Consider the following 63,558-nt stretch of genomic DNA (forward strand, 5'->3'; position numbering starts at 1 on the left):
GTCCCTGCCCCTGCTCCTGCTCCTGCCCCTGCTCCTGCTCTTGTCCCTGCTCCTGTCCCTGCTCCTGCTCCTACTCCTGTCCCTGTTCTTGCTCCTGCTCCTACTCCCGCTCCCACCCCGGCTCCCACTCCCGTTCTTGTTCCCACTCCCGCCCCTGCCCCGGTCCCTGCCCCTACTCCTGTTTTTGCTCCTGCTCTCGCTCCTGCCCCTCTCCCTGCTCCTGTTTTTGCTCCTGCTCCCACTCCTGCCCCTGCCCCTGCCCGCGCTGTGCAGCACAGCCCCGGCCAGCTGCCCCCCCAGAGCAGGTCCCTTGGCGTAGGACGAGTGGGTTTGAGTTTATCGGACAGTCTGGGAGGTCAGAATTGGAGCTGGTGTGTTTATCTGAAAAAAAGGAAGGGGGAGGGGGCCGAACTCTGGTCTCTCTTACAGCAACATGAACCCAGTTGTGGCTTAAGGCAGGATGTGACTCGGTCTGTTGCTGTAAGACACAAGTTTGCACAAAAGTTCATTTGGGGCAGGATTTGAGGGTATCGATTAGTTTCTCAGCCCAGACACAGAACAAGTGCTAACAAACTAGGGCCTGGCTCCTTTACTGTGTGAAATGCAGCTTTACTGCGTTTAGAAACAAGTAATGCCCACTGATGTTGTTTCAGAAGCAGAAAATGCCTTTATTTTATAAATGAGATTCAAACCCACACTTACAAAAAGGCTACGAGTTAGATGCTCCCTATTATGTCAATTTAATCTGAGTTAACTGCAAATTCAGAACAATAAATTTTACTGGACTTGGTTAGGAAGGGCTTCTCAAACGCTGCTGTTTCACGCATGCCATGACTCACCGGCCTCCAGTGCTGGTATGCAGAGGTCTTCGGTTGGAGTCACAGCCTTGGGCTCTGCGTTTCAGAGCATTTTCTCAGAACAGTGACTTGCAACCGCTTTTCACCTGAGCACTCAGGACGGTATTTGTGGTCTGGCTGGATTGCTTACACAAACAGGAGGACAAATCGCTTGTGTAAGTCAGGCACTTTTGGTGCAGCCTTGTCTGTCTGTAATTAGGGATGCCCTTGTCTTCCTCGTCAGCCTTCCCCTCTGCAGCACTCAACAAACCCATTGCTTTGCAGGAGAACAGACAAAAGAAAATAGTATGTGTGCTTACAGCCCTGAGTTTGCCCTTCCAAGCAGTGTTCTGCTGAACAACAGCTCCTTTAGGAGCTTCCTTTCTGGAGTATTGATCTGTTTTCTGCCTCTGGTACATACAGACGTGCAGTCCGGTTAATATGCTTTTGTTGTAAGTTCTTGAAAGCACCGCTGTTCTCCTCCAGTTAATTCTTGCTCACGACTGCCTTGACGCTAGTGCCACAGGTGGTGTCTTTTATGCTAAATCTTCCAGAGTAACAAACTCAGTCATCTGCAGTGCTGGGTCATTAACGTGGTCCCTGGTCGGGCTGGATCGGCTCCCAGCAGTTCTCGGGCACTACGTGGGAGTTGGTACAGAACAGAGGCTATTCCCTCTAGGCAGTTTGGAAGCAGCTCCCATGCTTTGGAGAGAACGAGTGGTCAGCAGGGCAGGCATGGGACATTCTGGTCTGGCCGGTTTCGGTGTCAGAGAGAAGTTCTGGGTGTGTTTAATCTTCTGTAATGTAGTGCTTTAACTGGTTTATTCTGCAGGTTGCTTACTTGCCACCTCTGGAGCAGGTTCAGCCTGATCACTTTTTGCAGAGGTACAGACAAGTACGTGACTCTCATTCTGCTACGTTTCCTGAGATCCGCTCAGAAAATCAGAAACTTGCAAAAACTATGTCAGCAGTTAGGGTGCAGTCGTTGGCAGTTAAGGTGCAGATGTTCTTCAACTGATGTCTCTTAGGGTGAACAATTCAGTTTCAGGGTGCTTTCCTGTTTCCTTGGGGATGCTAGACTAGAAAGGACCACCGAGATCCACTGAGTGATGTTCATCTGCGTTTATCTGTTAATTCTTGTGTTGTAATTAGATTGTTAGCAGTAGGGGGCTTGTAAAGCGCATAGTAAATAAGAGTTACGGTTCAAGACTGCAGATAAGCTCTACAGTTCAGTAAGGAAGGGAATAGCAAGGACCTTAGCCAAACAAGGGCTCCGTGCTGCCCAGTGTGGTGCTGGTGTCCTTGTACAGTGAGGAAAGAAGGGACTTCTTGCTCAGTTGGAATCTTGTCCAGATTCTTTGTAAGAAGTGCATTTCTCCTTTATTTCTGTGCCTTTTCCAGAACCTACTGAAACTTTTCATTGTTTTTCTCCTTATTTCCCATTGCAATCGCACGTCAGGACTACTCTCAAATCACACCCTTCCTCTCTTTCTGTCTGTATATCCTACGCTTAGCATTAGAGTTGTGTTTTTTTCATTCTACATGCTGTTCCTTGTAAAAGGCTTCCTGGTTGAATATAATTTGTTTTTCTGTGTTAATTTAGGATAATAGTTCCCCTTGCCCCATTTGCAGCCCACATACTGATGCAACTTCCCCTTGTTTTGTACCCAGATACGTATTGCCACAGTACTTTAATAAAATGATGTAGGACTGTTTACAAAAGAGTGCTTCTGTGGTATCGTACTGCTTTCACAGGAAGCTTAACAGCTTGCAGAACAGTAAGTGGCAAATGTTTAGTGCAACATTATGCCAACTTGAGGACAAACTGTTCCTCTCAGGAATGTTTTCAGGCTTAAATGAGAGGAAAATCCCCCTTGCAGAATGTGGATTCTTGGAGGGGGCAGGGAGTGACTGCCACTTCTTTGCCTTGCCAGCAGCTCCGGTTCTCAAGCACCTTCCAAGGCTTTTTTACATCAGCTGGAGCGTATGCTCAGCAGCGAGGAGTGATAAAGCTGTGACTGGCTTTTCCGGAGGAGCGAGGATTCCTCTTTTGTGGATGAGGCAGTAAATCTTCCCGCCTGCCTCAGACAGCGAATGTTGGCTTGTGCCCACAGACACTGGGAGGGTGCTGGGGGCAGACGTGAGGCCATGGCAAAGCTATTAATGGGAGTAAGCAAAGACTAGCAGCATAGCTGAAAACAATGTGAGACAGAACAATTCCAAACTTAAAGAGTTATGAGTCAGACTGAAATATGTGGTGCTTCAGCCACGGATGCAAGTCACCCATCCAGAAGATAAGTGGATATTAATGAATTAATGATTAGTTTGACTAACCGCTGAAAGGAGTTGAATTTAACACCGTTCTCTCTGTTAATCCTCCTAAGTGGTAAAAAAATCTTTGGCAAGTGGGCTCTGCCCATCAGCGGTATTCTTCATCTCTGGACCGCAACCTCGGGTCAAAATATTCTGCTGGCTTTCTGTGGCTGTTGGGTCTTGGGTTCATTAACGGGGAACTGCGTGGCTATTACTTGTCCGTGGACCAGGGACTTCCAGATGGGTGCCTGAGCTGTACAGTGTGCTGTAGCCTGAAGGCACAAGAAAATGTGTGGCGTGCTTTCTATTTTATATCCAGTCTTTCTGGCAAGGCAGCAGTGAGGTGCTCTAAAGCTGACAGGGTGCTCGGGCAATGCGGTGGATTCACCATAGGGAAAGTACAGGGAGCTGCAACTCACGGCTCTCAGAAAGTCCCAACGGTGCCTGAAGGCTCTGTAGAGGCTGAATGGACGTCAGCCCCCGGTGCCCCAGTCGTCCACCTCCGGGATGTGGTCTAGGGAGGGGGAGAAGGAGGAACAGAATGAAAAACTCATCAGATGAAGCCTGCGATCTGATAAAGAAATGCTGTTCTTCACCCTAGTAAGGCGTGTCTCCAGTAAATCATGGGAAATAATAGAGTCTGGCCAGGAAGCTTTCTAGGAGGCAAAGGGGGGTAGGAGCTTCTAGAGCACGAGGCTCCTGAGGCCATAGTTAGAGCTCAGTATGCAGCAAAGAACACTTTGAGGTTCATGATAGTGTGAATCATCACGTTTCAGTGTTTCTCATTAAAACATAAGTTTTCCATGGAACATCCAGATTTCGCAGCAACCGTGTTTGCCGCGAAAAGCTGTTTTTCCAGCATTCCTCCTTCACATGTCTGCGTAAGGTTCCGCCGTGTCTGAGGGAGGCAGCAGGAGTGCTCCGTGGGGGGACCCACCGCCCGCCTTGGGGTGCTGCTGGTGCGCCGAGGGACCGCGGTCTGGGCCCAGGTTGCCTTCGGCTGGGGGCTGGGGGGAGCGGACGCATTCCCAGGCTTCAGCTGGGCAAGGATTTAGGCAGCATCAGCGTGTGCCTTCGGACCTGCTGGAAAGTGTCCCACAGCTTAAACAGCTGGAAAGCACCACTTGGTGACTTGGCCATGAGTTGCAAACTCGGTAGGCGAACTGCCTTTGCAAACCAGCAACAGCAGAAGACTTTCTAGAGGAGGTACACTGGCCAGAGGTAGGCCGAGAAGATTAATTTACGTGACCATAAAAACGTTCAGAAACAGACATTTCAGTGCTCCAAAATTTCAGAGGGCCAGTACATGAAGAAGTAGGGGGTTTATACAGAAAGGATTTTAGTTTTTCAAGCACACAGAAGCATTTTGGGGAAGAAGAACTAACTAGAAGATCCTCCTTGATACCTCTGGAACTAGACTGTGGACGTGGAGTTTGGCAAGCTTTTGAGGGATCATTTGAAAAGTCCAAAAGATCCTTTAAATCATGTGGAAATCCTTCTTCAAATGGAAATCCTGCCTTAGTAAAGAAAAAGGAAAGAGCATGGCTGATGAAATGTTTGCCTCTAACATAGAGGATGTACTGAGAAATTTAAAGAAAACATCACATTATGACATACCATCCATTTTTCATGTGGATTTCCAGCAGTAATAACTGTTTAAAGTTGTTTAGGTTTTTTTTTTTTTTTTTTCCAGGTGATCAAATTATGCCTGTGTTGAGTGATAGGAAACTTCATAATGAGGACATATGAGATGGCCTGTACTTCCCCTCACATCTTTGGCAGCAGTTAGTCTGTACTGATAAAAAGAAAAGACTGGACTTGAAAATTAAAAACTGAGTTCAAGACCTTCATTATGAGAAAGTGAAGATTAAAAGGACAGTAGCTTTGATTGCAGTATTATGCCTCTGTAAATTAATGTTAAGTGTCTGAAGCTTCATTAGGCATAAAAACATCAAAGATAGAGGCATTTTCATAATGTTATTTTGATCACTAAAAACTAGCAATATGTTTTATTCTCATAGAAAATTAATTTCTAACAATGCTTCTTTCTTTGTGGCAGTTTTGCAATGGCTACACCAACTTGTGCAAGAAAATGAGAACAAGTATGCTAGTCAAATAAAATGTATTGGTTTGGTTTTTTTTTCTTTAGTATCTTCTACAAGCGGTAGTCATATGCCTGCATCCTGGATTCACTTACAGATGACATTAAGACACCAAAGCAGGACTGCAGGAAGCAACAGGAGTCTGAAAGCAGCGAAGGTCAGTAAGTTTTGTGCTGTGCTGTTTTCCCCCCATTTTTATTAGAAACAGTTGTGTGAAAGCTCTACTCCTGGCACCCATTTCTCTCCTGTGTAAATTATCATAAACATGTATGTGAAAATAGTATTCTTCATGACCGTCTACTGCAATGTCTCATACACCTTTATGATGTTCATGGAAATAGAATTCATTTTTGCTGTAGTATTATGGTAGATAGTAACTAACATGTTTTATTGCTCTTCAAAGATGAAAATTATTAAATGAATGCAAAAAAACCAGTGGTCTTATGAATAATTCTCAAAGAATAAAAATCCTGTTTTCATGCAAATGTTTATTTTCATAATAATAAAAATGAGAGCCATGATAAAAAAAACCCTTGTAACTGCACCATAAAAAGAGAATGCTTTTCTCAAAAAGTGTTTCCACAAAGCAACAGAGGTTCTCTGAAAGACCCATATTCAATGCACAGAAGTGGATTTGATTCAGATAAGCAAAAACAATTACTAATTGTCATTTCTTGAACAGATTATTTAGAGGTGCCTCGTGCGTGCTGTGGGTTCCCTGTCCCATAAACTAATACAGCAATGAGATAGTATAGGCAATCTGCATCAAGCCACTTCTGATGAAACTGATTTTAGTGGGGTAAAGGCATTTCAATAGCATGAAGGGCTTTTGGAAAGGAGGACTCCCATAGGAATCCACAGCATTGCCTTTTAAATTTTGATATTGCAGCTATTTATTAGCTCCAGGCACAGGATGTCTGGTGCAAGCCATAACAAAGTCTGTACAGTGAAAAATCTGTTTTCCTAAATATTCATAAAAGAACTTAATACAAAACCCCATCAGCCTAAAGTTTTTATCATAATAAACTTTGTAAGTCTCAAGCATTTCCTGTGTTCCATGGTAGCATCGAATCTTCTTGACTGATTAAATAGGTTCACCTCTAAGAAAGCTTTGTTTGTCATCACGTTCCTGGAGTATTTGGTTTCTTTTATGTTCTCACTTTAGGCTTAGTTACAAAACTGAAAAGAGGAGCTGAAATGAAGAACATCTGCCTGAAGGCAGCCAAGAACAAACTGCAGGCAAATGCAGAAAAACAAGCTGAAGAAATGGACAGACCGGAATAGACGTAGCCATGACAGATGAGTCACCTAGTTCAATAAAGAGCAAACCTGAGATCGAGACCGTATTAGCTACCCATAGATTAAAACAGAACAAACAAACCCCTTCAGAACAATGCGAAAAGCTTTCGGGACTCGTCAGTGATGTGTTGGAAAAGATGCTTTTAAACAGGCATTAAACATAAACAGCAGATATCAAAGCTTCTCAGATTGCCAACAAGAAAACATAATGTTGTGTTTTCAGTCCTTGGAGCAACTGACTGGCAGGGACAGAAACACCGTGTTCTTCGAGGGGGTTCATCCTGCCCCCGGGACTTCATTAGAACTGTACACAAAAGAGCTGAAGCAGGCGAGGTAAACAAAACTAGAAACAGTTTCTTCTCTTAAAATCCAAATGCAAGTTAAAGTACATGGAGGAAAGAATTTGGTTTCATTTGTTCTCTGCTGTCCTGCCATTGCCTAGTAACATTTTCAAACAGTGCTGGCTGCTACTTGGAATCAGAATTAGGAGGAGGCTTGACTTTTTTCCCTCAAAGCAAATATTGGCTTTTTGGTGAAAAATCGGATGCTGAAGGTCTGAGCCTGACCTCATCAATTTTCAACCTCAAGCTTTCATGTTTAAAACTATGTTTTTTCAATGTGGAGTGCTACTTTCATGCCTTGTGGGAACTGCAGCTCAATTGCTCGTATCCCATTTTCTTTCACAATTTCCAGTGAAAATGCAACATCTCACATGAAAAATGATCACATTTTAGCGTTTAGTAGAAGCAATTTTCTTCTGGAAACAAACCAACCAAACACTGAAACTTTTCACAAGGCAATGCATGTTGGAGTTCAAGCTTGTGATGCATGAAAAGCAAAGACTGCCGCTGCTAGCCACTTGCAAAGCTGTGGTAAAGGACACTCAAAATTCACCTGACTTTGCCAAAAATATAATTTAGGATGAAGGGTCAAGCTGCACAGAAGCGAGGCATCACTACACCTAAAGTTGCCACCGAAACCTTAATTTAGCTACCATGGGAATCCATTTTCTGCATGAAATGTAAGAGGCAAAAAAGGGGAAGAATAGAATGTGATTACATAATTAAAGACCGTATTGAATTGTAATTGCACGAGGGAACAGAATAAAGGTTGCCAGGAAATAATTTATCTGACGTTTCCTAACTTCCAGTGTCAGACCTCAGTTCCTCCGCCTGCATTCCCCGCCGGACGGTCACCCACCAGCTGCGGTCCCACAGTTGCACGGCTGTGTTAAGGTAGTGTGGTGCCAAGCGAACGTATTCAAGCACTCGTCTGTGCTTTTTGAGTCGAGCAGGCTAAAACAACTGAAGTGGCTGCGGGAGCAGCTGCTAAAGCCACTCTCAGCATCTGGACTGAAGCTGGCCAATACCCGTGTTGCTGACAGCACAAGCGGAGCTTGCTTAGGAGCAGCAGCACTTAAAAAAGTAAATGACAGCAAAAGAGCTTGCAAGCTAAGTAATATTCTTTTTGCGTATTGGTTTGGAAATTAATTCCTTAGCTGTTTGCTTGAAAAGATGACTGAAACAACTTGTGCTACGTGACAGTGTAAGAATCCCCACCATCAGATTTGAACCCTCAGTTGTTTTTCACATCCCCGATGTTGAAGCTTGACAGACCTGACTTTTGGACAACAGGAGTCTGTTGTTCTTTGTGGGCATAGAAGTCCATGTGCTAGTGCTTAGATGCCCTCATGGAGGAGAAACACAGCGATTCTTCGGTGGAGTGAAGTTGTGCTCTGCGTGGGACTTCTTGACTGAGGCTGGGTAGCCGTGCCCTCCTCTCAAAGCATCGCCACAGAAGGGACCTTGCTCGGTGTAGCGCGTGTTTTCCATCCCTACTCCTCACCTGGAGCTGGAGGTCCTCAGCTCGCGGGGGTGGGTCGGGTGCTGGGGCAGGCGGTTCACTGGCCGGAGTGTGATCTGCCTCTCATTCTTGGGCACGAAAAATGCCCAAGCCTTTAAGACCTGGCTCAGCTCCTTTTCACCAGAATTCAGTGATGACTCCTACCTTACAATATTTGTGCGTTTACTTATGTTAGTATTGCCACATATCAAAGATTTGGTGGAAAAGATGGTGTGATAAGAACTTCTCAGAGAAGGAGGTGCAATCCTGCTTTGTAAGAGGGGTGGAGGCACACCCAGCCCCCTGCAGCAGTGTCTCATTGTAGAAACAATCACAGGAAGGTTAGTGCAATGACTAAAAAAGTTACAAAAAGAAGGAGACCTTGAAAGCTACCATTATTTCTCCTAAATTCTTTTAGAGATGCTCTGGTGCAGCTGTGCAAAGGACTCCTTGACTCTCCGTGTGGATGCTGAGTCATTCTGATGTCAAATGCCCGAAGGCTGCAGGAAATTGCAGGTTTGTTGCTGCTGAGTCATTGTGGCACGTACATCTTGTAACTTCAGCTGGCATGCAGGAGGAACTGATCTGTACCTCTCGCTCCTCACATGCCTCCTTGTCTCTCACGGGCTGAGGATTGCGGGCTGCTTTGGAGATGTCCTAGAGAATAATCCTGGGAATACCCTGAGATGATGTTTATTTTCTGGTTGCTTCTTGAGCTCCTAAATGAATGGAATGCTAGGTAGGGAATAAATGAATACTATATAGAATGGGTCATTAATGACCTTTCAAACTGTTCTGGTATTTCTACTGAAAGATCCTTTTCCCTGCTGCAATCATGGAAAGAGAAGAAGCAGGGTCAGAACTCCGTGTGTCTGTGCGAGCAGCACCACTTATTATGCACCACTGCAGGCACCAGTGAAGACAGCCTCTATTCCCATTATACAACACTGGTCTTAGTTGTTTATACCTTTTTGAAGCACTGAGTTTAAGCCAAAACTTTTCATACCCTGTCTGTGCCTCTGGCTGAATTCTGTAATATTTCAGCCAAATAATTCAGCTCCTTCAGTGAATGAGCCTAGGAACAAAGTGCCACTTTGCTCATGTTAATACTTCGAGGTCTTTTCTGTAAAATTCTCCAGCACCACCCTGCTTTGAAGCAGGGATTTTAAATTTGGCAGAGGGATAGCTCTCCTGTCAAAAATAAGCCTTCCATCACACCTGTGAAAATTCTCCCCAATTTTTTTGAAGTCTTAGTAATTATGTCAATAGGAATTCATACAGGTTCAGGCAAGTTGTGAGAAAGCTGTTACTTCAGGCTTTTTAGAGATCTCCTACAGAAATTAAGGATCACTGCAAACTTCTGTGTTTCTTTAAGGTGTTTGTTACTTTACCCTTAGCTGACCAGATGTGTTCCGCGTGCTTTCCCCACACAGTAAAGATGCTTCAGTCAAGGACTTTTGGGGAACTCAGAAAAACTTTTCATGCCCTGGGCCGCTTCTAACCCTATACTGGCTTTCTGTACATAGAAGAGGAAGCAACATAGAGTAGTGCTCAGCTGAGAAAAGAAAGAAGTGCAGAAAAGGAGATAGGTGAGACGGGGTCCGTGGGGAAGAAAAAGAAGAATAAGGCACAGTTGCAGAATGGGGCCTAAAGATTTCCTGGAGACTGACTGTGGAAAGGGTGGGACCCTGTGTTTTAAGGTCAGAAATGAGCCTGGGAGAAGAGAAGAGGGATGACTGGGTAAAGAGACTGGAAAAAACGTGCTGGGAATATAGGCTGGGACTAGGAGAACAAGGAAAGGAGTGTAGTACCTTGAATTATGGAAGGAGAGACAGATGGTGGAGAGAGGTTACGAGAGGAAAAGCAGAGCAATTTTTAAAGAAGAAGTAACAGAAAAGTTGCCAGACAGTATTTGTCTCTGGAGGTTGGAACTCAAGATGTTGGAGATTCTTCTTTCGGTACAAACAAATACCTGTGGAAACCTAAAGGGAAAAGTTAGGATGTTTATCTGCAAGTATGAAGTGTTATATGATGAGTTTTCTACCTAAAATTCATAGTTATAAACCCAGCCCACATAGGTAGTGACCAATGCTTGTGATGACTAGTAACAATGTTTTTACCTAGCTTCTAAGAAACAAGTTATAAAAAGTTATCAAGTTTATAAAAGCAATTGCTGCCCTGAAATGAAGTATCATTGGCACTAGTTTTGCCCTATGCCTTCTCTCCTGGAACCAGTAAGGAGGGAAGGTTCACCCTCCAAAGCTCTCCCGAGGAGTATCTCCTTGGAGCTGCAGGTCCTGGGGCAGCGCGTGGCGAGCAGCACCACGTTCCTCTGCGAGCAGTCGTCCCTCCTGAGCAGAAGTTGCAGGACACAATCTGGCAACTGACTTCTTTCAGAGGCTCGTGGCACAGATCATAGGCAATTCCTAGCAATTCGGAGAGGCTGAAGCACCATAGGAGGCTAGAACATTTTATAGCCTCCTGTGTGCTCTGCCGTCTCTACCGCCTTTTGCCCTGTTGGACCATCAGCCTAAACATAAACCAGTATAGGAATATGGCCAAAACAGCTCTGGGATCCTGAGGTTAACTGGAACTGCACGACTCGTGCCTTTATGTCTAATCTCTCGTGCCTTCCCAAACGGGTCTGGCATATCTAAGCCGCTTATTAGGAATGGTGCCTGGCCTGTGCTAAGCCCTGAACTGTGCAAGGCATTGCTGAGTGGAATGGCACCTGGCACGTGGGCACGTACCAAACCCACGCCAGGCTCACTGGTGGCGGGCAGTGTTGTAATAGCCCACTGCTGGCAAAGAAGAGCCGTGGGCCACCAGCACGCAGTTAGAGGGCCTCCCAAACGGATCCCATTATGGGCCTTCTGTCCGCTCCTCTGCTGCGCGCGTGGATGTTTCCATACCGTTGTCTGGAGGTCTATCAGGGCATGAATCATCCTCACAGGCTTGATTAAAAGACCAGTAGTGATAATACATAAACCTATTTGTGTAGCCTTGGCCCAGTGGTATTTCAATGGATAGGGTAGAAACGCTAAGTGTGCATATTGTGAGACAGCACGCTTAAATTCACTCTGTCCAGTTCCTTTCCTATTCTAGATAATAAGTATTTAATTCAGTGGTTCAACCTTGCAGATGTTTGCTTCAAGTATGACAAATGATAAATGACATTTGTGGAATCCGCTGATATTACCTGACACAAGTAAATGGGCAAAATTGCAGCACCATGATGAAAAACAATCACTATATTCTCGGCTGCAGTATGTGCTACTGTACATATTAACTCAGATGGTTGGTTTTTATAGCCAAACCTCTTTTCTACAGTTGCAGATACAGTCCCAGTAGCAGTACACTAGAAAAAAAGCTTCTGATTCTTTCCTCCCCCTTCTAGGTATAGACAGTATTATTACCTGGGAAAGTATGTAAGAAAGATATGCAGAGGTGTATGGGAGTAAATCTGCTTTCCAGGACTACTGTGCTTTGCTTTACTGAAAACTTATCCAGATTCCGTGTCACTTCTGTAAACGCCATATATTAGGCAGCTATGTGTTTCCATTCTCCAATTGTCCTATTAGGTGCTGAAAACCCCATTAGATCTGCTCTGTAAAGACCCTTACAGGTGGTAGGAAGGAACTCAGGCACTTCAGAGCGACCCAGTAACCCTCACTGTTTAAAAGTATTTTCAGCAAGCTTTTGCTGCAGTGTTTTGAAAACTCTTTAATGTTGATACCAATGCAGTTTCCTTGAGAGGAACAGAAAAACTTTTGTTGCTGTGATTTGAGACATGTTTGGTTTTTTCTTAATAAATAGATCAGTCATCCTAATTCAGCTCTGAAGTAGCAATATGAGCAAAAAAACAGCGTAAGCGTGTCTTGTCATCAGACCAGTCTTACCTGGGACTGAAATACTATGATGCGTTTAATAATAATTGCATGGCCATTGCATGATGTCATCCCAAGACACAGTTAAGGCTAGGTTTTTAGGGCCTTCCATATCTTAACATGCTTTTTACCTGGATCACCTAACTTCAAATTATCACAGCTTTTTTATCTGGATATAAACAGAGTGGAACGACATTTAGCATTACTGGATCAAATCTTAAAGCTTATGAAAAGCCCTTCCACTAGCACCAGTTGTAATGGGATTCTGAGTCTGGTTTTACCTGGTATCTAAAATTGCATATTGGGTCCTTGGGAGATTTAAAAAAATCCCTCTGTTATCTAACTCTCATTTAAGTCACAGGCTGTTTGGGTCACCTGTCTCTGTGAGCACTGATAAATTAATGAGTTTGTACTGGGGTGAAATTTGGTATCAGAGGATCATCAGCAATAAAAGCAATAAATTGTGTAGGTGAATATTTCAAACAGCATCTATTTGCCTTTACGAATTTGACCCTAACTCCTTAGGTAACTCCTTAGGCCATGAAAGAGAAGTTACTTAAACTGATTGCATGAGCTCCTTTGGTGTTAAACTAGAGATGGAGCAATTAAATAGAAAGTCACATCTCTTCTGATTTCCTGAAATATTTAGAGATGCTAGTTCCCATTCATCTGTTCGTATCTGTTTAACTGTATTTATTTTTCCAAGTTTGGCAAAACTAAACCCTAAGCTTTCAAGTACAGCTCTTCCAAGAGTTCTCCTTGAGACTAGCAACACTAGTGTCATGAGTCTTGTAAGAATTTCTTTCTAATGAGATTTTTCAGCTGTGATGGCAGACTAATGGCATGGAAATAGTTAGGACTACAGCCAGCTGGAACGCTGTTACCAAAGTATTGAAGTACCCCAGAGTGAAAACATTTTGCAGAAATGTGTTTAAGATATAAAAAGTTTTCTTTTCTTCATTAGTTTTGGGGTACCACCTAGAGACACTGAATATCCATGCCTAAAAGTCCACACCTTGCCTGACATATAGGTGATCTGAGAAGAGGCTGATCTTAATTGAAATGGATGTTTGTTGCTGTCGCCACTTACCCCTTCCTTCATTCCTTTTCTAAAAGTGTTTAAAAAGTTCTGATTTCATTTTAACATGGGGAGAACGACACTGAAATAGTGATGAATGTTACAAAATGGAATTGGCAACCTCAGTCAACTTTTCTGAGAAATTCCATTATTAACTGAAGAATGTAAGGGTCCTGGCAAATTATCACAACCCAGCTAAATAATTTGAATCATAAGTGGGTTTTAGCTATTATTTTTCTGGGAACAGGACTGTTTAGAGGTGGAGAGTGCATTGCAGGTTTAATAATAAGCCTATTACAGAGCAAGGTTTACTAGTAAATCCCTTGGCATTTCTACTTTCCTCCTAGGTAGTCCTTGCAGCTTTTCTTCAGTAATGGAGATTTTTTTTTATGCTGAAACTAAGTTCTCTTTCTTGTCTAAATAATGTAAAAGATGTTTCTATTGGTTGCAAATCAAGTACCTACTGTACCAAGGTATTTCATACTCGATTTCAGAATGAATGTTTTACAGCTTTTTGACATAAACCATAAATCTGTGAGGATGGTGCCACCTAATGTAAATAGAGAACATGACAACTATTCTCCGTTCATTTAACATTACCAGCTGGGGTTGAAAAGTTAGGAATTTAGTATGCTTTTTATGCCTTCTGCCTAATTATCTGAAGGCTGTTCTGCCAGAGATTTCCATGGAATGACTGAAAGGGTCTCATTCCTGCAAGATTCACTTCTATTCTGGTCTTTTTTCATCAATATGTTTTGAACTATTTCAAGTTTTTAAAACGTATACAATACAGAAAATGTTTGACTAACAATCTCTTAGGTTTAGCTTCATGCAGCTCTCCTGGCTTCAGTCAGATTCATCTATCACCTGAGAACCTTTACAAACGCCACTGGAGGAGGAGGAGACTGCAGAATTTAGTAGATACTCTGCCTGCCGAGAAGAAACAAAGGAAAAATGACTCAAAGAAAGCCTAACAGAGTAGCAGCTCTCTTGCGTCCTCATTAATGATCCTCTTTCTACCTGCACTGCTGCAGACTTAGCCATGCCCATGCCCACTCGGTGGTGTACACCTCTGTGGGCGCTTTGTGCCACCGTCATTTGCACCAGCGGGGTCAACTCAGATTTTGAGAGTGTGTATTGTGATTTGCAGCGATTTACCTCTTCTGCATTGCTGTAACTTCAGGTATTGAGTCTCAGCAGTGGCTGAACATAGTCAGAAATGTGTTTTAAAGAATCTTTTCCATAAGAGGAAAAGTGATTTTAAAGTTGTGTGAAGGCAAAGAGAGATTAGGTCCCTACCTTGAAGAAAGACATTATGGAGTCCTACTTTCAGATGCTCTGTTTCTTAGGCCATTTTTGGATAATCAGTATGAAAACTGTGGACTTGATATAAGCTGAGCTATTTGATACAGTGCTTTACAGGGCAGTGCCTTTGTCTTTTAACTTGTGTAAATGGGCTAATAATTCTTCACCTTTTCTCCATGTAATCAAGCAAGCTCATTCAGTCATAGAGGTTTGGGTGAGGCTGAGGGTCTACATCACTTAGGGAGTTTTTTTGGAACTTCTTTCTAAAATTATGGTAAGGATTCCTGATTAAAAACATCCCAAACATAGTTATGAATAAAAAAAAGGATAAACATTGTGACTGTGCATGCATATTTCAATTAACTAGAAAGTCATCTCTTCTTTTCACAAAACCTCTTGCTCTTTCTCTTCCTGGGCTCATGTGTGGTGATTGTAGAGAGCTGAATAATGTTTTAGTCACACAACTTTCATTAAAGCTATCAAACCCACGCAGTTAATTCCTTGAGCTCAGCCTTGAAAACATAAAGGTTACTGTTTGTCCTTGTATCTACGAGGATGAGAGCTTTTAACTGGCTTGTTGCTTTATGTGGTAATGTTCAACATTACTGTGATATTCTTTTGGTCTTTTGAAAGTCTCTTTATAGAAACATGAAGATGGATGAAAAAGCACAATATTCAAATGACTGGGGACAGGACTTACAAGAATCCAAAATTCAGTCATTACACAGCTAGCAGATAAAAGTGGTGCAGTTTCGTCTATACATACAAGTCACTAGATGAAAGGGGTTTTGAGTCAGCTATGACCTTTTTATTTTATCATTTGCGGATCCCACTAATATGCATTGTAAGTAGCTTTTTCCTTCACACAGAAAGAATTAGCATTTTTATTGCAAAACCAGCCAACTTGACTGGGGTTTATGTTTTGCTTAACATACTCTTACCGTTCCATAGTTTAGCTGACCATGGTACAGCAGAGTTGGCTGTTGTGCCAGACTCTAAAATCTAAGAGAAGGGGTTCTTTCTACATACAGCACAGAGCATGTCTTCTTCTCGGTCGCCATCACATTGATTGGTTTGGGCCAGAAAACTTGCAGTTGAAGAGTATAACACTCAATAGATTCCCAATTCAGTATGGTTTTATTTTTCCCCTCTTCCACCTAAGTCATCTTGTTAGATAGATTAATACTCCTCTCTCCTTATCTAATCTGTAGGAGGCTAAAAATGCTCCTTTTGGGGTATATCCAACTGTGGGAAAAGAATGTCCTGCAGACTGCTCATAGTCTTCGTTCCTGGGTGTGCTCCTGGCTGTGTCCTGACTCTGTGTCAGGACAAGAAGTGGCTGTATGTCATCCTCCCTTTGATCGTGCTTCTCTTGAAGGGAAACTCAGGTGTCTGGGTACCAAAGGAGCTAAAGCAATGGTGCAGTGAGTAGTTAGGTCTGCGCTACCTAGCCCAGACCAGCACCTATCAGGTCGGAGTGGACTAAAAAGTGTCTGCCAAACCACTGAAATCAGTGAGGCAGACCCATTAATATCAGTGGCAAGCTCTGCATGACTGAATCTGGACACCACAAAATAAAAGTTATAAGTGATTTCTTATACAGCATACAAACTTTTATTTACTAATTAAGGCTGGTTTAGCACAGGGTTTGAGAAGAAAAATCAAAACAAAAAACCCCACCAGACTCTCAAAGAAACTGTTTCTCTGGCACTGGGAGATAGAAATGTATTTTTTAAATGAAAGTGAGGATTCTTAAATCGTCTTGATCAGCTCCAAGAAAATGCAAAAGCTATTGTGACACTTGTCATAATATTCTTGAGTGCTGTTAATAATATGTCTTTACACTGTTGCTTATGGGAATTCAGGAAAACACGACCTTTGTTTGATACCATTGATTCTCTGTAAGTGAATCAGAACCATCTGATTTCAGTGACTCCTAGAAAAAAACTAGATTTTTGAGGTTAAATTTGGTTGAACTCATGTAACTAGGCTTGCATTTTCACAGCTGTGATCTGTTTGCCCCTGTATTCTTATGATTGGTTTAGTCATTCCAATCATTTCAGCAACATCCTATAGGTATTGCTGGGTTCCTGCTGATGTAACTGAGATCATAGTGTAATCCCCTTGGACTGAAAGAATATCATCCAAAGGGACAGGATCCAAACCATCTATTCTATCTTAATAGAATTCAAAACCTGCCTGGCAGAAAAGCCAGGCAGACAACAACTTCAACATAAAATACTTAATTTTTACCAAGGCAGAGATAAAACTCTGTGCTCCCTCTGTCTAGAAGAGTGTCTTCCTAGTGATATATAGAATTAAACTTATATTTCTTCCCTTTATCTGACCCAATAGTTTTGTAATCAGTTTACATCAAGTGGAACAACTTCAACATGGAAGAATAAGCACCTTTGTCACCTATTCCATTAGCAACAGCAGCTGTTGGCCTGATTTAGAATAGAATAGAACAGAACAGAGAAAATAGAATAGAATAGGACTATTTCAGTTGGAAGAGACCTACAACGATCATCTAGTCCAACTGCCTGACCACTTCAGGGCTGACCAAAAGTTAAAGCATGTTGTTAAGGGTATTTTCCAAATGCCGTTTAAACACTGACAGGCTTGGGGCATTGACCACCGCTCTAGGAAGCCTGTTCCAGTGTCTGACCACCCTCTTGGTAAAGAAATGCTTCCTCATGTCCAGTCTGAACAGGAATTCATTCCCCACTTCCCGCGGGCAGGCAGGAGTTCAGCCATCTCCAGGACAGCAGGGCTCCAGCACGCCCAACGCTCCCTTGGGAAGACAAACGCCATCACTCCCAACGTCCCCTCTTCCTTCTTCTTCCCCCAGATGTTATTGCCGAGCATGACGTCCTCTGGTGTGGGATGTCCCTGGGGTCAGTCGGGGTCAGCTGTCCCGGCTGTGTCCCCCCCTGACTCCTTGTGCCCCCCCAGCCTCCTCGCTGGTGGGGTGGGGGGAGAAGCAGAACAGCCCTTGGCTCTGGGCAAGCACTGCTCAGCGGGAACCAAAACGTCCCTGGGTTATCAGCACTGTTTTGGTCACAAATCCAAAACATAGGACAATACCAGCTACTGGGAAGAAAATTAACTCTATCCCAGCCCAAACCAGCACAAGGCCATAAGAGGACAATGAATTTTTCCCATCCTTCTGCTAAAATGGGGTTGGTAGGCAAAGTGTGAAAAGGCTCTTGAGGACTGACTGGATATGGAAAGGAAAAAGCTGTGGAAGGTGGTGGCAAGTGACAAGAGGTAACAAGAATCAAATCACGATGCAGTGGTCATGGTCCGTGCTGACAGCTGGCAGTAACCATCTAACCTTCTTGCAGCGTGGATTCATGGCCTCCTGCATCAGCACAGTTCTGGAAGGAATTAATTATCAAGGCTTTACGCAGGATGCCAAGATCTGTAGTTACAGCAGCTCAGCCTGTGACACTGCTGTGTTGATGAGTCAAGTGAGGTCTGTTACATCTGCCAGGAATTTCCATGGTAAATGAATGTGGAAAATCCCAGCTGCCGCAGAAGGTGCTGTTGGGGCTTCTGTTGGGGCTTCTGTTGGGCAGCTTCTTCCAGTCCACCTCAGAGAGCGCGCCGTAGCTCGACAGCATTCCGGGGATAGCTGTAAAACCGGAATAGTGGTGCTAACGCTCACATGACATATTTTGCAGGATTAGCAGCTGTTCAAGCATTACCTGGATTTAATTTAATCCAGTTTAATTGCTAATTGCAGTCTGCAGGGCCCGCTGCAGCCCTCAGGTTCGCTGGGAGGAGCATCCTGCACCTTGCCGGCCGCCCTGCCTACGCCTCACCAGGGCCGATGCCGCAGGGCAGACTTCCCACCTCGTCCCGTGTGGGAAAAGGCGTAGGAAACCACGGACCGAAATTTCAAGCTGCTGCACAGCTCTGCAGTGGCTCACCCGCGGCACCGTCTGCCTCGTGGCCGCGTGTGGCTGCCGGGAGTGAGCGTTGATGGCCACTGTGGTGGGAAAGGAGGAGGAGGGGGAGGCAGGTGTGTTGGGCAGCGCGGGGGCACAGGGACTCTTGTTCTAGCTACGGTCTTATTGTGGTTCTGATTTAATCTTCTTCGTCGCCTGCCTAAAAACCCTTCACTTTATTCTGTAATTTGGTTTTTTAGATTCTGTCACAGTGACAGCCGTATGCAGGAGCAAGTAAGGGAGCATGTGCCTTGCAAGTAAAAGCTGGCCTATGAGGAAAGACTTTTGGGACAAGGTTCTTTAATATATGAAGAACAGCCTGGCTTCCAGACTGCAAGAGGAATTCTATTTTTGGCAGAGAACGACAGCAAAAAATAAAGCAATAGATAGAAGAAACAGAACATTTTACAGTCACTTAGTAAGACAGAAGAAGCAATGGAAAGGATGAAAAAATATTTGATTTGTCTTATTAGTAATGATACAAACTCACAAGGGCTTGACTGTTGCTGTATCACTTTGACTCATAGAATGACAGACTCTTCATGATCTCCTAATCAGTGGTTCTTTATAATTTGAAAAGTAATTTTAAACTTCCAGTATAGAAAATGAATCAAATGTTTTGTCAAGAGAAAAATAAATTAAAGGTCCCTGCATTTTGTTTGCATATTTGATATATAAAAGAGCAAGAACTGGGAAAGGTGTAATAAGGTCTGGCATTTCATTTTAATGCTGAAATTATGGAGAGCATGTATTAAGGCATCATTTGAAGCACAAATAGTGCTACAGTTTCCAATAATCAACCTTTCTGACAACTGTAGTTCTTATGAGTATAAAATAATCACTTATTACCTGTTGATAAGATTTCTTATACATGCCATTGATGTAGAAGTTAACTTCATTAACTTCTAATACATCTTAGGCCAATTTTTCAGTCCTATCCTTGTCTGTGAGTACCACTTGTACCTACCTTTTGGCACCTGCAAATAGAGGAGCGAGCAGTGCTTCGTTGTGGCATGGCTAGCTACTTAACTGGAGTATAAATCAAGAAAGAAACACTGGGCAACAAACGGGGGATAGTGGATAAATGCAGTCACACATAGTGAAGGTATACTTGCAAGAATGCAGGAAGAGAAAACCCTATGAAGAAATCCTAAGAGAGGACCTAGCAGAAACGTAGCTACAGTAATGGAGTAAGGATCAGTACAACTCCAAGCTCTAATAATTCTTCTATTTTTATATTTTACTAGGTGGCAATATAAACTGGAATTTAACTAGATGAAGTCTTTTCCAAATCTTGATGCTGAATAATATTTCATGTCAGCTTGAAGAAATGGCAAAGAAAAAGACACTTTGTGCAAGACAAGCTACAGTGTTGTTTAATTATGATGGCAAAGCACAGGGTTAGAGGTAAAACCAGAAATATATCCTGTTGGTGAAGGAACACATTAGGTTAGATTTTCCTGAAGGGATTTTGATCTTTGAATTTCTCCTTTGGCTTTGTAACGCCAGCCTTTAGGTATTAGTACAGAATTTTATAGATTTATGGTGGTGAGGGAGAGACTTAGTGAATATCTCCTTTTACTGGCCATGTAATTGCCGGACTTGGAACTGGGGAGGTCAAGGGTCTTTGTTCTCAAAAGCTCCTGAGATAGGTCTGTGCAAAATCTGTCTTAGCTAGTATATCCGTACAGTACTGTGTAGTGGGGAAGTTAGTTGGCACTAGCCAGTTGGCGCCAGTTTGGAAATGTCCGTGTGTTATAAGAATACTGTAAGTCTTTAAAAGACCTTTTATTTTTAAAGCTTGTGAAATTAGAGGAAACAATTTTTGATTTGTACTGTTTTCTCTGTCAAACTTCAGTTACCTGCTTTAGCTGTCTTTAAGGAGAAGGCAACTGTTGATAGAAAAATGTGATAAAATTATTCTGAGAAATTTTCCAGCCCCATGAACAATTACAGGATGCAATCCTCCCTTCCTCCAACCTGAGAAACATCGGGCACTATCCAAGATCTATCCCAAATACAAAATCTGTACCCTCTAAAGTTTCTTTTGAACAATTTAGGAATTTCAGGGAACTCACTGAAATTAACAGCTGAAGGTAACCTACACTAGTGGGGAGAAGAGATGTTTCCTGGTGGGTGCCCCGACACCTGATTCTTTGCTACTTAAAACAAAATTAATTCAGAGTATATAGAAATTTCCCCTTCTGGAAAACCAACCTGAACGGGATGAGAGTACAAATAGTGATAATTTTAACCTCTTTTTTTGAAAATAGATGAAACCCCCCCTGACATTGGAATCAGAAGTAGTTCTAAGCTACGATGACGGTGAAGTTGTATGTATGGAGGTTGCTGGCAGCTCGCCAGCAGAGAGCTCCCCTGAACTGGCAGTGATTTGCCGCAGTAGTTGTCATCAGAGAAGCTGTAGCTCTTTATTAGCTGCTGAAGAGCCGCTAATGGGATAATCAGCAGTTTGCACTTTCTCATTACCAGTTATTCATCATAGTCAGTGCATACGAAGTATCTGTAGTTAAAGTATTAAGTGATCACTTTTGTGATGTTTGGTTTGTATTATATTTCTGAAGTGTCTAGGTTTTTAGATTAGTATTTGATAAACTGTGGTTGAAACCCAGCATATTTAAATTAAGTAATTGTGCAAACCCATGATATCAGTTCTACATTCTAAAAGAAAGGGATCATTTTGTGTAAATCTCTGGTTCTCCTCCAGAAAACACCTTTATGGACTGTTCTTCTGAGGCTCCCTTTCCAGTGATGCTACAAAGAATATATAGCTATCCAAATATTAGACTATGTGATGCACACCCTTGAGGAACTGGGTTTACTAATAATGATGTTAAATATGATTTTGTAGCCAGTATAAGCTGGAAAAAAACATTTTTAGCACAGGGTTATGCTAATGTTAAGATTGAAACCATCTGAAGGCTTCTTAGCAAGGAAGATGAACTAAATTTTGCTACACCAACCCGCAGGGATTAAAGACTGGAAAAGGTGCTTCTGTAATCAAATGGAAAAGGAGGAGGGGAGGGCAGATGGGACAAGCAGCTGAAGGAAGAAGAGCCTGAGAGGCCGGTCTGCTCCAGCCCATCCGTCTGCCAGGAACCGAGGTCAGTGGTGTGGAAGTTTCTTGCAGGTGCGTCCCTTACTCCGTACTCTTTGACCGTTTCTTTGGTGGCCAACACCAAAATCTCCTGCCTACCTTAATTTTCTAGGCATATTAACTTTGCATCTTGATGCTGGAAGCTGTTACTTCGTTTAACAATGGCCATTCACTCTGGGCACAGATAAGTGTAGTTATAACTAGACTTTTGTACAATCATAAACTTTTCTGTACTGTACAATGCACTTACCTTTAACAGAAATGCATCTCATGCAGAATTCAATAATAAATGTAAAATAAATATGGTCCTGTTCATTTTATCTTCCCTTCTCTATATTGGATACTAACAGAATACTTCTCCCTCTTGGATGCCTTCGTCTCTGGAGCTTTTTTTGGGGAAAGACTGTAGAGAGGTTTGTTTTTATGAAGCCGTACTCCTACCTCCATGTGAAAGCAGATTTTTTGCAAAAGCTTACTGACAGAAAATGTCTTTCTGAATCCAATTTCTTTACAAAACCCTGGATATTCCTCATGCAGACACAGTACATTTGGCCTGATTTATCTTATTTGCCAGAGGTGGGAAGATGATGAATATTACCGAACAAACTGTGCTCTTTGCAGTAGCTGGGTGTATTGTGGCAGATGTGAAATGGGCTTCCACCAGTTTCTGGATCAGATTCTCAGCTTCTCCATCAGCACAGTTCTACTGACACCAGCAGCCTCTCGCAGGCACGTGTTGGCAGAGAACCCTCTCCCTCTCCCAGTTCACTCTGTCCAGAAAACAAAATGAAACAAAACAACACTGTTTTTAGGAGGATCTCATAGACACTTGAGATGGAAATAGCTGATCCTCCCAGTGCTAATGAAAAGATTGTTCTTTACTAGCAGTGTTTGCCAGGCTAGTGCTTCAAAAATGATACTCTCTAAGGCACGAGTTGTTCTTTCTTGTCTTTTATGTAGAACAGAATACAAAGTATGGTAGAGATATTTTCTACTAACAAAAATGTAATGAAGTTTGTTAAAAAAATGTAAAAATGAATCAGAATAGTTTAGCCTGGGTAGCACCTGTGCTAGTCATCAGGTTTGATCTGCCACTTAAATCAGGGCCAACTTTGAAGTTGTATCAGGTTACTCAGGGCCCTGTACAGTCAAGTTCTGAATATCTCCAGGGCTGGAGATCCCACAACCTCTCTGGGCAACCTGTGCCAGAGTTTGACCACCCTGGTTGTGAAGAATATTTTTCTTGCTCTTAAGAGTGAGATTTTTAACCTGAAGCCCTTCCCCCCCCCCCCCCCCCCCCCAAACTATGAGCTGAAGTTGTTCAGGCTTGCATTCAAACTAGAAAAAAAATGGAGAGCCAGAAGACCTGTTTCTGTCTGTCTTGCAGGAGCCCAGCCTTATAGAGTGTGCTGGCTGCTGATTTTTTTAATGTCTGCTTGACAAAATGTCGAGTCTTGTATGTAAGCCTATTTCTTGAATACTAGTAAACTTCCAGTTGTCTGCTCTGCTCTGTGACAAGTGGGGCAGTTCAGAACAGAGGCAGTTACAGAAATTGTGCAGATGGAGTCACAAAGTTAGGAGCTGTGGCCTTTCAGTGCCTCCAAGACAAGGAAGGATTTTCAGAATCACAGTGTGTGTCTTGGGCACCTGTATTTACGAATTTCACTGGAGATGCCTAAGATTTTTGTGAACTATAGCTCCTAACCCATAGTTATTTTTGTGATGTGGCAATTTTAACAAACTAATTTTTTTATTATTTTTTGAAAGTATAAATAATGCCGAACCTGCATTGTCACAGGGTTAAATGCTAATCCTAACATCATGCTTACTTGTGTTTATTAAGTGATCAGTTGTCAGGAAGGATTGCTGTAAGCACACTTGGTATGGTCATCCTGTAATGTCATGTCAGCCAAAGGAACCTGAATGAATGAAATATCGGTTAATCACAGTCCTTTGAATTCATATTAAACCTGATAAATAAAAAAGCATAAGAAAGACAAGCTTAACTATCTAATCTTTGAAATATTTTTAGAGATCTAATGCAAAAAAAGACTCCTCTCCCCAATTCTAATACAACCAGATCTACCAATATTAATAAACAATATCCAAGCACCTAGAATAACAGGCTAGTACCACATGTTGTTCTTGCAGTGTGCTGTGTCTTTCAAATCCCTCTCCATGTGCCTCAATAACATACTGTTGTTATAATGCCCAATATAGGTTTTACCTCTAAGGAGCCTAACAATAGCTTCTATTCCAGAACAGAAATGGCTTGTTACAGGACAAAAGCCTTTTGTGAGGAAGTTGAGCAAAACAGTTTTATACTCAGTTGTCTTTGTTTCCAGGCAGGCAGCTAATAATGTGCATTTGTCAGTTTACTACTTTAACGCTGTTCCAGAAAGCAGTGCCCTTGGCCATGACACGTTGGGGCTGCTCTTTATGGTTCATCACCTGCGTGGCCTTCTGGGAAAAGAACTTTACAGCAATTCTGTTTTAACTAACCTTTATTGTATCTATGCCTATAAATATGGGATGACTTTCTGCTAGATTTTTACTAGGCCATTTCTAATGGTGCCCTGAACTAGAATGAAGTGGACATGAACAAAAAGGAAGATCTGACTCAGCAGGTAAGAGACTGATTGTGAATGACTTTTGAGCAGATACACTAACATAAAATAATTTTTGCATTCACTTCAAGATTTCAAGTGAGTGAAAACTTCATTGTGGATTGTGTGCAAGGCTCTTCATGCATGTATGTTGAGCATGGTCTAACTCTGAAGCAAATGCAGGTCAAAGAAAGGCTTCTTGTTTAAGCTGAAAAAAACCCCATTTGCTTTAGGAAGCAAAGCTAACGCTTTTTAACTTCCTATGTCTTTCACTTATAACTCTATCAAAAGTGGATAGAAATAGAGGTCAAAAATCTGTTCCCATTAATATTTGTGGGGAAAAGATTAGCTTCATTAATGTAAATGAAAGCACTACAATTTGTGGACCAGAGTCTGACCTGAATGAGAAAGTGACACTCTTGAGTCAAGCCACCAACCTAAATGGAGCTGCTGTTTCTATATAAGTGCATTTTAAAACAGTTTCTGGTCTTGACATTGTAATATATACTTCCAATAAAGTAAAAAAAAAAAAAAAAAGTACCTGTTATTTTGAGTAGCGTCCAGAAGATCTCATTGTGAAAACGTGAAATTAAAATGTTTCATTAAAAATATAGAGAAAGATGTAAAGTGATGTGGCTTGAAAATGATGGTGCAGGCAGACTTCCTGAGGCTACTACACGTTTTTATCAAGGTGAACAAATGGATGCTTTATATTCCAGAGATGCACCTACTCTGAGTCACTGACTGTCTCCTAGACCATCTTTGTGTATGAAATGAGTCATAGAAATTAGACATAAAAGTCTTGTAGATCATTAAGTCCATTCCCCCGTAAATGTCTTCCTGAGGATTAGTCAAATGTTAAATGGATCCTGCTTTTAGATCTCATTTACACTGTTGCAAATTGGAGATGACACCACCAGTCTACTCTTGTGGTCCCAAAACACTCTGAAGACAGGATCAGCTGCTTCATTTTGAGACTCTATCTTACTTCAGGGATTTTTTTTTTACATGGTGCAGGTGGCATAGTCCAAGGGAAAGTATTTGCGAATAACCTTGCCACAAGGACAACTCTGCTGCTTTGAGGCAGCAAGAGAATCGGTGACCTTGAGGAGCTCACCTAATAATTGCATATGTAGTATGAAGGTGTTGGATGAGAGTAGCAGATAAAGGCAAATGTCAGATGTGAAAATAAGTGACACAATATTGTGAGCTAAACTCATTCCATTCACTTTCACATGAAGGACGTTAATAATCTTGAGTATATTTAAAAGTTTCAAAGAAAGGAGACTTTGCTTCTGCTCCTAACATTACCACACATCTTCCTGTGACCTATGGCAAGTTTGTGCTTCAGCTTCTCTAACTGCAAAATAATGACATGTACCTAATAGTTATGCCACTTTCAGGTCCTTCACTAGGAGGTTTTTGTAGCAGTAAATCACTCTCAAAGAGCCACTTCATCAAACAAGGTCACCAAGGGAGAAATTCGTCACAGCAATATCTTGACAATGTGCTGTGGTTTTCACGTGTCTAGCTTACGAGCCACCAGTGTCTGTTTATGGTAGCACACATGGTTTTAGCACGGTGCAAGAGCCAAACCCCCTCTCTGTGCCTGGAGCTACTCCCTGGAAATGTCTCCATTGTCCTCCGTACGACTCCATGGCCAGATTCCCTCCTGGTCCAAAGCTGTGTAGCTCTGGTGACTCCAGTGAAGCTGCAGTAATTCCCAGCAGTAGACAATTTGTTCCTGTGTCCTCTCTTCCTTCGCTGCCTGGCTACTGGGGGAGCAGCTGGGCAACGCTTTCCATCTGCCGCGGAAGGGACAGGGAAGGCACTTGGGCACGGGCGTACTTGCTTTATGGGGACTGTCGTGTAAGGTCTCAAGCAGCATCTCCTGTTGACTTCTAGTTTTTGAAAGTCGTTACTACACAAAAAGATTAATTAAACTTGACCGTACCAACCTGGGGGAGCTGTAAAGGGTAACCTGGTAACAGCCAGAGTGGGCCAGAAGAAGTTCCTCAGCTTTGACAGTTTCATAGCAATTGAAATACTTTGAAAAACTGCGTTACTTTTGAAATAAAGCTGGAAAAAAGTTCAGACAACGTGAATAATGTCACATGTCAACTTCACTTGAACAACATTTTTAGATTTTTTTTAGATTGGAAACGTTTTGTCTCAGTTTTTCAACATTGCTTTATGTGATAGGAAAAAAAAGTCAAACCTAAGTGAAGCAGTTTAACTTTTCATAAATAAAAAATTCAGCCAACCAAATCTTACATATTTTTGACTTTTCTCTTTTAGCTTCCCATGTTTTTCTAATTCTTAGTTATACCAGATTTTGACATTTTGATGTTCTTTGCAAAATTAATCTTTCATTCTTGAAAAATCTTTAGCAAGAACCCAGGAAGATCATCACAATTTGACCTCTTAACAATCAGTTAAAATAATGGCTAAAATTGGTTAATGATCTGAAACAAAAGAGAAAAGGAGAACATGACTGAGAACCCAGCGCATTTTGCTGAGTGTTTGCATCACTTTTTTGGGTAGCCAACAGCAGGAATATTGGGTTATCTTGTTGAATAGATATATAAAAGCTGCGGCTAGAGTTGCACTTTGCCTCTTTCACCTTTTCTGTGATAGAAATCCTTCTGCAGCTATTCATCTACAGTTACTCAGAGCATCTTTTAAACTAACTCCCTTTCTCCCCGTGTCTTTTCATCAATATGTTTTTGAGAGGTTTATAAACCCCAATACCATTTGCAGTCTTGCCTGAGGTCATGACACAAACAGAGTAGGAGAAAAATAGGAGGTTCCCTCCGCAGCCTCTGAATTTGCCTCATAAAACATTACAGATATATTTTCAGTCACCTATAAAATCCTTTTAAGGCAAAAGTTCAAGAATTGCCTTGGATTTTCACCTGTGTTTCACACACCAGAAATCGCAGCACTTATTTCTCCCAAAGGCAACACTTTACATTTCCAAATGCTCTCAGCTTGTGGGTTGGCATGTTTACAGATGAACTGCCTTTTGGCAGTGCTGTATTTCATGATATAGTTAATGTTCCACTTCAGAGCTTGTACGAAGCCTAAAAGTGAACGCAAACTGATTAAGAAAAACTGCTTTAGATGTACGTTTTCTGTGTAACCACAAGATATAAAATGTCTATCAGCTGTAGAAGCCTGATGGCATGCCAGAAGTGGCATGTAACTGGGTTAAGTAGAGCAAGCAATTTCATCTGCACAGTGCTGAAATATTTGCTTGCTGATACTGTCCTCTATTCTCTCCTCTTCCTACCTGCACGCTGCCCGAAAACGCTGCTGTAATGCATGAGCATCGCCTTTATGCTCTGTTGGTAGTCACAGACGTCCAGACTCTTGCATACCCGAAGTGACGCAGTAGGTCCCTGGTGAAGACAAGCAAGGCTGTTGTTTGTATGAGTTGAGATTGTCCATAATGGAAATGAAGTCTGATCCACCACTACTCTTCCTGCCTGTTGTAGGACTTGCACTGGTCCACCTCTACTCAAACCTTACCCCGGTGCAGAGGGGATCGGTGTACCAGCGCGAGTCGCAGCACTGGGGCAAGAAGTCCTGATGGAGATCAGAACCTGGGGGAGTACCAATACCTGTCAATGACAATTAACATCAGATACGTCTTTAGAAAGAAAAAAAAATCTAAATCGTAGATTTGCTGCGTAGTGTGGCCCACACTGTTTGTATTTTGGACCTACTCCTTCTGGCAGGAATATTTGAATCACCACCAGAGTGTTCACTTGCTAAGAAAGAGAAGCAAACTTCGAAACTTTCAAGACCTCTGACTTAGGGTGCCAGTAAATATTGGAAAACATGCAAACAAAAATTGAATGATGCTGAAACAAATGCTGGCTAAAAGAACTTTCAAGTACCTTTGGTATGTCCTGCTACTGTTGCTACACAGCCACAAAATTGTAGGAACATTCAGCAATGAAATAAAAAATAATCAGAACTTTTGCCATATTAATGCCATGACTGTTTTGCCTTCCTTGCAGCACAGCAGGACACATGGTTCCATGAAATTGTCATGATCTGTATCCAGGTCACTTGCACTGTAACTCTTTCAAGTGGCTATTTTACTTAATCATCCCTGTCTTCTGTAGAAAAAACTTGCTAGAAAGAAAAAGTTAAACAGATAATTTGTAAGTCCTATTTCCTGGGTGCTCTCCCCTCTGTGCCCAGGTACTAGGCCTTTTCTGATGGTAGACGCCACAGAAACTACTAGACAAGTAAGGCTGTGTCATAAGTCATGCATATGACTGGCTTTAATATGAAGGGATGCTGTATTTGTACCTTGCAACAAATCTAGACCTGTTTAATTCACTGCTGAAAATGCTGTGAATGATTTCTAAATAAAAGTCCATAAAAGTTTGAGTTTATTTAGAAATGAAGAGGCATTCTGCACAAAGTCAGTGTGCCTTGTGCTGAAGACCTTCAGTAATGCATGGGTTGTTCTCTGTAGAAATGTAAGAGGCTTGCTTATTTGAAGGTAAAAATGATCACTGGTTTTAAGAGCAATGGGTGCAGCATCTCTTTCAGGTCTGTGATCAAAAGGAAATACCATAGTCCCAATTTCTTCATGGAAAATAAACCCTTTGCAGACTACTATAAACACATTAGTTACTAGAGTTCTATTACAAATGAATGCTTCCATTAACAAATTTGCAAGTGATTGGTCCTTATCCTGCTCATGTCTATTCAGAAGAAATTTGTTTTGGTAAGAATTATAATGTGGGGATGGTACCTTGTGTTCATGAAACCACTTAGAATGGCTAATGACGTGAACAGGCAGTTTTCTGATGTTTTGTTTTTGATACATGAAGTACTTTTTGTCTGACTTCAGCATACAGGTGTTATAAAAAAGGATGTGCTCACCTTTCCTTGAGTCATTTTACTGAACATTTTTCAGAGACCTACAATAGGGACAACAAGCAAAAACTTAGTCTAACATTAAAATTTTCAATGGTTATCTTTGAGCACAAAGAGTGGGAATACATTATAAAGCAGAAATGCAGATGGTGTTATGATTGAGTTACTGGCTTCGGGTTAGTCAAAGGAAATAAAAGAATCCTGAAAACTTCATAAAGTGGAAATCAGGATATTTTAACGATGGCAACCTCTGCCACAAAAGATATTTAAGTAAATATTTTTCATAAATACAATCTTTTTCTGACTATAGCTTTCATAGCTGGAACTCATCTCTTTTATCTTAAAAATAATTTTATACATCTAGAAATTTAATTTGATGCCTCTCTTATTTCAGAATTATTTGGGGGTTTCCATTTGGCAGACACTGGTTCCTCCACCCCTACTGTTTGTCTCCCAGTTTTGTTCACCTTCTTGTATTACTAATGAAGGTGTTAAGAGTCTCCATTATAAGCTGCTTTTGTCTGCTTCGTTATTCAGGAAAGTTCCTTCATTACATTTATATTCCATAATGATGCAGAGCTGTAGGAATTAGGCCTATTCTACATGGGTGAATGTGTAGAGGTATCAGCAACACACCCAGAATTATTTTGTGGGGTATTACAGGGTGTATTATGGGAATAAACCATAGCCTTTAGATGAAGAAGTGGGTCCATTAAAAACTGAGTGCTAAAACTGGGGTAGGCAAGGATTTCTGTTGTGAATGAGCCAGTAACTGTTTGATTGCAAGTGGGCGTCACAAGCGTGTCGCTATGAAGATATGTGCCTGGGCGTTACAGGCACTGAGTGGCTTATCGCCCCGGTAGACCTGGCAGCCAGATGCCTTCCGCGCGCACAGCAGCGCCCGGCGAGCGCCCCAAGTAGCTGCAAATACCCCACGTCGCAGCAATTTAGAGCAAGGGGGAGAGAGGAAGGAAGTATTTCTGTGAGCTCTGTGTTGGGAGAGAAGTCATAAGCCTTCTTTGACGAGATAATGAGGGAAAATAGCATAATGAGAAAACAGGGAAAATAGGGAGGAATAATACAGGAAAAGGGAGGGGTTAATGACCTTAATGGAAGCCACGTAACTGTTTCCTTCCACATGCACATCAGACGCTGCTGCCTTTTCTTCTACGTGCTTTTGTCTGCCAACAGGAGTCTCTTTTGCCTTATCCAGACTGGCATTCACTTTGCTTTTGTGCAGATCCCTACTTCTTCTGGAAAGTCAGAAATTGGAGAGAGTGCAGATTATTCCTCTGTGGAAAAGGTAAAGAACGGTCTAATTCAGAGGATAACTCTTAATTTCCCAGTGTTTTTACAGGTGTTACTTCCAGCCCAAGCCAAGCAAACCAAGGGCTGTTGGTTAAGCTACTGGGTCTTAAATACCTTCTTGAGTAGGTATTCATAAGTAATAAACCAGTCTGTGATTGGCTATGGAGTGATTTATATTTTGGTTAAACTGTATTACGGAGTCTTTCTTAAGACATTGTGAGATGGAGAATTCAATCCCTACCTTCATAGTTTGTAAAACAATTAATCACCTGTGATATTAAAATCTCTGCTGTTTTTTAATTTGAATGTATTTGGTTTTGATTTCCTGTCCTTTTCCCTGTCACCATCAGATTAATCACACCTGTGGTAGGATCAGGATACTTAGGAGGGACGATGATCCAGATACTTCTTGATATTCTTTGGGTTAATGCAAGCAGATTAATTTTTGTAGTTCCTTTTTGCACCTTCTCCACATGTTTGCATCCATTTTAAAATCTGCTCCTAGCACTACAATATAAATCATATTGATGCCATACATAAAGGTAAACATCATCTTCTAGTTCTTTCCTGTTTACACATCCAAATATGGGTTTGTCCTTTTGACCACTGCCCTGGAAATTCAGTTATTTGGCCAAATTAGATCCTGAAATTCATTTAAAAGCTGTTTATTTTCAGGTTTCGCTCCCCATACTTATAAGGATTGCCAGTGTTCAGTGTTTCAGGGCAACAAATTTCCTTTATAAATACAAATGCTTTTAATATGAGCAAGAATATACTTAAATGTAATTATTAAAATACATATTATTCACATTTAAAGGTCACATGTTTGACAAACTACATCACATGCTGTATGATGTCTTATATTTTAATTTACTAAATCTGGCTAAAAACTCTATTATGAAGACATTTTCAGCAATTTTGTTCTAAAACATATGAAAAAGAATTCTGTGAGAATTTTTTTTAATCAAAATAGCAGAATTTGAGGGTCAGTAAGTGTCCACAGAGACCTCCATCAGCAAGAAGCAATGGAAGTGCTACAAGGTAAATGCAGCTGGTGGTAGTACTCCATTGCCATGTCCTGTTTCATTCATGCATGTTATTTGGTTGTATATTTTATTGCTGGTTACAGAACACATCTGAAAGTGACAATGATGAAGTTGATGGCAACAATATATGTGGTTTCAGAAAGAAAAAGGGAGGCAAAAGTCCTACAAAGTACGCTACTCCTTTAGAAAATGAGAAGATGGAGCTGTCCCGCACCTCAAAGCCCCGAGACCCCTGTCCGCCTCCAGGAACCTCCGGTTGCTCGGAACCACCATCAGACCCGTCTCTTCAGCACCCGGCTGGCTTTCCTCCAGTACAAAAGGACCGAGGGGGTCGTGACAGTTCCCGCACTGGCAGCGACGTGAAAGAAGACGTGTCTGGAGAAACACGACAAATCCAGGAAAACGCTGACACGGGCAAAAGAGCGATAGGAAAAATGCAGAAGGAAATAGAGGCACCGGCTAAACCGGAGCAGCCCGCGGGCACGCAACCCGCCAGGGCGGCAGGGAGAGCTGGGTGCGCAGAGGCGGCGAGCCGGGCAGAGGGCGGTGAGAAGGCAGAGAGCAAGCACGAAGAATGGGGTGGGATGGCAAAAAAAGACATCAAGTTTCACGTGACGAAGACGGGCTCGCTGGGCGGTACCGTGACGACGCAAGGAAGCGGTATGGCAGAGTCCTGCGCCAGGGCGCCCGAGATTTCTAAGCGAAGACTGCAAGAGCTGAAAAACCTGCTGAGCGAAGGTCCTCCGCCCGCTCATGGGCCCAGTTACGGTGGGAAGGCAGGCGGCAGTTTTCCTCAGAAAAATTCGAAGCCCTGGGAGAAAGCAGCCGACAAGCAGGGCCGACCCTTTGAGACTTTTGGTCCCCATTTTGGAGAGGAGAATCGCAAGTACCACGGCTTCCACAGGGAGGGAGCGGGGCAGCAGAGCAAACCTCTCCTGGTCCTCAGCGCTGCCGGCTCCGACCAGCAGCAGCCGGGGGGGGGTGACGTGGATCAGCTTATCCTGGGACTACCGGCACCTTCCACGCAGGCGGAAAGCACGGCTCCCGAGGTTCAGTTTGACGCCCCTGCAGGCCACGCCGGTAAGGATATTTAAACATCACCTGCTCTCCTGTTAAAGAAAGTGCTCCCCTTGTTTTGTGGGGTTTTGTTGAGCTGTGAGCTTTAGTCAGAGCTAGCGCGTGAGAGAATTGACACCTGTGGTTTCTGTGTGATCAGAAGTTGTGCTCTACACCTATGCGGCTTTTTTTTTTTTTTTTTTTTAACTAAGGCATTTATAAAGCCCAGCTGCCTGCCAAAAACTGCCACGCGCAAGTGGTCATGTCTTCTTCACTAAAACTGAAATATTTCCTCATTTAAACTGAGCGCAGGCAACATTTCCCAAAGGTCTGCTAGGCACTACAAAGCTCTGATGGCATCTGGGCTTCTTAAAATTTCCTTTTTGTTAACATTTCCAGCAGCGGAAATTGCTCCCATGTAGGGATGATGTTTTCAATTATCTGTCCTGTGAGAGGACTGGAATGCAAAAACATCTCATATAAACGATAGGGGAAGAAAAGCAAATGAGGCAGAGAACTTCCACTTATCTTCATGCTGTTCAATAAGTCCATTTCGGAAGTGTTTATAGAGCCAATTAATTGCTACTAATAGGCTGTGATTTCTTTGAAACTGTAAAAGTTATACTTCTGGGCTAGCTGGATCAGCAAACTGCAAGCTACTATTAGCTATGATAACGTAATGGGCTTGAGCAGTTCGTTGGCTCGTGTCTATTCCAGGAAGCACACAAACAACAATTTGCCAGTTGAGTAGATATCATATTAATAAATTTCCAGGAGCATCAGGCTCAGATCATATTATCAACTTGTCAGGATAGATATCTCGCCGTCTGAATTATCTCACTGGCACCAGAAATCCGAATCTCTTCTCTTCATTGATAAAAGACTTTGTCCACCATTAACTATGTCATAAAATATAATAGTAGCAATTACGTTTTTACAACAATATGAAGTTACCCTGCTTTTTTTAGTCTCCATTCAGATGGGTAGAAGAATTGCTATACATGCTCTGAAAACAGACAATTTGAATATATCAAATGTTGTTAGCTACAGCAGGATTTCTCAATAGACATACTGTGTTACCCAATTTGAACAAGTCTGGATAAGATAGCCATGAACATTATCAGTGCTAACTCAGGGCACTGCATGAGAAATATAAAGCTTTGACAAGATATTTCACATGCAAACCACTCTTTATTCCTGTAAAGAGGTTAGAGGATTATTTCTCAGGCTACACTTGATGCTGTTCCCTTTCCAGATTACACTGTTTTTCACATTGCCGAAAGGCTAGTGAAATGCATTGTCAAATTTAGATTAGCACTGGTTTTTCTCATTGTCTGCAAAACCAGTAAATAACTTTTAAAATATGGGAATAATTATTTGTCATAACACCATTTACAAGGTACAGGGAACTGATGAGATTAATTGCAGATTCCACCAGGAGATTTCAACCCGATTGTAGCCACTTGAAGTGAAGTGGCTAATCCAAGTTCGTTACCCAGTCAGTAGAGAACGACAGGCATTTTGTCTTCAAAGAGGTAGTCGGGGTTGATGAGCAATTGACCTCTGGAGGTGGGCATCTCTTTCCACTCCATGGGGAAGAAGTCCCATGGTGATTAGTTTAGATTATTTGCCTAACTCTGAAAAGCCTAAAGCTGCCTGGGCTTAATCCTACTCTGCATCACTGGCGATGGCAGCGACTGTCAGAGAACTGCAGATGAGAACCGACTAGGAAGGGAGTTGGGGGAAAACGGTTTTGTCTTATCAGAAACGTACCCAAACCCAGAAGTTTTGGAATCTCCTGAGGTTTGGATTCCATTTGGCTTTGACCAAACAAATTGTAGGGCTCAGTATGAGTTTCCACTAGTAAATGGAATGCACAGAAATAGTTTCTACTTAATTAGAAATGTATGTGTTTGAAATTTAATTTTCGTTGAATAAGTTCCAGTAACTTAAGAGAAGAAAGTTTTACATAAATTCTGCACTCTTTAATGAGCCTTTGCATAAACAGTATTTCATTGCTGCCAGTGATAATTTATTAAGATTGATAAGAGAAAAATCCTAAATATTTTATTTTTATGACTAAAATATTATCTTAAATATTTTAGTTACCAAAGTGCCTGAAGTCTTGGATCTAAACATGTCTTGACACTGAGTAGATCTGAAATACCACCTCCTGTATTTTGCAAGTTTTCAAATATTCAAACTTGCTCAAATCAGAAATCTCAATCCAAAGTGTTTGGAAAAATTACAGGAGGTTGTATTTCAGATCTACTCAGTGTCGAGATACAGACAAAGCAGGAATATACCTTACTGTTCTAAAAGTACACAGTTAAGGGACAATCTCTAGAGGTCAGCAGTAGAAAGGCTAAGACATGTAGCTGAGCTTTAGTGAGTCAGCGTAATGCAGAGGACTGAAATACAATCATGCTAGTTATGTGGTTAACACCTCTCTAAAATAATAAATCCAATATTTGTTCCAAAATTCTGATTGGAAATTGTGGAAATATTACTGCATATGAATTTTGTCCATTGCTTGTCAGCTCTTTTGTAAAAGAAGTGCTTGAACATGGGAAAAAAATAATAGAAAGAGAGATGCAAGATATTTGGTTCAGTATGAAAAATATTACTTGGACAGTGTCCGTGAAACTGGAGCTGAAGCTAAAGCCCTTTTAATCTACTTCGTCACCATGGAAAGATAGAAACTAACACATGTAGCTAATTAGGCAAATATACTAACTGCAATAACATGAATTTAGGAATTTTATTTGCATACGTATCTATACATGATAATGGTGTGCACTTCTGCAAATTGGTACGTAGTCATTAATAATCAGGTGCTTCTGAAGTTGCTCGGTGCCTGCATTTTTGGGAGACCAAGAGGGAGGCTTCCAAACAGTAAAAATTCAGATGAAATTTCATGCATTTAGCCTTATATAACACCTCATAGCACGTACACGCATACACACGTGAGTGCACGCATGTACTAGAGGCGTGGTGTACACAGCACACAACGCGAGGGTACGCTGACCTCTCTGACGTCAGATCTCAGCACACGCTGCTCTGCGTGCTGCTAAACCAGACTGCTTATACTACGGTAGCCAGAAAGGAGGCCAAAGAAAATAACTTTATTCAAGCAACGCGACGTTCCCAAGGGTGACGCTACACCACGCTGTGGGGTTCTCCTTGTCACGGGCGGGGGGGGCTGCAGGCGGCTGCCGCAGGGACCCCCTCTGCCGGCGTCGCTCTTCTCGACCTGACGAGACGGCAGCACCTCCAGGCAGCTGTAGGGGGGCAACAGGCTGGCAGTCCCCTCCGGCTTCAGATTCCCTTTGTCCGTCTTGGTCTGTAGCTGGGATAGAAAAGTTTGTTCAAAACTGCCTGTGTGCAGGTTGCAGAGCTGGGTCGCCGAACCCTGGGCCGCTCCGGGAGCAGGTCCTCTGCACAGGGCTCACCTTCCTGAGCATCCATCACGTGAGGGCATGGAAATATGACCAGCACAGCGTCAGGAACTCTTGGAGGGAGAAGGACACTTCTGAAGAAATTAAAAAATGTCTTAGCTATATTTATATATCTATCTGCAGGCATCAGTAGCTACCGAGGGACTGTTGAAATTTCAAGTGTGCAGAAAAAGAAGGTTTGAACGCCCCAAGAATCACACTAAATGTTGTGCAGGTGCTGACCCCAAACACTAAGTTCCTTTGCTAAGTTGTCGTTTTCAAGAAAAGCCTATCAAGTAGATACCAACAGGCTATGTTCCATACTTAAGAGTGGATTTCATCATCCCTACAAGCGGTTCCCTTTTCTATTGCAATGAATAACCTCATGTTGTCACTCTTGTTTACAGCTCTTAGTTTTAGTAACAAGACAGTCACAAATTATGATACCTGGTATTTAGGGGCAGAATTCTGAAAAGAAGTCTGCAACAAAACAGATAGCTCATTATTTTGCTCCACTGAAACTAAACCCACACTTTTAACATTTATAATTTGAACTCCCATGCGGTTTCCCTGTCCTCCGCGCTCACCTGGAAGAGGCACGTCTGCCCCCACGGATTCTGCTCGGTGAGACTAGTCAGTGGGGAGCAGAGGGAAACGGAGGCTCTTTGGGAGCTGTAAGCGGACAACCGGGAGGTAGAAGCGGACACAGGAGAGGTACCTCCGTCCCCGCTCCGGGCACCTCATGTGCGCTGCCTCTGCAGTCGTTCCTGCAGAACAACCACGTCTGACTTTGGGGATTACTGGGGACGGGGTTTTCTGCTGGCTGCTCCTCTCAGATGTGCCCAGACCCCTCTCACGGGGCAGGAGGAGGGTGGGCAGCAGCTGGGCGGCCGCAGCGGGGAAGTGTCAGGAGGGAGCACATCTGGCACAGCTGGAGAGGCGGTGGGAGGAATGGGGGAGGACTGATGGAGACACGTCTCCCCCTCCAGTGCCCAGTTTGTATCTGGGGTCTCCCTGCTGGCGTCTGCTGTTATCGCCCTACGTTATGTTGGTGGTCGTGTTTCTCAGTGAAGAGTTTCCAATATTACTACATTTGTCAGGTCAGCCCGTTCCCGTCTTTGTCAAGTCCCCTGGCAACATGTAGCATGTTCTTTTCTTTTCATCAGTTTGACACAGTCACCTCTTATACAGCCGAGAAATTGTTTGCTTTAGATGCGGTGTGATTTAATAAGGGACCATGGGAAAGGATTTCTTTGAACAAGCAGATAATGACAGATAGGTCTGGCACGTGTGCGCTTTCTTCTAACGTGGCACTCTTCTGTTGCTGAGAAGATAAAGCTGATGTTAACTGTTTGCCCTAGCCCCGTGTCAGCTGCCCTCAGCAAACTGAATGATTTCAATATTAATAACCTAAGAATGGCACCACTCTTCCGCTAGAAATAATAATAATATAATTTGTATAATCTGTAGATTTTTGGGGTAATATTTTTAGTTTTGGTTTATTCATCTTTTTTAAATGTATAAACATAATTTGTTTATATTTGTAGATATTTTGTACTAACTACAAAAGAAACATGAGTAATACTAATTGTTTCTCAGTGGTTACTTAAATGGGAAATACAGATAGAACCATACAAAAGCAAACATTAAGACCTTCTCTGAGTACTACTGATTTGATATAGATATTTAAGGATCTGTATGTACCATTCTGCTTGAAGAAACCTGGCCAGTCTGGATTTATATTTGATTTTAAAAATGAAAATCTGAACCAAAATCTGAGCATCTTGTGAAATTTACATACATGTTTCCATAAGTAGGTTTTCTGAAATGAAAATAAAGATGCTGTTATTTCTAGAGGCCCGGAGAGCTAGGGAAACAGTTATACTCATGAACACAATTCTTCCTCCTAAGAGTGTAAGACTCTCAGACTGTGAATCTAAATCAGCTCGACCTGTCTAATACTTACTTATTAGCCTCCTTATCTCCAGTAACTAATGCTCTGGATAATGACTGTATGATCTGGGAAAAGACAGAGTACTCAGTTCCCCACTATAAAACTTTCCCAAAAACTTTCCCTTCCCAAACTTTAGTCATCGTTAGCTTCATGGATGTAGTTTGCCAGTGATTTATTTAGTGACTACCAAGAAAATGTATTTTGGGACCTGTCCTGGAGAAAAGTAAGTACTGTCAGTAGTTATTCACTAAATATTATTTAAGAAACAAATCCCCTTTCATATTTCCAAAATCAGAGATATTAAGTCACGATGATATTTTTTTATCTATCATACAATTTACAGAAACTTATTATTTCAATGGGAAAGATAATCTGCAAATGATATAAAAGACAAACTGCCTCTAAAAAGTATGTGAAAGCTGCGGGAGTGTTTCTATTGATTCTAATAGGTTTTTGGATAAGGCTATTGTAAATGAAGAAGTATCTGTCTTTTGACTAGCGGGCTGTCTGGACTGGTATATAGCCTAATTTTAGACTAATACCTGACCAATATATAAATTCTGGTCTCATCATTTAAAAAGATCTATCATTAATCATAACAAGTCCAAGTGGAGAAGACAAATTCTTGCTTCTTCAGTTAATAATTTTTGGTTGCTTAATGTTCTTTAAAAACATTACTTTATAGGAACTTTCTGTTAATTTATGTTATTTCATATATTCTAATTACATATTTATGCATTTATTCAAGTAAAGTTAGCTTGAAGACAACAGATAGATATAAAACTTGGAAAATCACCTACGATTGGTAGATGTTTAAATTAAGTATATTTGTAGCTTTACTTTTAAAATGAATTTGTACATCATTAATATGAATGCATCTCTCATTTGTGTTTTTCTTAGATATTGATTTGATATCATTTTTATCTCTTAGGAATACTGATTTAAAGAATTATTTGGGTCAGAGTTAAAGTTGTTGTTTTTCATGAATTATATGTTTTTACCTGAAAAATGGTTATTCAGTAGATGCAAATTTAACAGGCAACATATCAGGACATTGTAAGAAATACTTGCAAAATTTACATAAAAAGTTGACAATATTCTGATGTCAAGGGTTGCCAGTCAAACTTTACTTTGCATAAGAGGAAGACATAAAAATCTCCGTGTGACAGGTGGTAGATGGGAAATGTCTACCATCTTTGCACAGGATACTAAAGATGTGCAGAATAAGGGACTGAGCACTGCTTTTACAAAGGCAAAAACCTCAGGCTTCTGGCCCTGGAGTTGAAGAAAATGCTACTTGCTGCAATCTGTAGGAAGACTTTCAGAATCTTTTTAAATTCTATTAATCTAATAAATAGCCACGGTTAATCAACTTCTAATTGATGGTCAGGTTCATAAGGAGGTCACATCTGCTAAATGTCGGTAAACATTCATGTTGTAAAACAACGTTATGGGATGACTGAAGTGGAATTCAAATAGCTATTACTTGGATGACATACGCAAGACAAGGCCAGTTTACATATCCTCCCTGGTTGCTGTTGTGCTTTGGCAGCATCTGTAACAGGACTTCCTTCTTTAACGTGCATCTGTTAAAGGACATAGTGCCCTAGTGTTTATAGAAGACAGTGGAAAAAAGCTGTTTCCATAAGCAGCTTACAGCTGAGGCAGACCAAAGGGAAAGATGTCACGAGGAGAAGTGGATGTGACAAAACTCTTTTTTTTCCTGCTTCTACCTTTTCAATTTTTACCCTGTGTTCCTATAGACTCTTCTATTTGCTTAAAATTTTGTCCTGTGCTTTCACCTGTCATTCCTCGGGGAGCACTGTTAGTACTCAACCTCTTCTTACTTTACTGACCTAGAGTGTCCTTGTCACCTCCTGGCCATCGGAAGCTGGAGGAAGCTCCAGTAATATTCAGAGGCTCTGAGAAGTCTGTGACTGTGGGTGACCCTGCTGCCTTCGCAGGGAATTATCAGACAGCCTGGTGCTGGGCTACCTGCCGAGCCGCCTTACAGCCTGGCAGCTCGCAGTCCGGCTTGCCCCAAAGGAGAGGTCCAGAAGAGGTGTTTGTGCCTGCTGGCTGCTGCTAAAGGAGATCTGCTCTGGCTCGGGTAGTTTGGTACTGGAAAGACTGGGAGTGCTTCCACCAACCTCCGTAGTGCCTCAGCATGAAGCTTTTGACTTCTGCTTCAAGGGTGGTGTTGGTGACCTTCCACTGCGGAACTGAAAGCTCTGCAAAAATTGATCATATCCTCAGGAAGAACGGAGGACTTTCCTCCCAGAAATGTAGAAAAAAACATTTTTTCACATTTTTTCATATCTTAATATCAGATTTTACCCTTGGTCTAGTTAGTTTATTGTACTAAATGGAAATTAATACCTTATGTAGTTTAACTTGAACAATAGCAATACTCAAAAGAAAAGTGGTCGGAGAGATCGAGAGGTTTGTGTAAGGAAGTTACTATGCCCAGCTCTCTGCTCCATTGCAGAAGTTACACTCAGATATTACTGCTTTCCTGTCAAGAAGTTTATGCAGTCTACAGCTGCTGTAATACAGTTAAGAAGACAATTCCATAACAGCAAATGCATAAATGTATGAACTTCTCTTAAAAGTCCGCTACCTGTGGTGGAGGAGGCTGCAGTCCTCCTCGGGAGGTCTTGAGAAAGGTTTAGCAGAGACAAGTGCCCTTTTTATCATGCCTCTGTATCCATGCACTTTTCAAAGGCGCTGAAGAAACGCAGCAACTGAATTCTATCAGCTTTCGGTGGGAAATAGGTATCCAGCTGCTATTTGTACTGCTGAGAACACCCAACAAACCAGCTGAGGTATCCCTCAGAAATTCCTGGCTTTACCCCATGATTCCCCTGTGTTCTGTTATAAACTTGAAAAAAAGTTTAAGTTATAGACCATTCCAAAACATACGGGATTTTATACAGGTCCTCAGGGAAAAGAAAGTGTGTTTATTTAAAAAAATGGTTTGTAATCCATATCTTTTCCTTATTTTTGTTTTTACTCTCCATGTCACAGTTTCCCACTGTTGCACTTTTTAGGAGAACAGCCTGTATTCCAGCACTCATTATTTTGTTTGACACGAACATTCCTCTTCACTTATAGCGTCCAGCAGAGAGCCTGATGTAAACGGCCTCGGAAGTTCGACTCTCCTTCACCTGTTCTCTCATATTGAATTTATTAAGCAGCAGATGGCCAGGGACAACGTACAGTTTGTCAGATTTGAATCAATAGACCTCCATGGTGTGTCAAGATCAAAGAATGTTCCTTCTCGTTTTTTTCACGTAAGTTTTTTGGTTTCTAGCTGTACCTTCATGTGTTTTCATGGCCCTGTCCTTACTTTATTTATTTGTTTATTTATTTCTTTTTCATGGTGCAGGCAGAAACTCAAACTTAGAACAAATTACCTGTTCCCTCCACTTGTTAATGTTCCCAAAGGATCTGGACTTTTTTTCATCCCTGCAATAATCTATTCCTCTGTTCCCCCAAACAGCAATCTAATTAAATAAGGCTAGTAATTTCAGTACTTTGAAGTTCTAATAATCTCTTCCCTCAGAATTATCTTTTCAGGTTCAATGCATTATAAAGATTTTGTTTTATTGAACATCTGTAAATTGCAAAAAGAAATGAGTAAACACTGAAAGAAAGAAAGAAAATGACTGAATGAAAATCACTTTAGCTATGAGAAATTTTATAGTCATCAATCGCATAAGAAAATACCATTAGGTTGCATGATGACTTAATAGCAATATTTGCCATGTTAATGATTGAGGAAATAAGAACCAAATTAGGAAGCAATCCTCACCATGAGTATCCGTGACCAATCAGCCCTCTCAATATATTGCTTCTGTGATGCTTCGTGTGCATAACTACATTATACTTCACTCACATATCCCTATTAAGCTTTACTGATCAAAAAAAAAAAGATAAGAACATGAAAAGATGTAGAGCACTTTTGTTTCAAGTTCCTTCTGAAGCCATGTTTTCATTATTTCCCTGTTAGATATTGCTAAACTGCAACTGTGTCATCTAGATACAACTTGCTCTCTCTGATGTCATTTGGATTTTATCAAAATAAACTTTCTCTCAGTCATTTTAATTCTTGTGAGGGGTGGTAGGTTAATTGCAACTTCTCTTTCAGTTGCTATGTCAAATTACAAATGTTTAGATCAGCTTGTTCAAAGACAGCTTTTGTGTTTACCTTACTCACCATCTGAACAAATTGGAGCTTTGCATGACAGTCTACATTTTCGGACACTAAAAAAATGTGTATGTGTGCACATAGACACAGGCGCACGTACGTACACACACAGAGCAACTGAGAGTAATTTCCTTTTTTTTGTTGTCTTTTCATTTTTTTCAGTAGGGGGGTTGGAGGAGGGAGAGGTAGTACTGTAGGGTAGTCACCTTCAACACCTTTTCAGTGTCAAACGGACAGCTTAGACACCTTGGAGCAGTACTCTCCACATGTGCAGTTTGGGTTACGGCTGTCACACAGGGAGAATTGCTACCACTGGACTGCCACCCACTTACGAGAAGGCAGGCTTGCTTTATTTAAAGAGAAGCCACTGTATGCAGTTTGAAGTATTTCAACAATTTTCCATCTCGATAGGCAACTTTTTGTTTTTTTCAGCTCTGAGCTTGCCCCTTTCTAGGTTTGTTCTGTCTCCACTGCTCACTCAGATGGTAATCCTTTCCCTTAGAAGAATAAAGGTAAGAAGTAAACATGAGCCAAATTTCACTGATAGAAATTGGCATAATTACAGCTTTCATCAGCTAAAGGTTTGAATGTAAGGTAAGTCATAAAGGGGCTTGTTTGAAGGCAAATGATCCTTCCTTGGGGTCCTATCTACATTTCATTTGCGTAAGCTGAAGCTCTCTGTTCAAATGGAGAAGAAAGTGTAACTATGAGTTTATCCTGTTTGCTACCTAGAAGGGGAGTGCTGAAACATTAGAAAAATTTCTCACTTGGAAGTGCTTCCCTGCATTTCACCCCAAAAATTATTAAGTCCAGAAAGCGAGAATTTTCAGTTAAACTTTGCATCTGAAAAACAGTGAGGTACGGCATTTGAAGTGAAGTCACAGCCTGAATTTGTATTGCCATGAGTCTTGTGTGGTCACTTGGATCTATGTAAAAGAAATGCTCAGAGGATAGAGTAACTATAGATTGCGAAGTTTGACTTGCAAAATTTGCACCTAACTGGTGATGCCCATAATTGTATAAAGACCATGCAAGGTAAGTGCTGAACATTTTTTCAGTTCTTTATGGAAATTTAAAAAATGGTCATTGGGATATGTGATGCCAGGGTTTTCATACCAACCTTGTAGAAGGTTGTTCTGCTTCATAATGCCAGTAATTGGCTGTTGCCCTCCACTTTAGTGATAACTGCCTTTTAGTGTTCTTTTAGGAAAAATATTATTGTTCTTACTGAGAATCTGAGTTTTCTGTATTTTACATACCAAAAAATGCTGTTGAGTTCTTTTCTCATTTGGAAATCTGTCATTCTGCTCTGTGTTTAGGAGAAAGCAATTCATGGCGTTGCCATGCCCAGAAGTTATCTTGAGCTGACGCTGAATCCTAAAGACAATGAATTAGATTACATCAATGCAACCAATTTTAATTGTGACATAATCCTGAACCCTGATTTATCAACGTTTCGAATACTACCCTGGACTGAGCAGACTGCACGAGTGATATGTGATTCCTTCACCGTGCTGGGCAACCCGCTAATGACTTCACCGAGGCACATTGCCAAGAAACAGCTGAGCCAGCTTCAGGACAATGGCTTTTCTCTGCACTCTGCCTTCACTTATGAATTTTGTATTTATGGCATTACTGAGGTTGTAAATTCGAAGACAATATCCTTTCCTGCAGCCACGATACTAAATAACCACGACCAGACTTTCATTCAGGAGCTCATTGAAGGAATGTATTATGCTGGTGCCAACATTGAAAGCTTTTCTTCTTCCAGTGGGCCTGGGCAAATGGAGATCACTTTTCATCCAGCGTTTGGCATAGATGCTGCTGACAGTGCCTTTACATTTAGAACAGGCATTAAAGAGGTGGCTAAGAAGTACAACTACGTGGCTAGCTTTTTCTCAGAATCGGGATTCTACAATTCAGGGGCTCTGTCACATAGCCTGTGGGATTTGAATGGCCAGAAGAATTTGTTTTCTGTTGGTTATGGAGTTGAGGAGCTCTCAGATATCGGAAAAAATTGGTTATCGGGTCTCTTGGCACACACAGCAGCTATCAGCTGCTTGATGGCTCCCACCACCAGCTGCCGTAAGCCTTACTCTAAATACAGTAAAGAATCAAAAGAGACTGTAAATGCAAAATGGGCATATAATGATAACAGCTGTGCCTTTAATGTCAAATGTCATGGTGGCAAAGGCACTCACATAGAGAATAAATTAAGTTCTGCTACAGCAAACCCCTACCTCGTGCTTGCTGCTACTATTGCTGCGGGTCTGGATGGAGTAAAGAGAGGACTTCGGTATGATGATATGCTCCAAGAAGAAAATTACACTGCTGACCTGAAACATTCATCAGTCCCGCTGAAACTAGAAGATGCTCTTGTTGCACTCGAGAAGGATTCATGCATTAAGGAAGCATTAGGCGAAACTTTTATCCGATACTTTGTTGCTATGAAACATTATGAGTTAGAAACTGAAGAAATGGACAGCGAAAGGAATAAATGCCTGGGCTATTTTATTTAGAAGGAGCACTCTTCTGTAGTGATGCTGTGTAAATGCATACGGTGAATGGCTAAGAATCTTGAAATTAGTAAATATATTTTAAAATGTTTTTAATGCTTTGGGATTCCCCCCCCCTCCCCCCCTTTGTTTAGTACATGGTGATTGCATTTTATTGTCTGTGTACATTCAGGAGAGTGCAAAGATGATATTCATACAATAACATTAACTGGCTTTTAAAAAACCAGTATTTTTTTCAATTTAAGCGAACAGATCTGCTGGTGCAAAGAAGAAAAGAGGTGAAATGGAGAAGAGAACTGTACAACTGTAATAGGACTGCATAATGTGCAGAAAAGTAGGAATAATGGGGATGGTGCAGGAGGGCGGGTAGGAGAACTGGGGAAGGAGGGGAATTTCTTGTTTGGCACGGTTATGGGATTTTTCCCAGCCTATTCAGTAGCTGAAGGGTTGCTAATCCAGAAGAATGAGTTTGATTTAAAACTTAGGCTAGAATGGTGAACATTGTAAAGAGAGGGGCAAAGGACTGAGGCTGTAGAACCTGAGAGTCAGGGGTCAGTATCTTAATGGGCATAAATAAAAAGACAGGAGGGATTACAAAATGATCTATACATCAGGAATTCTGCTGCTGAATGAAGTTTGCAAGAATTATAGTGGAGAAAAATACCAAAAGAAATCAAATGGTGGCCTGAAGAGGGAATGATCCATAGAAAGCCAGGAGTGTCAGGCTACTGTGCGATAAAAAAGGAGCTGGTATTATGTCTCTTTTGATAGTTAATGGGTTAATTCAGAGTTGAATGGCAAATGAGGGAAAAAAAAGGCAAAGAAGCCAGAGAATTAAGAGCTTAAACTGGACTTTATTGGGAAATGTGATGTTATCAAGGATGAGGAAGATGACTGTGAAGAGAGGAACAGAAAGAGTGGGTTAAAAGCAGAAGGAACGAGTGAAGATGTGAATTCAGAGACTGGCCAATAGTGGTTAAAACAGAAGAAGAGAAGACCCATCCTAAAATTAGAAATGGCAGCTGGTGTAAAGAAAAATAAAGTTTTTGGAATGACAGGAGGTGGGTTTTAGATTTGCTCTCTGTTTTTGTTGCTGTTGCTGCTGTCATCCTTTATTATTAACGACAACCCTTGTTTCATACTCCACCTCCACATTAACAGTGATTTCTGATGTTCTTTATCTTGTCACAATATTTTGATCTATGTGTAGGAATTTGTGAGTGAAAGTGTTTGGTCATCAGTGGAGTGAAAACAAGATTCAGTCAATGCCTCTGCCAACTTGCAGAACTAGAAGGTGTGAACAGAAATGTGCCTACTGATGGATCTTCCACTCTTCCCCTACAGAGTATTGTACTTGAAATGTAGCACCTGGGATTTTTGTGGGATTTTTGTGGGATTCCAAAGAAGAACTCACTTTATACTTGGGTAGCAAGAGGAAATAAATAATCTAAGGAAACTTGCTAAATGCAGTCCCTTGTCTCAGTCTGTGGTTGGTGGGTGGATTTGCTTCTCTCCCTTACTTTACTCACCTGACACATTTTTTTGGGTGCCCCAGATCATGGGACTATTTTTCTTTGCTCCAGGCTGATTTACATTGGGCAGGTCTAGACTTGCATTTAAGCAGAACTTCCCATTCTGAAAAAAAACTTCTCTTTTGCTGCCCTAGCACTTCTTCTGGGGCTCTGGGAATCTGTCTGTCTTCTGACCTGTCTTCTCTTTTTGGTTATTTCCCACTCTCATCCTCACAAGCTCTTGGCAGAAGACACCCATAAAAGTCCTTGCTCAGACAACTTACTTACCATAGTCAATATTTAGTCCCAGCAGTCACACAGGTTAATAGCTGTTCCTTGGTTCTTCATCTGGCAAGGACGTACTAAAGCACAGCACTGCATGTATGATGTGTGTTAATGTGACAGGATTTTTGTATGGTAGTAAATACACTGGCTAAGCCAAGCTGTACCAGAAATGGCTATGGAACATGTATTAAGCTTCTGCAGGCAGAATGATCTTAATTTTAAAGTTTATCTAGAAGTTGATCTTGAAATAGAAACACATTCCCACACCAGAGGTTCCAAAATCCAATTTCAGATCTGTATCTCCTTTTCACAAATTATTCTTTGATAATAAAGCATATTAAACAAAACATAAGTGAACTCAGCCTTCTCAGTGAAATACATTATAAAAGTGAGTTACATTGCTCTTTCAGTTCTTTTGGGGCTTAGAAAGCTACTCTGGCATAACACTGACCACATTTCCAAGTTGAAATCTCAGAAGATATGTAGGTTCACTTTCTGCATTGTACTTCTTCTAGACCTGCTTATAAGGATGGCAAAATGAATGAAAGAATGAGACAAAACCATGTATTTTTCTCTTCATTTTATATATATATTTGCAGGATGTCATGCTGCTTGCTATGCCAATTTTAAAACAATTTTTCATGTGGCTTTATAAGACACTTTGTGGTTTGTCTTGGATTCATAATTATCTGTCACTGTATAGAGTCACTTTTAAAGAGATAATATATAATGAATTTTCATAACTGGATCTGATGAACATGAAGCTCATTATATATACTATATGTATTATCCATACTGTTTTCCTGTCACAACATTAAAGAAATAACAACATCAGACCTAAACCTTTTGCTGTATATATCCAACTATCTGATGAAATTTGGTTATGGAAAGCCATTACTGAGAACAAAAAACAACTGACTAGAACTGATGTCCTACAGGTTATCTTATAGCAAGATATGATAAATAGGTAAGATAAATATACATGTATTTTCTAAGCAGTCCCCAGTGACACAGGGTCTGAAAAGACAGTGGCTATATGATTAAATAAAGACATTTCATGCTTCTGGCAAATTAATGTCTTTTTTTTTTTTTTTTTAAATAGAAGGTTCAGAAATTCAGCTGGAAGCTAATGTGTCCTAAATTTTTGTCACTATTTTGTTCAATACTGTTTCTTAAATTTGTTCTATATAATAAAAATAAAATAACTCCAGCTCTGTGGGAACACATAAAAAATATTTATTTCAAAACAAGGAGTTATGAATTTTTAAAGTTGTGTGCATCCCCAACCAAATTTTCATGCATATTCTTTAGAAAGGCAACAAGAAAAAGATAACTACTTCATACTGCTCAATTGAAATGAATTACTATTGACTGCTGTATTGCTAACATTTCATCTTGAAGTGTTGTCTGAAAATACTCTTCACTGTTCTACAGGTACAAGATCAGTTAGATAATTTAAACTTGTGCGCTGTTACAAATTTAAAAAAAATAAAATAAAAAGACATTTAAAATCTGTAGTTTTGTATAGGGTCCTGCTGATTTTCCAGGATACTACAGTCAGATGTTGCAAAGCTTTATATAAGAAATTTCTGATAAAGCATGTTTTAATCTTTTCAGCTTTAAGCAGACTATATAGATTTATATCCTTGTTGACAAAGTGGTACTATGTTTGACATAGCGCTATGTCATGACTGCTTTTTCTACATGTTTGTCCATGCCAGGCCTTGGTTCCATAACATACAGAAGAATTACCAGGAGCGTTGCTATAAACTCCTAGTCCTTTTAACACACCGGAAGGTGGATTTTGCAATGCCAGCATGGTAAAGGTGTTATGGTAGCTTGCAACCGTTGCTAGGCTAGCTAAGCTTTTTGATCAATACCATTAATAATAATTAAATAAACATTCCCTCAAAATAGTGGAAGGATTTTTTTTTTTTTTTACCAGAAAAGTTAGAAAACCTTTTTATAATTAACAGCTAGGGTATATAGACTTTTATGGAAGAATATTCTGTATTGCAAAAGTTGTATAACCTATTTAGTATTTGCATCATTACTATATATCAACAAATCTTTTCACTGAAAAGCAAACTTATGGTCTTGCTTACAATGTGAAGCGGGAGTTTTTCCACAGAAAGTGTATCGCAGAGAGGGAGAACGTAAATTTAGGTGATATTTTTTAAAAGTTATTTCTTAAAAAAACCCAGTTGATCTGAAACGAGTAGCAAAGGTGATGAGAATTCCATGTATGATTTCAGTGGAACAGCAAATGAAGTAAATTTTACAGAGAAATCTAAAAAGAGAAATGGATAACTATAAAAGATTCACCTGTCAAAATCGAAGAATGTATAGAATAAGTTTTGACAGGGGTCTGTCCTGGAGTCCGGTGTTCATTGTTTTCTCTAATCACCTGGCTAACGAAACAGGGAACAGGCTTACTGGCTTCGAAAACACCAAGCTTGTTTTTTTTCCCCAACTTATGTCAGAAGACAAGATAAAAAGAAAAAAAGGTGTTACCAAATTGGAGAAATGTTCTGGGAAAAAAAAATCTGTACTTGAACAAGGGTAAGTGCAAGGTACTACATTGAGACAAGGATGTGAACTGCTGAAGTACGTGTTTGTTCAGAGAGGAGGGGGGTCGTGGCCGATTCACAGCTCAGCGGTTTCAAAGAGGCAGTGCAGGCAACAGAAACAAGGGTATAGCTTGCAAGAACCAGAAACTGATCCTTTTGCTCAATTAAATTCTTCTTGGGATTTGATAACAAGGTGACACATTTTAAACACATGTCGATTAATGGGAGAAAATCCAGAGGGAACCAAAGCAAACGATCATCAGTCTAGGTAGGTCCTATTTGCTGGGAAGAACTGAATGACTGTTCAGCTTAGGAAAAGGAGATAGAGTATAGGTGTTAATAATGGTTTTCAGGCATGTAAAAGATGTAGCTAAGTAGCAGAATATTATCTTTTCTTCCTGTCCATTGTGGTTAGAACCAAACAACAGACTTGCATCAAGGAAGATTTAGCCTAGACAGTCTGGAAAACATTGTAGCGTTAAGAAGAATGAACCTGGTACCGGGTAGATGTCTGTGGAAAGTGGCATGGTTTTGATAAGGGACACCAAAGTGTAATTTATGATACATGAAGACAGCACATCCTTAGATGCATGACGTTACAGGTATAATAAACGGGATCATTTTCCTTCTTTGCTGGGGTCTCATGTTACTGGGTGATCGTGGAAGAGACTGCTAGACTGTGCTCATAGCTGACTTTATAGGAAAGAAAAATATTTATCTACTTGAGAACATAAAAGTAATAGCTAAATCACATTATTTTTTAATGGGGGAATTCTGTTAATAATGTGTGTATGCAGGGAAGAAGGTAGACCAGAAAATATGTACTAGCAAAGCAGTCAGAAAAACTGGCTTACAGCTACAGTTAGACACACCATGTAATGAAACGCTAGGAACACAGTGAAAATGTATTGAAACACTATGCTATCATTGCCCAGGTAAATTTTATGTCGTGCAATGAACAATGAAGGCGCCTCACACCCCTTGTTACACATCATGTCTTGATCTATTTTGTGATATAGTATCAGAAAATAACACAAAATCAACAGAGCCCTCCATACAGTAGCTCACTTTGAATTTGGAAATGCCATACTTCTAACTAGACTTCAGGTTTTGTGAGATATGAAAAGAGAATTTGATTTATTAACTAACATTTCTCCAGCATGTCAAGCTGCTGACATCCGTGCACCCACATGAAAATGCAGAATTTCTTCTTCCAGGCTCCAGCCAGAGGGCAGCAGTACTCTGTGCGACTTTCCTCTTGCATCTCACGCTGTGCTGAAAAATGCCACATAAATACATACCTATTTATGTTGTGTATATACTTACTGTATTTTAAAAAAAGGTGGTATGGCAGCTGAAAGCTAATGCATATCCTTGTCATTTGTTTAGCTAAGCTTAGTTAACTGTTGAATTTGCATATCCTTTCCAGTAAAGGATGCACCATAAGACTCAAAATATTATTTTAATTCTTGGTAACACTGTATAAATCTTAATCTAGTAAAAGGTGTAGTCTATGTTTGTGTGTGCATGTGTACCATCTCTATGTATTCTTTAACAACATTGTCACAGAAGTATAAATCATTTAATGGCAGTATTTGTAATTTAAGGTGGGCTGTTGCCAGAAGTTCTTTCATACTTCCATCTTATTAAAATACTTTGGGAAGTCTACTCGCTTACAGGCACTGCCATTTTACCCATACTGATTCCCTTCCTTTCCAAATCATTTCTTCCTCTATGCTGGAGGAAAATAATGAATACATAGTGAATAAATGAACCCTAGACACACGTATTCCAACCACCTTTCTATTTCTGAGGAAAACCCTAACTCTACCTAGAATTTAAATAATTGGAATTTAGCTACACATTCTAGATATCAGTCAGTACATGGGACAGACACTTTTAAGCGGTTCTGACTACATATATATATATGGCTTTGCTCTGCAAGTCTGCTTCCACAACTCACATTTTTCACATATTAAATCTCTTCACAAAGTTGCAGTATTCAAGTCTTAACAATCCCCTTCCTCCAACCCTTTCTTTGTAACATCTTCATGATCCTTTTTAACTAAAGAGCTCAACTATGTTCACAGTTCTTCAAATGTTTAAAATAAAAATTGATCCTGCAAGGTTGTCGCAGAGCGTTAATTTAGCTGCTCTGAAACTTTGCTGTTTTAAAGCATTTTAATACACCATCTGTGGAAAACAGACAACTGTGGTCCCAGGGTATGGCAGTAAAGGAAGCAAAGAGGAGAGGAACTATTTACAAGCAATTCCACTAAACACGTCTGCTAGACTTGAGCAGGGGGAGAAAGATGCGAAGAGGGCTGAGCAGGTGAGTGCTTTGCGCAAGGTGTAATTCATCATCTGAGAAAAACCCGGTGAGGCAGTGGTCGGGAGGCCAGCTCCTGGATGAAGAACGATTGGTCGAAGGTGAGAAACCACTTGGATGAGTTGGCAACTACAGAGCCGTTTTCTTTGACTGAAGGTATGCAACAACAATTGTTCAATTTAATCTGAAATTTAAGAGTGCTTTTTGATTTCTTTGCTGACGCTAAGCTCTCATCATAACATCCCCAAGTAGTGCTTTCTACCGTCTCACACTGGCTTTGGTATTCCATTCTGTAAATGTTATGTCCTTAGTCTCACTCCTTTTTTTTTTGTTTGGCTAAGAAGGCTGCAGTACCTGAGATGGAACCTGTCACCACTCACAGAATTGCGGTTAATCCATGACATTGTTTTGTGCCTCTTCCATACACACTCTGCATGGTGTCTCTAGAATATTAAGTTGAATTCAAAGCTATTGGGCACAGACTCACCGCACCGAATTTTAGGCACTTAAGTGGTACAGCTCAGTTAGGATCCTAGCTCCCATGGGACTCCTGGCTTCTCAGTGGCAAGAGACAGACATCTCCAAAGGGCGATTAAGATATTATATTCTTTTCTATACTGTATTGTTTAAGCTCTCTTGCAGTGGCTTTAAAGTTAAGGCCAAGGACAACCTTACTGAAACCTGCTTTCTTAGACATCGTTCAACAGCGTACGGGGTTCAGCTGGGATGGAGTTAATTTTCTTCACAGCAACCCACACGGTGCTGTGTTTTGGATTTGTGACTAAACCAGTGCTGGTAACACCCCAGTGTCTTAGCTACTGCTTAGCAGTGCCTGCCCAGAGCCAAGGGCTGTTCTGCTTCTCCCCCCACCCCACCAGCGAGGAGGCTGGGGGGGCACAAGGAGTCGGGGGGGGACACAGCCGGGACAGCGGACCCCGACTGACCCCAGGGACATCCCACACCAGAGGACGTCATGCTCGGCAATAAATCCGGGAGGTAGTCTTTCCGAAGTAGCCATTGCTTGGAGGCTGGCTGCACACTGATCTGCTTGTGGAAGGTGGTGAGTGATTGCCTTTACATCACTTGTTTTTTTTTTTCCCCCCCTCTTTCTTTCATTTGCTAAACTATATTCATCCTAACTCATGAGTTTTTCTCGTGTTTGCTCTTCCAGTTCTCTCCCCCATCCTGATGGAAGGGTGAGTGAGCGAGTGACTGGGTGGGGGTTAGTTACTGGCCACAGTCAGCCCACCACTAACAGTTATTTGAATACTTGTGCCCCTGGCCCAGGACAACCCCAAGCGAAAGACAGTGCATTAGCTAAAAATCTTGGAGTTTTTGGAGGGGGAATAATTATGTGTAGCCTTAGTAATACTAGGATTTCTGTGGAAAAGGTGGAAAAGTCTGAAAGTTTTCAAAACTGGGAGATATGAGGCACACATAGCACACCGTCTATGCCTGGTCATTAGATGTCTTGCAGAAAATGATCTTTTCTGTGTGACACCTTATTAGTGGACAGATTAGCAGCCAATGTGTTTTAATCCAGGTTCTGTGCTCTGGAGGTTCCTTTTCATATTTAGATATTCCTTTGGCTGCAGATATTCTTTGCCACATGGTAGCACTGGTGGGTTGTTGAAGTCCAGCCTATTCTCCAGCAGGACTGGGTGAGCACACCGTTGGAGGGTCGCAACCCTGTGCCTCCCAGTGCATCAGAGCGTTTCATACCGAAGTTACAGTTACAGCTGCATGATACTGGAAGTGAGTAAGAAGAGTCTCACAATGAAGCTGCACCATAAGGTTCTGTATATTGTACAGCAAATCAATATAAATTTACAACAGAATTACATGCTAAGCTTCTCTGTATTATACGCTAAATCATGGAGATTCACAATAGGGTTCACCTTTAAGCTCCCATGTAATATATGATAAATCACTAAGTTACAGCAAGACCCATCAAGCACCTTGCTTTATTTGGGCTATTATTATTATTGCTGTAGTGATATGGGGCCATCTGTCATTGACAGGTAAAGTTAAGGAAAATGGCAAATCACTTTGACTTTGAGGGTGTACATGGAACGTGGCCACCTTTCGTTGATTCAGATTTGTGCTTCCTTGGGACGCTCACAGTGCTGCTTGGAAACACGGTAGCTTTGCAACACACAGGGACATATTAACAAAAGAATTTTAAACATCCAAGGACAGTGAGATGGTCTCTTTAGCGTAGGTATTCTGCACATTACTCAATCACTTCTGACCTGCTGACCTCACTTCACAGTGAGGATGAACTAATCCTGGGGCTCTGTAGGTTGCCTTAGCAGCGTATGCATTCATTAAGTAAAAAGTGGAAAGTAACTTTCAGTTCTCTTTTGGGGATACTTTGCCATTCAGCAAAGCCTTCACTAGACACTGGCAAAAGCGTATTTGCAAGAAACTCTGTGAAAACATCAGTTTAAAACTTACTTTAGTTTTGTTTTGATGAGTAGCTTCAGATCATAGTCACTAAGATTTTCTTTTCCTAATATTTTCATTGAAATCTTATGGGAGTACTCTTAAGGATATATGCTTACAGAAGTGTTTGTACTGTAATTCGGGTGTGCTGGGGGTTGGCAGGCAAAAGGGAAGATTCATGCAGATGAACAGGCATCAATAAAACCAGCAGAATAAGAAAGAAAAGCTGATGTTGATCACAGGAATGCAAAAGAAAATGGAGAGAGTTCATATGACTGCTTCAGGCATAAGGGCTCATCCTTCATCCAGCTGAATACCTGGCACATGACCAACCAACCAAGAAGATGGTGAGAAGGATGCATCTAGGGAGGGTTTCCAGGTGGAGTTATTTTGGAGATGGCTTACAAAGCTTTGGGAAGCTCAGTATGTTGATGGAGCTTCCCCACTCAGAGCACGTTTTTCACCTTGAAGTACATGTGACCAACAGTGTCAAATGATGTCATTGCACTGAAACATCGGATACTAGTATAGAAGCCATACAGAGACCAATAGTTACTCGGTCTAATCATTGGCTTCTCTGGAGTTCCTTTGAGCGTAACTGATGAATTAGTCTGTCATTTTAAAAAGGGTCTGGCTCTAAGCCCTGGAAGAGACCCTGCATGCTGTAGGACCAGTGTGTGATCTAGCCTAACTCAACAAAGAGACAATAAAAGCAGACACTGCAATGGCATCTGGCAGATAGCAGTTATCCGTCTGCTCAGCTCCTGCTTCAGCTGAATCCTGCTGGATCTGAGAAGCCCAAAATTTCCTGCTCTGTCCCATGGGTGTTGCCTTGCAGCTGAAATGCAGCTTTCATCCCCTTGCCTCTGTGCTTGACCCCAAGAACGACAGTGTAGCCTGTCGTTTGGATCAGGGCCCAGCCAAAGTCTCTTGCAGTACCAGCTGATCTATACGTTGTTTAGTTTATTTCTTTCTTATGTAGGAGGAAAGGGCATTAATGTATTTTTAAAATCTAGAAACCATACAGGCCATTTCTTGGAGCCTGTGGGTAGCCTTCAGTATGCCAAGCATTTTGGATGCCAGTAACATCTCCGTGTTGTCATTTTTCTTGTTGTACTGCTCAAACCAAATGCTTAGTGCTGATTTCAGAAGCAGCTGTGTGGAGTGACCAGGGAAATGCCAATGTCATCTTGCATCATTTTCATTAAGTCTTGAGGTGCCACAAAGCATCAGTGGATTGTTTTTATGGATCTGGGTTACTTGCTCAGAGGGAAGTATATGGTTGAAAAGTCTGCGCTATCCACCTTGCTGAACCTTAATGAACAGAAATGGGTGTTATCACCATCTGCTTCTCCTGATAGCAGGGGAGCAGGTCTTTCCATTGATCCTGTCAGAACAAACCGTGCAGCTCATACTGCTTGTACCAGATATGCTGTCCATTTATGTACTGCGTTGTGCATCTTTGAAAACGGCAGCATGCAAAGTGAAATCTGATTTGTTTTGTTGAAACCTGTTGAATTATCACACGATATCTGCCTTGCCTTTTACCCGCTGTTTGAAGCCACAAACCTTGGGAAAAGACCGAGGTCAGCTCTTGTTCCTCTGTGACAGCAGAGGGTGCTGTGTCTCCCTCTGGGTGCACTGAGCTGGAAACGCGTTGCTTCATAAAATTGTGAAGTTGTGGAAATTACATTGGAAGAGGTATGGAAACGTTGGCTTGTTTGTCCCAGGACTGCAGCTGGCAGAGTCACGGCAGAGGTTTACTTAACCTGTATCTAAAAGTTTCTGGGAACAAAGATAATCCCAAAGGCAAACCCTAAGACTTTCTGTCCTTCCCCACATTCTCCGTGTGGCACTTCCTGGGGCAAATTAACTACTAGACACAAAATTAGTGTGTGTGAGCACCAGCACCTGTACGATGTGTGACAAAAGCTCGCCCGCACCCCGGCGGAGGAGCACGGAGAAGCAATGGCGCCCGGCGGGGACCCTGCTCTGGGTCCTCCCAGCCCAGGAGCCCTCAGCCCAGCCCAGCTCCTTCTGCACCGTCCCCAGGAGCACCGCGCTCCAAGGCGGGCGGACACCCCGGGAAGGGCTCGGAGGAAGGGGCGCCCTGTCCGGACCCTGCCGGGCTGTCCCGGGACTCCGTATGTGGTGTCTGTGGGTGCTCGGTGTCCACGTGCTACCAGGGATCTGTGCTCAGCCTGGCCACCGTGGGACCTGCAGCAGGGAGCTCGGGCAGCCTCGCCTTTCTCGGGCTGCTGGATCCAGCACAATATCGTTTCCCCATACATAATTTGTTTTAAAAATGAGGTTAGACAGATTCTTCTTACAGAGCCACGTACAGGATAAATGCCCATAAACTCAGAACAAAATAAATAGATGGAACGTCCATACAGCTTGCTCCTGTCACATCATATCTTGTTTTAAGCACAAGAAATATTTAGATAGTAAAATTTAAATTTGACCAGGAAACGCCAAACAGCACACATCCAAGTTGACAGTCAAACGTTGTCACCATCTTAATTTTGTCTCATTCAGTAAATGACTGTCCCAGCAGTTCTGTGCAACCTGCCACCATGTGAAGATGCTCGTGCAGCACATTTCAGAGTACAGCATACAATTTCTGCAGCAACAAAATGTTTCCGAAAAGCTCCCACGAGAGTTCTTTCTTAGGTGTGAGATCCAATGGAAGGACAGTACAGTTTGGTATTTTGCTGTCTTTACTGGCCTGATTTCAGAGATTAAGGGAGAAGACTCACACATTTGATGGCATTCATATTTGTATCCAGCTTAGTTTATCTGGTGGCTACGAGAGTACCTCCATGAGTCCTGAAAACTGAAGAGGCTTTTATTTTAAAGATTCTTGGGTCACAGAAGAAATTAGTCTGAGGTTTAACTTTGCAGTGTCTCTTGCTGACTTGCAAAACCTAAAAGTAGTACTAATATCTATATAGCTTTTTGTTAGTAAGGCCAAATTATTCAAGTGAGCCTGTTTGGAACAGAACTATAAAAATATTTTTTCCTGCAGCAATGTTACATGTAGAGATGGGAACATGAAGAAGCGGATGATTAAGGAGCATAGTACCACACCTAAAAAAATCTTAAAATGTAATTGCCACCTACTAAGACAGAAAAGAAATTCAAGATTGTTTTTATTCTCATAGATTTTCTTCTGTTTTGCTGAACGTGGTCTTGGAAAGAAGAAAAATAAAAGTAGTATTTACTTAGTCTTCTGTCTATCACTGTGTCTTAAGCATGCAAGAATACCACTTTTTAATATTTATGTATTCTCTTATACCAATCAAAATCGGCGCTATTAATTATCATAATTATCATTAATTATGCTGTTAAAATTTATGTAAAATTAAGAGGTTTTTAAATATCCTCTTTTCATCATACTCACTTGTCGTTTCTTCTTTTAAGAGCTGTTCTGCCAACTGAGTGCATAATAACTGACTACATTTTTTTATCTTTGTTCAGGATTTTGGATGAGTTACTGCCTAGCCATTCCTCTCTACAGCATGCAGGCAGACATTTATAGTTCTGTCTGACACAAATGCTGTGGGGTTTTTTTAAAATATTTCCTTCACCTGTTATAGTGTAGACACCAACTATGTGTATTTAATTCTAAAACCAGTTTGAACAGACACTATGATTAAGAATTTAAATGTGGAGACTTAAAAAAAAAAGTAAGATTCTTACAGAAAACAAATCACACTTCCAATGAGATATACAGAATCTTACTTATTTTAGTGCAATGACCTCAAATAATCACAGCATTCAGTTCCTTGATATCTTTTAACCTGTTTAAACTCTAGGCTGTTGCCTTGTACGATTTTACGTTTTTAAAGATAGAAGGGGGGGGGGGGAAGCAGCTTATTCTGCATTTTTTAAATCAATACGTCATTTTGCTGAGTAAATAATAAAAATGAAAGAAACTATTAGCTTTAAGAAGATTTATTCTAGCTCATCTGATTCTTTAAACATGATTCCTGACATAGTAGGCTACTATCTCAGCTTTTTGCATATCAGACCTTAGGCTGTGAAAATCCTCTCTGATCTGTGTAAGGGTACTCTTTTTTCAGACCCTTTTGTTTCAAAATCCTCTCCCGAATGCCTTCATTTTACATAATACTACGCAACAGTGTAGTATTACTGCTTAGTAACCTCTTTAGTATTTGGAGACTTGTCCCTTGTTCTACTTATCCTCATTTTACATCAGTTTAAATCCACCTACTTGAGTAGAGCTGCTCTGTACTTACACCATAGTGACAACAGATTTAATGCAACAGTTCAGCCTTAATTTCGTCTTCATGAATGGTCTGCTTCGTGGTTTCTTTCTACACAGCAAACTGAAGAGATGCAATTAGATCCAGGTGAGTCTACTGCAAGGGGCAGCTCTCGGGAAGGAGGGCTTTGGCATACTCGCCCTTCCTGGTACAGACTCGTGGCTTTTACGCTGTTACACCCTTGAGGGGTAGCTCTGGGTCTCCAGAAACAAATACCAGCTGTAGAATTACTGACACAGTGATGTTGTCAGAGGTGCGATGAGGAGTGATTTTTGTGCTTAGTGACAGAGTAGATTACATTTTCCCCCTTAAAAGGGAAGTGCATATGGGTCATTAGTCTTACATATATGTTTGTGTTCACAAGAATTAACAGGACAAGAGTCCTTGTTCCCTGATCATCCAGAATGGGGAAAGGTTAGAACATGCTTTGGTCCCTTTCTGGCTGGGGATGCCCAGGTTTCCATCCCACAGAAAGTGAGATGGAGCAGGATGAGAGGAAGCTAGTGTACATCAGTCTACGTCCCAGTAAAGGATAACACAGGGTGTGGCCGAGGCACCGGTGGCTGGAAGATCTCTTGCAATGATCGGTTTAGACCTAGTCCTGAAGACCATGCCTATGCCTGGGGCACCTTGCTAGCCCTTCCTTCACTAGCAGAACCGTCTGTCTTAGAGAGAGGCTGGGATCAGATATGCTGGGTTTTCCCTATAAATCGCAGCTCAGAACTGTGCCAATACAATATATCGTCCTCCACATGAGCCTTAAAAAGGGAGTCTCTTCCCTTTTTGCCCCCTTCTTGCTGCTGAACTGTTCACGGTTCAATGCAAGGGGTCCATTCCCTCCCACGCGCTGGGTCCCCTCCGTCAGCTCAGTTTAGAGCCGGGGACCCCCCGTCTGACGTCCCTTTGGCAGGCTGGTCTTGCCGAGCCGTGGTTACTGCCCTCTCGGGACGGCCGCGGTGCCCAGAGTGAGCTGCATCTCCCCCAGCTGCAGTCTGGCTGGGTGAGAGGGAGAGGGCTTATATCTTCCACTATACCTTCGACGTATGGCCACCGTCTGACGCCTACACGTTGCCTCACGGACGGCAGCACTCCTGAGAGAGTGACTGGTCTCACCTGTTTGCCCAGGCACTTTGTACTGCTCTGCGGGACTCGTTATTTCTGTTGCGGGACTGCCTACAGCAGGAGCCTGCAAATTGGGAATTACAACTGGCAGCAGAGCGATAGTAGGAGATGTAAGGGAGCGTTACAAGAAAGGCAGTTGTTTTTTACCGTATTTGCGGTTGGATGTCTGGACGCAAGCAAGAAGCGAAGCTGCAATCATAAACAATTTGGGAATGAAGCCCACGGTGTCTAGTAATGACTAAACCCTAATAGGCAAGGCACAGTAGAGGCAGCACTTGGAGGCAGAAATATATGGCTTACAATCTCTGTAGCTATTTAAATAATTTAAAAAGGCGGGGGTGAAATGGTATCCATTCACCAGTATAATGAATAGTGATATAAAGGCCTGAGAAATGAATGTCAGAAATGTTTTGGCCAAAGACTAGAAGCGTTTCACTTCTCTGGGAGTTTCCTAGTGCGGGTGGGTTTTCACAACGGTAAAGATAAAATTTGTCTGTACGGACACTCTGTAGTTTGAGCCTCCATTCAGGAGGCTGATGCATTGCAAACTGTTAAGTAGCAGGGTTTCAGTAAATCAAATAAATGTCTAATCAGTACCTATGCATTATGCACAGCTACTTCTTGTTGTCAACAAAAGGATTCAGGATTTGTAGAGGCTTTTACGCTCTTTTTTTTTTCCTAATCAAGAAGAAATAATCTGACGGGTTCATTCCTCATTTTCAAAGGGTCCTCAGGGTGTAGCTCCAACTATGCTAGTTACAATTCAATTAAGTGGCAGGCTATGCAGAATAAATTACTGTTATCTACTTATATTTAGAGTTTTTGAATTATCTGTAAAACCTCACCAAAGGACAAAAAAGTCTTAGGAATTTTGAAATTTTTCATCAAAGTAGTTTGCAGTTTTACAATCCTTTCCCATGTTGTAGAGTTTTTGACTGTGAAATCATTGAATTGCAAAACTGTGATAATATTCCTATTTTCATTCCAGCTTTTAATTTTAATTAGTTGCTTATATAATCTCAAGTATGTGAATATGTATATATTTTTTGGCTTAGGAAACAAGCTATATCAACAAGATCTGATTGCATGTACGATATTAACAGGACAGAGCAACATTAGTATTATTTATTAACAATATTATTAAGTATTAGAATTGATATGATTCCGATGGACCACTGTCTTGCAGCAGAGAGAACAGAGATGTTCCCATCCCCAGCATAACAGCGTGTTCCTTGTAGACAATTTTTTTTCTGAGCATCCCCTCCCAAGATAGCACCGTGCTCTCACCAGACTTCCTCTAACATTCTCTTCAGCTTCAGGCAAAACCAATAATTAATGATAAGACTTGAGTGGTGTACAGCTAAGTACTAAAGCAGGCTGCCTTTTCTCATCTCTGCCAGTTACTTGCTCTCTGATCTTCAGCAATTCCTCAGACTGATTGTAGGTAAAATTACATGTTATGAAAACTATGATGCATGTATCTACTGTTTCAAATTAGATCAGTTTAATTCAAATCTGTGGTTCCATGGGACTCTCAAGATCTTTGGTCTAAACAAAGGTCTGCTAAAGCTAATTAAGGACATTAAGCTAAAATTTGCTCTACAGGAACCATTATCTCTACTGGAAAACCTTTTAAAGTGTCTATACTTTGAAAAATGCTAAAAAAAAAAAAGTAAAAAAATACCGATTTAAGGCTAGGTCCATGCTAGAATCTTTTTTTGATATGGTGATACTAGTTGCAGGTATTAGGGTTGTAGCTGTGAGGGTATGAAGTCTGGGAGGAGAAGGGGTATCTTGGTTAGATAAACTTTTATACCAAAAATAATGATGCATTTTTGAAGATAAAACTTGCCTATTTTTTGTAAGCTATGTCAGTTGGTCTAAAAAAATTACTGTATCACCTAAAAAAATCACAATACTTAGCAGTACAATTTTCTATAATATTTGTAGTTGTAAATCTTAGTGTAAACACAGCTATACTGGGGAAAAAAATGTTTTTGCTAGTGCATTTTAGTTTGTTGGAGTGAAGCTGGATATGTTACACTGCCAAAAGATGTATCTAACTTAGAAACGTGTCTTCTTACAGCTGTACAATAAATCTTTTTCTAATGCCAGCAAAGCCTATGATCTTTCATTTCCCTTCACTTCTCTTTTCCTTTCCTTAGATTGTCCCGGTTTATTTAGATTTGAGTGGTGCTCACTGCAGTTACACTTCCAAGAATTTTACAGCACCAGTCCTTTGCCGATTTGCAATGCATCAAGGATTTGATGGCTTCTCAGACAAACTTTTTCTACATTGAAAGACTTTCTGTGGGAAAGTTAAAGTTAGTTAAAATGTTTCAGCAGATCAGTGCTGTGGCAGTACACGAAGTTCCAACTATAGAGGGATTTACAGATCAAAACAAAAAGCCAAACACTGTGCAAAGTTAAACGAGAGTCCTCGGAAGAGAAAGACTTATTTCTCACTCCAGTAAACAAGTTGGCAGCTACATTCAGCACAAGTATAAATTTCTTGCAGGCCTTCAAAAATAGCTCATGTGGCAAACATCTCATTAGTTCATTTGGGAGACCCCAAATATGCATAAACTTGTGCAATGCATGGCAATAACAAAGAAATGGTACAACAACTCCAACAATACTTCAGCTCCCACGTCCTTTAGTCTGAGAAAGACCTTGTTTAGAAATGAGTATTCTTGCTTAGGCGGGTATAGCGGGACCTCACGTGAAATCTGATTGAACTCCTCTTGCTTTTGTGAGGGGACGTGACAACTAGTTTCAACTACTTTCTCAAATTTAATGAGAAAGGTGATTTTTCCCTTGGGGCCCAAAAGGATCCCTTACCTTCCCCCTCACTGGGCTCTGGGCTTCGGAACCCGCATGCAGATCCTCCTGCTTGCCCAAGGTTTTGCAGGAATAGAGGGAAGCCCTGGCTGGATTTGCAGGCAAGTTTCCAGAGGGACCGCTGTAGGCAGCTAATAGACACATCTAAAGTTTTCCTCTCCTCTTGTCTTTTATTTTATTTATGTAGGTATAATATATCAAAATGATGAAAAGGATGTCGTGTTAAATTGTCTTAAGAAAAGTAAAAAAAAAAAGTGAAAATAAAAATATGAAATCTCTGCATGATATAGCAAATAATGATTATTTATTATTGTTTGTATTACTGGCATAGTCATGATATTTATGCAAGACTGTTTATAGGGGAGACAAGCAATATCTTTGTAAATAAAAGATTCATGACCATATACCAGTCATGCAGGAAAAGAGAGGAAAAAAGAGGAAAATAATACTTTTGGGGTGAAGATTTAGTTTGGTTCGAAACATAAATGAGTCTGGTTTAGGTCCAGAGAAGAATATATGTGACTAAACAAATGTCCCATTTTTTTTCCAATAATATCAGTTGCTTAATAAAATATTATTCCTCTCTATAAACCCACCTCACTATTGTTTGTTGGGCACTATCTTGTGCACAGGGCAAGGAGAGGAAAACAGAAGTATTCCTCTAAAAGAATACAGCCAATTGTGCTATTGCTTGAATCCATTTATAGCTGGTATAACTCTATCCAAAGCGAAAAGAGAAGGTCTTTATGTTACATCCAGACGTGCAAGCAGGAGCCTTGAGCAGCTCTTCCAAGGAAAGCAGTCCGCTCCGTTGCAGCCACTAGATAGAGCTCGGGGACTTCATGCGTCCGTGCGAGGCGCTTGGCCTGGCACGCTGCCTTCTTCTGCCAGGGGACCTGGTGCTCCTCTGGACTAGCCTGGAAATTGAAACAAACGTGTTTTCACAATTGTGTAGGTTTCTGTGCTTGAAAGCTCATTTTATGTTATATGTTGAATCTTGTGTTGGGGAAAGTGAAATAAAAAATGGTATTTTCCTTCTTTTATCCTTGTTGATTTTTATATTTGTAGGATATGGCCTTGAATCCTCCAATTATGCATTTATTATTATGCATTAGCTTTCTTCATATTAATGGGGTATTTCAGCTTCAGATCTTACATCAGGTATACCTTTTTGTCTTACCTGACAAAATGACTAGGAAAACAGGTAATTTAACTGTTGAAAACCAGACATTTTGAAATTTAATGTCTCCCATTATTAGAGTTTATTGTCTTGACAGTGACCTAATTTACAAAAATATGAAACCGAACATTATGTTCTGAGATTTTGTATTTTTGTAAAATGTGAATTTTGGACCTTATAACAGCGTTGTTGAGTTGTTCTCCCACCCCCCCCCCCCCCCCCCC

At 41.2% G+C, this 63,558-nt stretch overlaps 1 protein-coding gene across 1 annotated transcript; it reads left to right on the forward strand.

Annotated features, from left to right (window-relative positions):
- Window positions 1-24,327: 24,327 nt before the first annotated feature.
- Window positions 24,328-44,765, forward strand: LGSN (lengsin, lens protein with glutamine synthetase domain). The gene is made up of 4 exons (XM_010565803.1): window positions 24,328-24,357; window positions 31,673-32,669; window positions 41,151-41,329; window positions 43,566-44,765. Exons 1-4 carry the CDS (start codon window positions 24,328-24,330, stop codon window positions 44,763-44,765), a joined length of 2,406 nt encoding a protein of 801 aa, XP_010564105.1.
- Window positions 44,766-63,558: the final 18,793 nt, after the last annotated feature.

Source organism: Haliaeetus leucocephalus, unplaced genomic scaffold (genome assembly GCF_000737465.1).
Source record: "Haliaeetus leucocephalus isolate CR32 unplaced genomic scaffold, Haliaeetus_leucocephalus-4.0 Scaffold195, whole genome shotgun sequence".
Classification (NCBI taxonomy): Eukaryota; Metazoa; Chordata; class Aves; order Accipitriformes; family Accipitridae; genus Haliaeetus; species Haliaeetus leucocephalus.

Coding starts and splice junctions, on each gene's coding strand:
- LGSN (XM_010565803.1), top strand. CDS start 24,328: ATGAACAAAAAGGAAGATCTGACTCAGCAG. Junction 24,358..31,672: donor AGGAAGATCTGACTCAGCAG/GTAAGAGACTGA, acceptor TGCTGGTTACAG/AACACATCTGAAAGTGACAA. Junction 32,670..41,150: donor CGCCCCTGCAGGCCACGCCG/GTAAGGATATTT, acceptor CTTCACTTATAG/CGTCCAGCAGAGAGCCTGAT.